Source organism: Mizuhopecten yessoensis, unplaced genomic scaffold (assembly GCF_002113885.1).
Source record: "Mizuhopecten yessoensis strain PY_sf001 unplaced genomic scaffold, ASM211388v2 scaffold8149, whole genome shotgun sequence".
In the NCBI taxonomy this organism is placed as follows: Eukaryota; Metazoa; Mollusca; class Bivalvia; order Pectinida; family Pectinidae; genus Mizuhopecten; species Mizuhopecten yessoensis.
Window position 1 is genome coordinate 21,365 of NW_018407403.1, and position 70,197 is coordinate 91,561.

General features: G+C 38.3%; 1 long non-coding RNA gene across 1 annotated transcript; it reads left to right on the top strand.

The window, feature by feature from the left end:
- The first annotated feature begins 23,971 nt into the window (after window positions 1–23,971).
- Window positions 23,972–58,115, top strand: LOC110455143. The gene is made up of 3 exons (XR_002463424.1): window positions 23,972–24,078; window positions 33,917–34,000; window positions 57,965–58,115. It is a non-coding gene; the product is annotated as an uncharacterized LOC110455143 (long non-coding RNA).
- The last annotated feature ends 12,082 nt before the right edge of the window (window positions 58,116–70,197 follow it).

The following is a 70,197-nucleotide window of genomic DNA, read 5'->3' on the forward strand; positions in this document are numbered from 1 at the left end:
GATATAAATATAGGTGTCAAACAAGGTTCTGTTCTTTGCCCATGTCACTATCTCATCCTAGGCTTAAAGAAGCCGACGAGTTTGCACGCGTGTCGTTGTAGTCTTGGTCAGGTCATCCATGAAACCTCTGTTAGAAGGAAAGCATATCCCTGAGGCTGTATTGCCTCCGGTGGCTCCCCTCTTTGCTGCAATGATCAAGTTCATCCCCATCACAAATATAACCACAACTAAAATAGTGCAACCAGTTACTATTCCCTTTCGGGCTTCTGCTATGGTGTTGACCTTTCACCCACAGCAAACCGCACTTGAATGCCACTGAAGTTCACATTGATGATCACTTGAACATAGTCTGGGTGTTGTTGGTGCTTCCGGTGGCCGAAGCGAGTGGACGGACAATGGCGATCTCTCGTATAATAATGTAACTGTAGCTTCTACTTGACTCATCATGATCTGCTAGGTTGCCTCTACATGTTAATGAATACAACTGGTCAGACTACTCCACATTAATCGTAATTGGTAAGATGGATATTCTTCATTCTTCGTTCTCTACATGTATGTGATTAGCGTTCACTGTAGTCCAGTGAGTAGTCGCCATGTTTCGCTAAAATGTATACATGTTAAGAAGTATGGTTGTTAAGGTGTGTATATGCCTATACTGGTACGTATGTTTGCATATAAGTTACTCTCGGGGTGTGCATGTGGATCGGTGATTGTGTGCGAGCGTGAATAAATTGAAAGCTGTGTTAAATACCTTGTGCATGTTATTTATGTATTACTGTCGCTGAGATTTGTAGTCTCGTTCAACCAGACGCTTGATCACTTGTACTTCAAGAGTTACCATCACCAGAGGGCAGTGTTTTTACTTTCGTTTCCGGACATTATGTCAATGCCATTAAACATTTCAATGAATAATGAAAATAATGAAAAAAACTTACCTATACATGCATTCCTGAAGTACCCGTATTCACTATTATCGAGAATAATGTTAGAAAATGTGTCAAATCTCCAGAATAATGCCATATATTTCCACTGAATAAATCATAACTAAGCACAAAGCAAACAGGGCTGACTGAAGTTGGAAAAAAGCATGCAAAGCAAGTGAGATTTTACCTGTACACCATTCAAAACACCTTCAAATTCTCACTCAGGTAATCTGGCTTGACTTGTATCAATAGCCTTGTTAGCTTCATGAATTATTTAAGAAAATATCAACATATGTGCGTGCATTATGGTTGAATATATAATGAGGGTGAGTAAATGATGGTAAAAATAATTAAGGAAGCCGCTTTAATATTTTTCCATATTTTTATTCTAACACGTCAAATGTAACTAATTGTAAAGTTTTGCTGTCTTATAAGGCGACATGACCTAGATTATTCGATATGCAAATTGGACGCTGTTCTTTTGCGCGTGCAAGATTTATCACGTGATCGTGTTGCCTCGTTTTAACTTGATCAATGTCGCGCCAAAATTTCTCAGTGCGTAGGGTTTAGATTCCCGGATTGCGTTTACTTCTAAAACCATCATCATCGTACCGATATCAAGCGGATTTTTTTGGAAGTGCCAGTGATACAACATCATACGTTAGGCCTGACATGAGTTGGCATATTTAGTTGGTTGCCTTGACGTGATGGAAAGTCGCTGACCGGCTGATCATGACGCGACCTTCACCTTCGCCGACTTCACCGGACCGCTGTGTTTTGCAACCACTGTTCAGACCGATGCTACTTTTTGGAACATTATTCTTCACACACGGTATGTACACTGTAGGCAAATGCTCGACATCACTTGACCTTGGTGAACTTGAACTTGAAGCCATGTTGATTTTTTGAAAGCAACTGAACACGTGTGACGTCAGATACGATGTTTATTTCAATCGATCAAACATTGGCACGCTATCGACATCGTTCGTCAAAACATGAAATCAACGTTTGACAGTACATACACACACTACACACATCGTGAAATGTACGGCACTACCCAGTGAAGTAAAAACAGAAGTAATAAATAATTTACCATTTTGTCTTCAGACCTGTACATTTTAAATGTCAATAATTAGTAAACCATTTTCACTGCACGGACGCACATACTTTAGGTCTATAGATCCGTGTAATCGTAAAAATCTTATTCGCCACTTGTGAATAATATAATCCCTACGTGTACAGTCACGATCGTTTTTCACGTGCAAGACTCGTTTAATCTTAATTATAAAGACTTTCCATTTCTCCAAGTAAATCCACTTTCGAAATTTATTACTGTGTTTAAAGTACCAAATGTCTCATGTCTGTCTTAGTCGACAAGTATAACTAAAGAAAGGCGACCTGATTCACAGGGACCTGCTTGACTTGCACATTTTTATCAAATATTTAAAAAAAAAAATACAATAATCTACAGCATTTTTCCCGACGGACGACACAAAAACTTATATATTACATTTTTAATATATTTTTCAAAATAAACGGTGTGTATACTAAATGTTTACCTAGTGCATGCTCACTATTTCTATCTTAATTTTCAAGTCCCTGTGTTTGCAAGCGTCCCAAGCACCTAGATTGTGATGAGTCACATCCGTTTCCTCTTTGCTTTGTTAACCATGTGTTTTGATGAAAACTGCGTATGTGCGTGTGTAATTGTTGTGTTGTGCTTGTCCCGTATTTTTCATACAGCCATGCTGAACTGGAAACCATTTATCATGTTAAGAAAACTATTCAGCAGCTGGAAGATCGACAGATCCTACCAGGTCCACTGAAAATGTTTCTACTAATACTTTGTATGTAATCATGGACAAAAATCCAGTTCAGGCAGCCCAGGCACTCTCGAATGACCTTGTAAAAATTAGTGAGTGGGCATATATATGGGATATAAATTTCAACCCAAATAAAACAAAGTCAGTTGTATTTTCTAGAAAATGGAAACGGCACATACAGATTATATATGAAAAAGCATACAACAGATTAAATATTCTTAGTTATATTAAATCTAAGGTAGGTCGTAAATCATTAATTAAAATATTTATTGCATTTTTAAGACCAATTTTGGAGTATGCAGACATAGTATGGGATAATTACATCTTACAATCTATTGAATTACTCGAATCTGTACAATTAGAAGTAGCTTGGATTTTAACTGGTCTTCGTTTAGGGACATCAAACAATAAACTCTATAATGAACTTGGTTGGGAAACACTGTCTGGAAGAGGGTATAACATAAACAAATAATGATGTATAAGATAATGAATGCGACTCTCACCTCAATACTTACAGCAAGTCACAAATCCTTTTATTAACAATCATAATAACAATCCCTACTCTCTTAGTAACCCTTTAACCCACCTATGTGTCGAACTAGTAACTTTTGACCTTTTTTTCCACTTTATGTGCCGCAATGTAAACACTATGGATACTGATATGTTGAACTCTCCATCTCTTGCTCTGTTTAAAAAAGTACAAAATAAAGTTAATGTAATTCTGATTAACATCATGACCATTTAATAGATAGTCCAACTTGTCTTCGTTCTTTTGAATACGAAACAGATTCTCATTATTTTTTCAATTGTCCACTGAACAACGGAATATTCTGTTTACTTAATTGAATAATATTAGTAATCATAACCATATGGATTTAAATATATTTTTCAAGGTTATCCTACGTGTGATCTGAATATAAACAGACAGATGCTAGGTCACATTCAGGTTTTTATTCGGAAAACTAGGAGTTTTAATTTGTATATGACATTGTGGTGAATTTTGGGAGAGTTATCTCCCTTGGACCGCGCCGACACGAGATCTCGTCGAGCTACGCGACAACTTCGCTGTGACGCATTGGCGCTGTCTCTTAATATCTTGACATGGAACCAAACACACATGAGTGATTTTCCTCCACCTTGTTGCTTGATTTCAGGAGCTAAGAGCAGTTCCTACTACTTGTGGCGGTGTGAAATAACACATACCGAATATACGACAATTGATACAACTCGCGCTATTCGCGCAATTTTGACAAATTTTGTCAATTTTTTTTCAGATATCTTTTTCACCTTGCTGGTCCCCTCTCGCTCGCTACGTGCGCTGGCCATTGTTACCAGTGCGCGAATTACGAGTGAGAAAATTTGGGACAGTTCTACTAGTTTATTGTTGTTTTCTAATTATTAATTAGGGGTAAGTCAGAGTCGGCGGTGTTCACTGGCGTTCTGAAATTTATATTTAATTTAACCTAGTTTATTTGTTACTTTGAACGAACTTCATTCGCCTGTATAGTGGGCCGCCCATATTGGCGGATTACATATGACAGGCGAGACTGAGTATCGTTAGAATTAGGAATATTATTTTTATATTGTAGGGAAATTATTATATGTTTAGTTAGATTAAAATTACATTAGGTTAGAAATTATTTACTTTAGGAATTAGAAATTATTTTGTAAACTGTAAATCGTATTTGTAATCGTTTGAATTTTGTACGGGACAGATACACGTGTCTTCTTGTAGTAATGTCCTTGTGCATCATTTTGTAATTGTTTAATTAAGTGTGTTGACTTATTTCTTTGTCATTGCTACCATAAATGTACGCTCAGCTAAAGACGTTGAGCTGTGCACGTTTAAGGGTTTAGGCCGTACAACGCAAAAAAAAATCATTGAGATGAGAGATGAGGGCGAACTCACCCTACAAAATCCTGTCTCAAGCTCTAGAGTAGGCATGAAAAAATGGGAGCAATGGCTAAATGGTGGTGTTGTCACGGGTATAAGGGTCACTGCTCCTGTGGAAGCGCATTCACCACCCCTGTCGACCTCATCACGGGCAGAAAGGCTCAATACACAGGAGGACGAATTTATGGACATGAAGCATCAATTTAAAGAGCTACAGGTCCAGTTTAGGGAATTAATGGTGACATTGGAGACAGAGGCTCTTAAAAAGTCAAAGGGCATGGCGATTGGCGACTCGAGCTGCCTCGCCTCCAAAATAGACCTCTACTCCTGCCACTATGCTACTGACTACAACTAATGGTGGTCAGTATGACAACAAGGGGCCACAAACAAATAGCTGGTCACTATCTTGCAGGCTATTCCGAAGGATGGGAGGTATGTTAGGGGTCAATATCAGGGTTCACATGTGTCAACATGGACTACTGGAGATACCAGTGCACCCATTGCTTCTAAGTGGGGGTTTAGGCTAGAATCTGCCCCAAACGTTGATGGGGAAATGAGTCTGCCCTTGTCATGCCTATCATCAGACAATGAAAAGGAGACTGACTTCCTGTTGATAGATGTCAAGCCTAGAGTTTCACAAGCCGGGAGGGGGGAATTATCCTCGGGGATATGACCCTTCACAGAATAGGGGGGTGGGGGGGTGGGGGGGGGGTTTGTAATTTAACACCAGGCAATAGGCTGCCATACACCAATGGCGCGATAAGTAACTATCCCCATCATATAATTTAACCACAAACCTCCCATACAAGGGAGGGAAAACACATGCTTTGCACAACTGTTCTTATCTAGATACAGTTGTAAAAAACAAAGCTAATAAACTTAAAAGAATCATAACACATTATTACAAAACTTAACATTCTCGACCCTGTCCCGATATCAGGCAGTCTGCTTATCCCCCCTTAACCATTAATTTCTGGGGAAGCCAACCCTGTGTATTAAGTATACGCTTAATTAATGCTAACCAGACATTAAGCTACCAATACTACTACTAATTTTATATTAATCCACACATAACAATTCAGCCCGACCCGAGATGACGTCATCCCCACCCAACTAAACTAATCCTAACCAAGACAATTGCCCTGTCACCATGTTAGTCAAAACAACTCTAGCCACAATACCATTGAGCGCTCGTCATGGCTAGGCTAACCCTAACTGACTGAATAACCCACCCAATGATTTTTCTTCAGGGGAAGTCAGAACTGAGTTCAATCTTCAATATTTGGCAAAACAACTCTAGCTACCAAAGCTGACCCCAGATGGCGACTCCACAAGTAGACCTACTCCTACATATATTACCCCCCCCCCCCATCTCTCTGACAGGACTGCATTGAAGCCAATATACTTAATTAATGACACCCTCGACCTTTCTTAACTCCCTAATTGCCGTGTGCCTGATTTCATGATAGTATATCTGCATCCCGGTGGAATTGTAATGCACCCCGTCTGACAATAGCCTGGGGGACATGAGCCGGCGCCGCACCACCATAGCCTGGCCCCTGGCTTTCATCTCGAAAGCCAAAGCAAGGTTAAGATTGGCGCGCCGAGCCCCATATTCCCCCAGGGTGATGTACCTAATTAAGGCGAGTCCTTCTCGGTACCCTTAAAATAGCCACCCTAACCACCCCCACTTAACCAGCGTATCTAATATTGATCGGAGCAACCCCATAAACCTTTCCCTGTCATATCTCCCCGAATCCAAATCATTCCCCCCAATTTGTAATATGACCACCCCCGGGCGAAATCCCTCCCCCTTCATCCTGTCTACCAAATCAAACATATCCCAGATTTCCCCCTTTAAACCCAGGACACTCTTTGAGCGGTGGAACCGCAGAGCTGATCAGACACTACGGTTCAGTGGTTAGGTGCCAGCTCTCTGCGCTCTCTACCTAGAACCCCTCCAAATGCTTTCTTTGCTGACTGTTTAAACAGAGGGCATGTGCGTTAACCCAATTAGTTCAGTTGTGAGTTTGGCAAGGTTATGTTCATAGTCCACTTTTGATCTAATTACAGTTGTGCAACAAGGTTCTGTTCTTGATCCACTTTTGATATATTTACAGGTGTGCAACAAAGTTTTGTTCTTGGTCCATAGTTGATAGGTGTTAACACATACACACTAGAATGTACCTTTAAATTTTAAATTTACGATTTGCCAAAAAAATGAATTACACTGCTTTCAACACTCTTCGGGCGCTGGAACCGCATTGCTTATCAAGCACTACTGCTTAGTGGTTAACTGCTAGCTCTAGGTTATCGCCCTTGCAATGGAGCACGTCTAGTTTTTGTGAGGCTCCAAATATTTATCTTTGAAAGCGGTTTTTTTGTACCAATATTCGTCCTAAATCCACATGAAAAGTCTACACTTTCAATGAATAAAGTTAGATACGTATCCACTTAATTCAAATTGTGAGTATAATGCACTGTTAATCACCATAGTGAGATTTTTATTTGGACTTCTTTGTGTTGACCTGTGCTCACCTAAGCTATGTATATACGCTATATAGGTAAGCATATCTACTTGTTACACCATGTCAAACCAGCTGCAGCGTCCAATGTCAGTACACTTCAATCATAAACACTTCAAGGGTTTGACTCACGAACATATACTGCAAAGTTTAGAAAAACTTAAATCAATCCAAATTACAGATAAGATGTGTGTCGCAAGACATCTCGTCAAAAAAAGGATACTGACGGAAGGGTTAGACATTTTGAAGTAGGAAGCCAACCTATTCTCCCCCTTACAACCAACTTTCGTAGATTTGTGGTCCGACTTTATGCATATAACAACAGAACACCTTGCTATAGATGTGATAAGACAGACCATCCATCTTATAGGTACCCACAACTCCTGAGAGGAGATGTTACGTATGTAACCTCCCAGGTCATCTAATCAAGACTTCCAATGAAGAATGACAGGGTTTGTCACTTTTGTAACCAACCCCATCACATACAGCGCAATTGCAAATCCAGAATAGCTGGAGAGGCCTGAGAAAAATATGGCGAATACGCCACCGATGTATTGGAAGATCAGACGGAAAACCAAAATGTCGTTGGGGAAAAGACTGATTTAAATGATCACAGTGATCATGACCACACCGAACAGACTGTCATTTCAAACATACATTTAGACCAAGACAACACATGTGTAGAGACAGTAACCACGCCCCCCCCCCCCCCCCCCCCCCCCCCCCCCCCCCCCACNCCCCCCCCCTGTGAAGAAGAAGGTAAACACGTCCTACTTGGAGCATCGAAATGTAATCGTCTCACAGTGATCAACGAAATGAAGTGATAAATGCATCGATCTCTGGTTCTTCATTTAGCAAGATAGAAGACAACATCAGAAAGGCGAAAGAACTCCTTAAGAATGACAATGTAAATAAAGTATTCGGATGCCTAGGAACAAACGATATATCCAAGAACAAAAACGACCCTGATAATGTTACGATCAGCATCACGTGGGTAAGCCGATAGCATAATAACAAGGAAAGGTAAAAGCGACAATATCCAGTGTATACAATTTGTATACAAAATAGTGTCATTTTGAGTACGGATCGTTATGCGAATTATTATATAGACTATACAATCACCTGCAACATATAAAATGAAACACAATGATATTATGCTTGCTTAAATGTGAATGTGTTAAGGGATTTTAAAAAGGGACACCATTTTACATTGGATTAACAGTCAAAAACAATATTATATGCATGCAAGAAACACACTGCACAAATGAAGACATACATAAATGGAAAAACCACTGGAAATATATATCTAAAGGTGACAGTATCTGGAACAATGGCACCAATGAATCGAGGGGGATAGCAATCAGCATCACGTATGCGCTTCTCAAGGTGAAGGACGCGTTTCTGGGTCAGCCGATAGCATAATACCGAGGAAAGGTAAAAGCGACAATATCCAGTGTATCAGCGCCACCGCGGTCAGTGTGTACACGTTCATATCTAAGCTATGTGATCGAGATTTTTCCCTGTCGTTATTCGACATCGCGAGAGCGATGAACCACAACGGGTTACCTGCTGGAAAACTGCGCGACAGCACATCAACAATGCTGGAAGTGAGAAAATTTGGGACTACATGTATATGTCTGCTTTTCTTCAAACCAAGAGTTCAGACTACAGTGGCATAGTAGGTACATTGGACTCCCGGAAAAGAGCACTCGGCAGCAAATCTACACCCCTGGAGGAAAGACAAAGTACCAGCCAAGCCAAACTAAATTCAAAAATAGTGTCATTTTGAGTAGGGATTGTTATGCGAATTATTATATAGACTATACAATCACCTGCAACATATATAATGAAACACAATAATACTATACTTATTGCTTGCTTAAATGTGAATGGGTTAAGGGATTTAAAAAAAAGGGACACCATTTTACATTGGATTAACAGTCATAAACACAATATTATATGCATGCAAGAAACACACTGCACAAATGAAGACATACATAAATGGGAAAACCACTGGAAAGATATGTCTAAAGGTGACAGTATCTGGAACAATGGCACCAATGAATCGAGTGGGATAGCAATTTTATGGGAAAACAGTACATCAACAATACAAAAAAGATAGCAAAGGATGGATACTATCATGTATACTAAAAACAGAAAGCAAACACATTAAACTCACCAATATCTATGCACCAAATAAAGGAAATGAAAGGAACTTTTTTTAAAGCACTACTCACACATATTATAACTGAACCAGACATAGACACATACTAGCAGGAGATTTTAACTGTGTTATAGATAGGTCAAAAGATAGAATTTCTGTTCAAAACAAACATGACACTGGACACACAGAGTTACATGCACTATTAACAAAATATAATATTGAATATATATGGGGGAGACGCAATCAAAATTCTAAACAATATTCAAAGAGGGCTAACCAAATCTAAAATAGATAATATTTTAACTCCTATAAACCTAGAATCCCAAATAACGGATGTAAAAATTAAACACTGTCCATACAGTGATCATAATAGTCTATCAATAAGGATAATTTTACTAGAAATAGAAAGAGGTCCAGGATTATGGAAATTGAGCAAAAAGCAATCTTGAGAGTGAAATATTTAGTGATAGCCTACAATCATGTTGGGTGAATTGGAAAAATGAAAAACCTCTAAATACTATTTATGAATGATGGGATATAATAAACGTAAAACAAAAGGGCTAGCGATGGAAGTTGGGAAGAAACTGAATGGTAATGAAAAACAAATTAAGGCAATGAAAAATGAACTTTGAATGATACATCAACAGGTGACAGGATGAATAACCTGAAACTGAAAATTTAACAAGCCTTTAACAATAAAACAGATGCCGCACGAATACGATCTAGAATACAAGTCTTTGATGAGAATGAAAAATCAAACAGTATTTCTTTAATCTAAAGAAATTAAATGCAGAAAATAAACAATGGTTTCGAATAAAAGGGGAAGATTGTAATTAAAGAACAGGGATAACCAACATATTAAGTGAACAGAATAAATTATAGTCTAAACTTTTTAAAACTGAGGGATGGGAGGAGGAAAGTGCAAATTACTTATCATAATTTATAGAAACTAAACTTACTGCAGACGAAAGTAGAAATATGGACAGGCCAATAACTGATAAAGAGATTTTTGAAGCAATATCTAAATTAAATAATCAGGGGAATATGGTATTATTGCTGAATTTTATAAAATGTACTGGTGGCTAATTAAAGAGGAAGTTATATAACTTATAAATGTAATATTTACCAACGACAAACTAATAAACTCACAATCTAGAAGGATAATTACACATATATACAACAAAGGAGAGAGAGAAGAAATATTGGCGACCAATAACACTACTGAACACTGACTACAAAATAATTGCCAACATTTTAGCTAACAGGCTTCAACAAAATCTATGTAAATTAAGTCATACAGATCCAAAACGCTTTGTACTAGGGCGTAACATTATTGATGCAAATAGACAAATTCAAGATATTATAAACTACTGTGAATTCGAAAATCAGGAAGGTTCTATATTTTTTTGGACCAACAGAAAGCTTTTGATAGAATGGAATGGGGGTGGGTTTCGAAATGCTTGAAAGACTTTAATTTTGGCAAACAATTTTGTAGGTGGGTGAAAACTTGTATTCATACAAACGGATTTACTTGATGTTTTTTTCAACATTTCTGGATCAGCGAGACAGTGATGCCCGATAGCCCCGATGTTATATATACTTAAAACCGAAGCATAGGCATGAGCAATAAGAGAAAACCATGACATTAAAGGAATTAAACTACCCAGTAATACTAACCAAACAGAAACAAAATTGAACATGTTTGCAGATGAAATACAATTATTCAATAGAACAGAAGAGTCAATAACTAAGGCATTTAAACTACTTACAATTTATCAAAAAGTATCAGGGTCAAAAATTAACTACCATAAAACAGCAGCCATTTATTTAGGTCCTTGGAAAGACAAAAACCTTAGGAGTTTATTAGGGACACATAGTTGATCATGATAAAATATGGCGGGAAACACTGAAGATACAGAATAGCTTGCAGGTGTGGAAAACTAGAAATCTGACTAGAAGTAGAAGAATTCTTATAATAAAATCATAAGTATTATCAGTAATACGATTTTAAATAGAAGCCAGGGGAATACCATTCAATTATATGAAAGAAATGAATACACTGATCTGGAATTACATATGGGGTACAAAAAATAACCAAATAGAGAGGAAAGTAGTTTGTAATGATACGAACAAAGGGGGAATGAGGATGGTATACTTTGAAACTTTCATAGATACCAAATACATCAAAACAATAGATAAAATTATAGACTCAACACCACAGAGCTGAAACTGTATAGGTAAATTTTACATACAACAGTTTGACAACAAATATAACATGCATAACTATTTATATAAATGTTCAGACCTTAGTGGACTAGACCTTATACAAATACCTAAATTTTATAGAACTTCTCTATTCGCCTGGGCCAAACTACAAGCAAACATGCCAAATATCACACCGTCACAAATTCTTAAGCAGAAATTACTAGGCAATATTAACATACAGTTTAACAGAAAACCCCTTACTTTACTGTCTTTTGCAAAAAGTGGAATACACAAAATTAAGGACATATGAGACAGTACACATAACAACTTCATAGATAGTAATTCATTGTTAAATAAACTGACCCACAAACAAAACTGGACAGCTGAATTCACTAATAATAAAAAAAGCAATCGCTCAGAGATTTCTCTCAATAATGGACCCAGGACGGAAAAGGCTGGGCAGATACAGATACTGTGGCTGAGACTAAGCCACACATGTTGTAAAAGGCGAGAACCGGACATAAGGTGGAGGATGGAATCCTAACGAGTGGGATTATATGTTTTCGTTTACCAAATTGGTTAGTCTTGGAACATTTCAAACAGATCAATAGCACGTCTCCCTTAACTGTGATGTCCTGCCTCAATAAAATTTCCTCTGTTTTAAAAACCCCATTCGTACTGACGATATTGGATTTTCTGATCATTAGATAAAAGAAAAACAGAAAACTGCACCACATGGTCGCTTGTAAAGAGTCTGAAAAATCTATGAACTTAGAAATTTCCAACAAAATATGTGGTGTGATGGGGGAGGCTCTGTTTGGGCAGTGGGGATGGAGACGAGCTATACCTCTTAATACAAGATTGACCTCAAACTGCCGGACCTCTGAATAATCAGTATCAGTTAAAATAAGCGTTTTCACCCCACTTACATAGTTACTTATAGAATCAGAACTTTTCATGATTCGAGTCAAAAAATGGATATATAAACATATTGTCCGAGTGTTGGCTGGTAAGGCTTCCCGCTGAAATGCCTCGCAAAACAGAACATAGGCCCGCCATTGTATCTCTACATTTCTGGAAGTGCCTTCTTTGCAAAGGCCGCCTTCATTGACATTTTTGAATCATCCTCTAACTTCTTAAAGGCTGTCCCTACAATAATAAGGTATGGACTATTTAACTAAAACAAACAATTCTGTACATTTTATGATACACTATCAAACCTTTTCCCTATAAATTACCATGTATGGGATAATTTAAAGTTCTCCTCTTCCACGGGATGGACCGTGATTTCCATGCCTTTGGTCAGTTGAGATGGGTCCAAATGCCATCTCGAAAGATGATCAGGGATCCTGTTTGATTCACCTTCGATATGACTGGCCCGTAACTCAAACTCGTGAATTGCAGCATGAAAACTTATCTCCCGAAGACATGCTTGCATAGAAGAAACCCTAGACTTCCCTAATTTTATGACCGCCACCGAGGAACTATTGTCACAATTAATGACAATTTCTTACCTCGGCTCGTATGTTCCCATAACTTTGCACATACCGCTACTGTGAGTAGTTCCAGTCAGTTAATACAGAGGTCCTGCTTAAGGATAAACTCTGGGAACTTGGTATGAACACTCATACCCTTTGGGGGGGAAAACCGCAACCCGACAAACAAGCATTTGAGGCAAACTCACCGTCCGGCACAGACCAATCCTCTAGACTCATCATAGATACACCGTTGCTTACTAGTAAAAATTCTTTCTAACAAAGGGGGTCTTTTTTGACTCCCGAAGGTACCTTTTGCTCTGTTTTGGACCCTGTGCTATCGCGAAGCCAGTTTAGTAATCTACTAATAAAAATACGACTCAGTCTGACACAACTCGCGACGAACATGAGCTTTCCCAACAGTTACTGAATGTGCTGGAGAGATACCACCTCTTTGTCTAACCAGACCATCACCACCAAGTCCATTATTTCCTGTTACCTGAATGATGGTACCTCTAACGTCAGGTTTTCTGTGTCAAATAGTAATCCTAAGAGTACCATTCTAGTGGAGGGGGGAACATCTTATTCTAAATACTCAACTAGACCGCAATTGTGCAATACCGCACCTAGGAACTCAAATGCATCCTTGCTTTTTGACTGCTACGCGGCACCCCCGAAATCATCCAAATAATTGAGGATGTAATATCCGGCTTGTAGGCATATAAAGGCGACAGCAGGTGTGAGTCTTTGACATATGTAAGCTGCGGATCTGAGACCCATGGATAAAACTCTGACCAAGTAAATTTTACCACTACACATATATCCCACAAGGTGAATGTCCCCAGGATCTATAGGGATTTGTCGATAAGCACGTTTGAGATATCTCTTAAACAAATGGCATCCCTTACCTTTCTCTTTGACTAGCTTAACCAGAACATCTACTCTGGGATATGTTAGATTGATGGGCTTACCCAGATATGTATCCTTGGGAATATGAGCATTGACAGACTTACCCTAGGGGAGACTGAGATTCAGTATTATCCTTCTTTCCGTCGAGTCTCTTTTAGGTACAGAATTTAGAGGAGATAATTGAATAGGTGTACTGAGAGGATTTACCTCGAATGGACCTAAAATGGCCTCTGCCTCAAACTCCCTTTTTAGATAATCATCCATTTGTTTTGGATAATCAATGGCTCCCCTATGAATGACTGTGATGTCCTGTGGCCCAAATTCGAAATGCTCTGTACAAGCGCTTTCAGTATCCTGTGGCCGAGTACTTACCGGAGCATTGATATCCTCCTGAAACCCCAACGGAAAACCAAATTCTATCAAATCACACAATTCCTGATCCTTGTACTCGGTCAACATAGCTCGAAAATACTCTATGTTAAGTGCTGATTTAACTTGAAACCGACACCCTTCAAATTTACACTAACCTAATTCCTGTATTTTACGATGTTGCTCTATCGGGTTTTTGGATGTAAATGTGACAAACTCTGATTCCTTACCTTTATTCGTCACTATGATTTGCTTCGTATATCTTTTTTCCTCTGCAAAATTCGACAGAGATGTCCTACCCTCTGGGCCTAGTCAAATGTGATAGGGGCATTCTTGGGAGGATTCCTGATGGGCTCTTTAAACTTTGTTCTTTCTCTAACAAGCGGCGCAAATGTCAGCCACATTTCTGTGCATTTGTTCTTTGGTATGCAAAACAAAACCATGGGCTTATCGGAGGACACTAGTCCCCGGGATTTTTTTTTTAACTTAGCCAGGACATGTCTAGCCAAAATTTGGTACCTATATACTAGCTGGGTTATCTGACCAATCTTTTTCCCAAATTTCTATTTTTCTAAGTCAGGCAGCGTACAAAGACAACAGGGCTTCCAATTCGTAAATATTTGAATAGTAAACTATTCCTTTCAAAAACTCTGTTCTTTCCTCTCTTTCATTTACAGACAACTTATTACTAGATATGATTTATAATTCGCCTTCTCGTTAAACTGTATATTTTGATTGACATATCAAAATTGCAAGAATTGGTGTGGATACTTTCAAGGGAAGGCAACTGAATCACAAGATTTCATTTTTATTCCAGAACATTTGGAACTAGACTTTGGTTTCAAGGCATTTAACCTCTTTTCTGACATTTCAGACACCTGTATTTATGTAATTTAACAAAAACAAGATGACTGAAAGTGAAAGAGGTACATTATGTATGGCGAACGAAAACCCTCCTACGTTGAGGGCAATCATTGTTTGGGAATTGAACCCGGGGGGCCTTTTAACCCTGGCAATCCGTATACCAACTATTGCTGAAGAATCAAAACAGTTGAGAAAAAAAAAAAAAACATGCTAGCTCTTCTTCTCCTTCTTGATCCACGACCAGCTGGATGTTGTCTCTGCTGACTGCCCAACTCTTCCAAAAGCTCGCTTTCGCTTGCCTCCTTTGATCCCTAAGGCACTTCTCTACACAGATTGTGCGGGGAATTGTCTGGAGCTGACCTCAATCGGGAAAAGTCATGTTTTCCAACCGCAGCTTCTGCACTGGTCTGAAAGCTCGATAAAATTGATTTTCTTCCGCTCATATGCCATGTCGCACCTCGACTTCCATGGGACAGTGAGTTTTATGGTCACCAGCTTCTTTAGCAGACAAGATCACAATGTCTGGCCGCTGTGTGGTCTAGACAATCTCTGGGAAGACCAACTTCTTTCCTAAGTCAACCTTCATCTCACACTGATCGGAATCGTTTATGATCGATGTGGTGATTGTAGCTGGCTTCATGATAGTCTCTCTTACCTTGTCGAAGTTGATCATGATCGGTTCTCTTGTTATTCTAGTTATTTTTTTCCCCTTTCGCTCGCTCCAGCTTGTCTGCTAACTCCCTAAGGACTGTATCATGCCTGTATTAGCCATGTGTCAGTGAAGCCTGGCACGATAACAAGACATGTTCGATGGCACCTGGCTTGTAACAGAGTTGGCATATCGGGTCATCCACTAAACCCCATATTTGGGGGTCGGTTGGAGATGACATCAGATTAGAGACTGACCTGAAAATGAATTTGAGTCACAGAGGCTCGTACTGGCAAAGTCTGCTATCGCTCTGGTTCCATGCACATTGTCCTCCCATTTCGACTGATCGAGCTCGTCGGTTCTCTTTTACAATTTCCCTAATCTTCTTTTGTTTTATCTGGTTCGTTTCCCTTTGAAAAACCCCACCCCAGCGATGTGGTTTGGACATGCCAAGTCCTTGTCTCCCCTCCGTCATTGTTCAGACAATGTTTTTGTGCCTCAGTTTACTTTCTGCTTGGGACACTGCCTGGATTACTGACAATGTTCGTCCTGTACGTGTCTTTATGCCTGCCCTGGGATCATGTTGTCTGATTATTCTTTCAGGGTCACCACAAATATTGCCTTCGCAAACGTGTACTCTTCCAAAACTGAGGATATTGTTAGTTGTAACTGGTTGGTTCTTCCATAGAGACCTATACTGGTGAAACTGGGTGGGATACCAAGCCATCTACGAAGGTAATTTCGCTTTATCCTTGCGATAACAAATAAAGTTTTTCATACAATACATGTTTTTTTTACAGTATGATATACATTGTTCATACAAAGTGTTTCTGCAAGTGTTATTTCGCTGACAAATTATATCTATATGCACAATTTCTTAATATTTCTGAACCGTAATACGTTCGGCATGCGACTATCACTATACCAATGCTAAACTAAGCTTATCCTCATTAAATATTCGTATATCCATTTTATTATCGTAGACAACTTCAAAACCAGTCATTACCAGGGCAGGAATTACTGAGCGGATTCACGATATTATATCAACCGTGAAGCATGGTTGTTATATTGGTGGCTCCCCTTTTCATGTTTATATATTTGGTGGTTATCCGCTTTATGAGATATCAGTATCCTCTATTTAGTGGTTATCAAATTATTAGATATCATAATCCTTTATTTTGAGGGTGTAACTTTCATTATCCTATATTTGGTGGTTATCATATTTATTAGACATCGTTATCCTATATTTGGTGGTTATTGGTTTGGATTAATTTTGTTTAACGTCCTATGAACAGCTAAGGACATGCCTTCTATTCTTTTCTCGATGCCCCACCTACACTGGTGTTTGGTGGTAATCTACTTTATGTGATATCATGATCCTATATTTGGTGGTTACAATAAATTGTAATTTCTGATATTGAAAGTAATTCGCAAAGGTGGGGTCAACATTTGGCCCCCACTTTGAATTCTTTTATTCTTTTGCCATTTGTAGATACATAAAAAATGGTCAATAACTGCATAAATGATTGCTACTGATAACCGTAGTCGACCTTCTTGCATAACACCAGGTTGAGTGACGGGGTATACCTAACAAAATGACAGATAAATGTCACAGGCGAATGTTATTTTGAAAATGAATTATGATAGTGTACAGTGTATAAAATTACTGTTGTTTTGATACTAAATATGTCATATTTGTATACAGGAAGTAAGCCTAATGATACATGTAATAAGAAAAACATGCAAAAGTTTCACAAAATTTAAAATAGAACCAACATTGTCAACTTATCTATATACAGTTGCAATGGTAGTCTATATGTTAAACTTCTCTAAAAACTTCCCATATATATGTATTGTGTCTACAGATTTAGCATGCCAAACATGATCAATGCCCAATTTCCCAAAATCCTGAAGATTTGATTATCAATATTTATTATGATTAATACCGATACATTTTCTGTTTTTGTATCATACCAAAACACTTTATTATTTTACGCCTATTTTAAATTTATGTGCAGCAGTAACGGCTCAAGAATATGTATTCTACAAAGTAATCTTTCCTCATGAGAATTACTTAAGGTTTAGATTTTGTTATAGACAAAGATATGCAAATACATAAAAACAACAAAATAATCCTAAACCAAACCAATCCACGAAACGAAGTTAGAAAACGTTTGTCCGGACAACTCCTTCTAAAGTAATGGACCAATTTCAACGAAGGTTTCTAGATATGATAACTAACACTTGGAGTTGTGCATCCAGGTATTATCTTTTCATTTTGACCCTTTTTTTACAAAATGCTGGCCCCTTGTTGAAAACTCCTTGTCCGGACATTTCCTCCAAAACTATGGGGTGAATTTCAACGAACGTTTTCAGATATGGTAAATACCACCTGATGGTGTGCATACAGGTATTATTTTCTTCAATCTGACCTTTTTTAAGAGTAATTGAGTAATGTTGAAAAATGCTTGTCCAGACAACTCCTCCAAAACTATGGGGCCAATTTCAACGGAAGTTTGCAGATATGGTAACTGCCCCCTGACATTGTGCATCCAAGTAGTATGTTTCATTCCGACCCTTTAAAAAGGAGTAATGGCCCTTTGTTGAAAAAGAAACTTTGTCTGCCTCATAAACTACTGGGCCGATTTCAATTAATGTTTACAGATATGGTAATTACCCCTGATGTCATGCATCAGGGTAGTATTTTTTTCATTTCGACCCTTTTTAAGCAGTAATGGCCCTTTGTTAAAAATCTTTGAGTTGACAACTCTTCCTTAACTACTAGGACGATTCAGCAAAATGGTTTCATCTGGGCTAACAAGATTTGGTATGGAAGTATGTTTTGGCATGGAGAGGGAATACAGGAAGTATGTCAGTGACATATATACTTAATAATTACTGGTGGGACAATATGGATTGCTTTGCAATGATTTGCCTTAGTTAGCCTTAACCTACAGTTCTGGTTAATATAGGAGCGGGATGTTAGTAATTCTTTGGCTTACAGTTCTAGTTATTATCCTTTTTTTTGCCTATTGCCATTCATTAAGCAAAATGTGAAGAAATATTTCATCATTTTTTATCGTTTCCCCTAAACAAATAAAGCAATGAAAGATATCCTTGTCTGACTCCCCATACACAAATATTTTTAGTACATTTGATTTTTGTGACCTTGATCAACGTTTACAAAACTTCAATCCATTCACATGAACACCCTTCTTGCCAAATATCAAGACCCAATGACCTTTTGTCATGAAGAAACACAAGCAAAAGAAAAAGTGGAAAGAAAGCTCTGTTTTTCTTTTTTTGAATAAAAAGTGTTATATGGCAAACTTACCGGTTGTAATATTTTTGAAAGATATTATTGGTAGGCAACTTTTAATCAAGTATGAAAAATAGACTATTTTTAGAACTTAATAAATTAACGTGTCAAAAATAGAAATTCTCATTAGTAATAAGGTTCAACAAGCATGGTAATTGTTTAAACAGTAATCATGTGCAAGTATATAGAACATCGTACATCGGTAGATTCGTTGGAATGTGTAGCTTCCAATTAAGGTACCTAATTCTGTAAACAATGGTGTTGAAAATGTATGTTGTATTTTAAAATTGCAACTTTTGTAGCATGTGCCCTATTCTCCATTTAACTTGTATGTTGAAAAAATATTACCAATATTATCCCTAACATGCATATTGAGGTCCCCCCGTATTAAAACATGACAAACATGTACAATACGGCCATTTATGTTATAGTGACTGAGTTTACAGAAAGATAAAAATAGCCATTTTGGAAATACCTTTCCGAATATATGGATGCCTAAAGAGGCCAATGTACCAATTCTAAAGTATAAAATCACAAATGAAAAAAACACAACTAAATTTGATTGTGAGTTATGGGCCCGTATTCATGAAACCGTTATCATGCTCAAGAATGGATTCTGTGCTCAAATCAACTTTCTTTCAATTTGCATTTATCATGTCAAAGGATCAAAAAGTTAAATGTAAACATTGAAAACAGTTTTCGGGCTTAAGTCTCTTCAATTGTTTTTTCTGAATCATTGGCATTTTTTTTTTTATTATTAATTGATAACGAAAACAAGAAATTACACTTGAGCACAAAATCCTTGCTTGAGCACGAGAACGGTTTCATGAATACGGGCCCAGGTTCTCCTTGTACCAAAATAAATAATTGTCTTCACCTTTATTCTGTATTTAGCCTAACAATACACATTTTCCTGTAATACTGTTATACCATATTTTGTATAGTCATGCTATCCTCATTGTAAATCAAAGTGTCAACATGTTTCATTTCAAATCAATTTTATTGTATTCAAAAAACACAATTGGATTAGGCACAGGCATTGCCTATAAAAGTCCTTTCCAGAGAAAATACACACATTTCATATACACATATATAGAGAGAGAGAGTATTATAGAGAAGATGTAGTATATGTTCGAATTAATAGGAGAATACTAGAACCATTTAATACATGTTCACAGAAAATAATACATGTAACTAGAATATCATAGATTTTACCATTTCAATTAATATAGTCTATTTACTTCAATTATTAATAGCCTAGTGTTTGGTTGGAGGCACTTCAAAGACACTGTCACTATACACAGTGCCATCCTTCCCAATTACACCAGAGTTATTTTTATAGCATAGCAAATACAAACACATTGTAATATAATTTTTAGTATAGTTTAAGTTAAAATCTTCCAGATTTGTCAATAAACTCCAGAACACATGAGTGAATTAATGTATTTGATTCACTGCTAAGGTTCATATCACCCGTAGTGAAAGTAACAGTATTTAAGATGATGTTGTCAATTTCGTTGTAATTAGATAACGCATTGAATAAAACTTGTCTTTCATCTATATATTTGGGGCAATTGAGGAAGAAGTGATTTGCATCTTCAATAATAAAACCACAGTCACACTTAGGGTTATCTGCAAGATGATCATTATATAAATCTGATTTTAATTGGCTGACTTTATTCCGTAGTTGACATAATGTTATATTCAACTTCCTGGAGCCACCGTATTTAAAAATATCCGTACAGTTAGATGGTTGCAAAACGTATGTGCTTTCCTTAAGTAATTCCAGTTTTAACTGGCTCAATGAAGTGAGTTTTGGAAAAATACAGTCTGGCCTTTTCCATAGAGACAGCATTCTAGGAAAAAAGCTATTTTTATACAAGTTGGTTCTGCACAAGGGAACAATAAGTTTCTATGATGTCTAAAGCGAGGATTAATATCATTATTAAAATATGGTAAGATACAATCATTAAGATGGTCAGGACAGCCATGCTGCAGTATCTTGAAAAATAATATACATTGGTAATTATCACGTCTTATTTTTAGTTTATCTGCACCAACTTCCTTATATATTAAGTTATGACTTGTTCCTCTTCTCAAACCTGATATAATTCTGAGACATTCTAATTGGACTGATTCCAATAAGTCACTTTCACCCTGGGTGCAATTATTCCACACAGCACAAGCATATTCAAGTGTTGGTCTTATAAAAGATTTATAAATTATTTCAAGAGATTTTCTATCTAGCTTGAGTTTGAGCATTCGCATTATTTGTAGTTTTGTACAGCTTTTTCCATATATATAATTAACTTGATCAGACCATGATCCACGACTATTAAAAAGCAAACCAAGATGTTTATGATTTTTGACATGTATAACGACACTATTTGAGAATATCAAATCTGGATGAGATGTCTCAGAATTATTTTTATTAGACGTTAGTAATGATTCAGTTTTACTTGGATTAAATGATATTTCCCATTTATCAGCCCAGAGAGACATTCTTCTCCTTAAATCCTCATTAAGAATTTCTGCAGCATGTCTGCCATCACCATCTATCAAAACGTAAAGAGAAGTGTCATCAGCAAAGAGTTTGACATGGGATTGGAGTTCATCTTCTAGGTCATTAATAAATATTAAAAATAAATAAGGCCCGAGAACCGAGCCTTGGGGTACACCAGCTTTTAATGTTTGTAAATTTGACTTGTAGCCATCTACTAATACCCTTTGTTGTCAATCAGTAAGATAACAATGAATCCAGTTCAAAACGTCGTCACAAATTCCATATTTCTTCAATTTGTAAAGCAATCCACTGTGCCAAACCCTGTCAAAAGCTTTGCTGATGTCACAAAATACTATCCTTGCCTCTTTTCCTTTATCAAGTTGTTTTGAAGCTTCATCATATAAATATATTAATTGGTTAACTGTGGAGTCATTGGGAAGGAAGCCAGACTGATTTTTTGATATAACATTATTCTCAGATAGAAAAATAAAGAGATGTTTAAAAACTAATTTTTTAAGAAGTTTACTAAATAACGATGTGACAGAGATTGGTCTATAGTGACTGGGGTCACCTCTTCCTCCCTTGCCGTTATATATTGGGGTAACATTATCACACTTCCAAATATAAGGTATGCAACCAGTGGATATGGATTTGTTAAAAATTAACAGTAAGGGCTTTACAAGAGAGTTAGCAATACCTTTAATAAAAGAAGGGGGAAGTGCATCTGGACCAGCAGTTTTTTTTTACATTAATAAGTTGGAGCTGATCATGAACATCCTGTTCAGTGATAATAATGGAAGATAATTTTTCTTGTGAGATAGGACAATTAGGAGGAATGTCAAGGTCAGTTTTGTCAGAAGTAGAGACAGAGGTGAAGTATGAGTTAAAAGATTCTGCTTTATCCACAGGATGTGATTTAAGTTCGCCATTTATTACAAGAGGAGCATCATTGTTTGATTTATTGTTAATGTTCATAATAGACTTTGCAACCCGCCACCACTTACCTGGAGGAATAGATTTGTCAATAAGGGAATTTTGGAGTGTAAGTAGATATTTTTGCTTAGCTTCTCTTACAAGGTCAATAACTGTGTTTCGCATATCTCTAAATTTTTGCCGGGCTGCAGTAGTATTAGTATGTTTGGCCCTGGTATGTTGACATTTCGTTTCCTAATGTGTAATCTTATATCAATGTTCATCCAGACTTTATCATTTGGACGAATAGTGACAACTTTATGTGGTACATATTTTTCAATACAATTATGAATTTCACTGGAAATAAAATTATTCATAGTCTCTATATCAACATTTTCATTCAAACATGTATCCCAATCAATATTAGATAAATAGATGTTAGCATTAACAAAGTCAGTATCACTAAAGTACATAATTGTCTTTTTATATGCAGATTTCTTATGAGTTTTGAAAGATATATTGCAACTAATTGGACTGTGGTCACTACAAATTGGAGTTTGGACAGAGGGATTTTTTACTATATCAGTATTGTTAGTCATGATAATATCGAGAGATGTAGAAGAGGTAGGAGTAGTTCTTGTAGGTTCGTGAATGATATTAGTAATGCCAAACTTAGTCATAATCCGCATGATGTGAGAATTTGGTTGTACGTTTAACATATCCTGATTGATGTCTCCAATAAGTATATAATCTTTACCAAGTTCAGTGATATTGTCCAAGACATCATCAAGTTTACTTCAATAATCCACAACAGAGTTTGGGGGTCTATAGATGCAACCTAAGAGTATTTTTTTATGACTAAGGGTAATTTCAATCCAAATGATTTCTAAATCTGCTTTCTCTAATTCTAGTCTCCTTTTAGATATAATTTTGTCATTGGTACAAATAAGAACTCCTCCACCTCTTCTATCAAGTCTGTCTTTACGGAAAATATGAGGGTGATCAGATAAAGAAATAGCATCGTCAGGGATAGAGTCATTGAGATGAGTTTCCGTAAGGCAGATGATGTCATGATCAGCAAGTTCAGTCTCAAGGATATCAGTTTTATTTCTAAGTGAGCATATATTCAAATGTGCAATTGATTTGTCATCAAGGAGTGTGAATTTCCCATATTACCTGGAGGACCGGGATTGGTATGGATATCCATACACAGTAAAATAAGTTTAATTTTGATGATAAGCATAAATATTATATTAAAAATATTCTCTCCATGTGAACTGTGTAGATATGAAAAAAATCAATTTCATTTTGGTAAGTGATATTATGCTATTGTGGTGCTGCGACACGGTTCCGGAATGGCCGGAGTTGGTTCCCACTACTAGTGGGCAGGCGAGGATAACCGAGTTGTTCCGGGTGAGGAACAGTGTTGACCAAGATCCTGGACTGGACAGACGTACCTGCATAGCGGAGCCGTTTCCGGAAAGGATTGTCATCACTCACAGTCGTCAGGCTGTCTGTGTGCTTGAGGATAGCCCAGAGCTGTGGTGAGTAAGCATATAAGGCTAATCACAACATTTGGTGTCAGAATTTGGCGGAAGAGGATGGCCAGGAACCCGAATTCAAATTGGCCGCCATTTTGATGATTTAAACCAGTCTGCATTGTGTTTTCGTACGTGGGGGTCTTATGACTAACGGACGAGTATAACAGCATACTGAACGATATTTAAACTCTTCGTTGGACAAAGGAGGCCGACATTTAACGGCATACTTCATCGACATCGTTACATACAGTAGCGAGATAGTGTAGCGTACTTTGATGAGATGTAAATTGTAATCACTGTAGTGTATGGCGACATTGGCTCAGGTCCTTGTTATCTACCCCTTATGTCGGACATTCTGACGTAGGGATAGTTATTTGTAACCATTGTTTGTATTAGTTATTGCTTGTATTATGTGTAACCTGCGATTTCTTTGTCTATGTAGAAATTTGGTATATCTGTCTTATATCTGCTTATCATAACTATGTGTGCTTGCTATGTGTATCGTTCTACTGCTTTGTAATTTGGTTGTAAATATCTGGTTTTGCAGTAGGAGCACAATTTGGGACTGATGGAATATAAATTGATTTGTCGGACACTCTGATATATATATATATATATTATGTCAGTCAGGGTTACAGGGATAAAATGTCATTTGTCTCTTATTTTTATATCATTTATTTGGCAGTGTGAATCGGATGTCGGATACTCTGATACCAATACAGCATTTGCCAGAAGTTATATCTATATAAGTTAGTATTATTTTAGGATTGTGTTATATTTTCTGAGTTATTTGAATCTGTTGGAATGGGGCCACCTAAAGATCCAATAAATATTAACACAGCCTCTGAGGAGCAGCTATCAGAAATCTATAACATTGGCGAAAAGCGAGCAACCCTTATTGCAAAAAGGAGATCAGAGCTTGGGGTGTTAAACCTTGCAGTTCTGAAACAGATACAGGGAGTGCCTAGCACCATTTGGGACTCATTAGTGAAGGAGGAAGCAATAATTTTTCCGATGGAGGAAGATACACAGGAAGAACTCCAGTCTGAGGGGGCTGAGTTAAGAGGAGCACTGGAGAATATGGAAAAGATAATTGACCGACAGCGGCAAGATATGTTGGAGGCAAAAGAGTCGTTCCGGAAGAAAATTGGGGAGGTGGAGACGGAGTACCGGAACCAGATGGAGGACCAGCGTAGGCGCTACGAGTCCATAATAGCGAAAGACGAGAAGACGAGAAGAAGCTGAAGGCAAAAGTACAAGCTAATATCCTCACCAAGATAAAGGAAGTGGCACCCAGTGATCAGTATGATAGGGGATTGCATAAGGCGGCTGGATATGAAGATGGTCAAACACTAACAGACAGGAAGGGCCAGCCTATTGCAAGGAAGAGCTCTAATTCGGATGAGAAGGACTGGGAGAAGAGCTTACGCGTCAAGGTGCCCCCATATTACGGGAAAAATTAATGGAAACCATATTTGATCCAATTTCAGCACATTGCTAATCGACACCGGTGGTCAGAAGCTCAGAAGTTGGACAAGTTGGTGGAATGCCTTAGAGAGAAAGCCCTGAAGTTTTTTAGCTCCCGGCCAGCTTCGGTACAGACCAATTTTGCTCTTCTGTGCGAGAAAATGAATGAGAGATTTGGAAAGACTGACCTTCTTCACATTGTTCGCAGGCAATTACAGGACATCCGACAAATGTCTGATGAGTTGATAGAGGAATATGCTGAGAGGGCACAGGAATCGACCTCGGATGGCTACGCGGACTTCACAGAGGAAGGCATTCAAACACTTGCAATTGATGCATTCTTAAAAGGCCTTCAGGACAAACATGCAGCTTTTCCAGCCATAGATAAAAACCCAAGATCACTGGATGAGGCTGTTAAGTACGTGAGGAGCGCTATAACAAACCAACAAATTATTTTTGGTAATAAACCAAGACAAGAGGGTATCTGTTGAGGACAAACAGGAGGTCAATCAAGATTTATTAGCCAGGATTGTTCATAGTGGGGACAGACCGCAGTCAGGCCAGGGACCAAGGTTGGATGAGCGCATGAGGAAAACAGAGGACGACATCCGAGAAATAAAAGAAGAACTCCGGAGGCTTGGTGTTCCGGCAAACATTAATAGGTCCCGGAGCAGTGGGAATGGTGGCTCCCCAAGGGGTTCACCCTTGAAAAGACAACCCAGATGCTTCCATTGCGACAAGGAGGGTCATTTTGTTAAAGACTGTCCCCTTAAAGCCTCTAGGGAGTCCGTAGATAGGCCTCGTTCCCCGTCGCCCTCGGCGCCTGGAAGGAATTTAAACTTCAGAGGGTCGCAGATGTAGGCCGGTCGGCGACCCTCACTGATGACACTGGTAGGCCACCATCACCAAACAACTTACAAAAATCAGCTGTAAGACAGGTATGTTTGGACGGGAAGGAAAAGGTAGGATATAGGAAACCGGTGGATGAGGGTAGCCCCAGAACCATGGTTCTACAGGTGGAGGTTGGAAGTCACACGGTTCCGGCTGTGGTCGACACCGCTGCCCAAGTCTCCATCATTAGCCGGAATGTATTCCAACAATTGCTTCCAAAGGTGCAGACTGTTGGAAGGTTTGGATTGAGGGGGGTGGGCCAGCAGTCTAGTCTTGAGGCCCAACTAGCAACCAATATGTGTATTAGCATTGGGGGATTGAACTTTAGGGCTAATCTCCTAGTGGCAGATATTACTGATAGCCTTATCCTTTGTATAGACTTCCTTGAACACCATCGAGCAGTCATAGATTTCTCTAACTATTAGATTATGTTGGATTGTCGACAATTCCAAGCAGAATGTAAGTCAGATAATGGAGGGGGATCCGTGAACGTATACCGACTGGTGGTTGAGAGGAAGACGGTGATTCCACCAAACTCTGCTAAGTTTTTCACAGTGCAAGCATCGGGGCAAGAAGCTCCGGAAGGTGACATTTTGATTTAACCTTATCGGGACATGGAGGGACTAGTTATCCCCCGGGTACTTCAAAGAGGAGGCCTCAAGATGAGTGTTGTGGTGTGTAATATGTCCGACAAGTTCATTTCTCTCAAGGCAGGTCGACCCTTCGGGACTGGCATGGAGTCGGGAGTAACAACCAAGGATGCAGGTGACGGGCAATTCAAGGTCAGACAGACGGTGGTTGGTGCCTCTAACGGGCAAGATGAGAGGGGGCAAGGGTTGGTTGATGAATTACCAGGCCACTTGCATGACCTTTTCTCGCGTTCCAACGAGAAGCTGTCGGCGGATCAATCTATCCAGGTCGCGGAACTGTTGATCCATTTTGAGGGGGTGTTCGCTAAAGATGACCTAGATTTGGGACTTTTTAATGGAGGGATCAGACACCGCATCGACACCGGTGACTCCAGACCAATACGACAGAAAATGAGACGTACTACGGTCGGGTTTGAGGAGGAGGAGGAGGAGGACTACATCCACAAGATGTTGGAGAAGGATGTGATTCAGGTGTCCATATCGGAATTTGCAGCCCCACCGGTTCTGGTCAGGAAAAAAGATGGAAGCCTCAGATATTGTATAGATTACCGTCGTCTCAATCAAGCTACCGTCAAGGATGCATTCCCTCTACCATCAGTTGGGACATGTATAGATACTCTTGCTGGAAGTACTTTTATGAGTACGCTGTATATGGCGGCCGGATATTGGCAAGTCGAGATGGATGAGCGAGATCGCCACAAGACGGCCTTCATCACCAAACACGGCTTGTTTGAGCACGTACGGTAACCTTTCGGCTTGTGTAATAGCCCTGCAACATTTAATAGGGTCATCCAGCTAGTGCTTCGTGGGATGACCTGGAAGGATTGCCTTGCCTACTTAGCTGATGTCATGGTTCTCGGAAAGGACTTTGATGACCATATGGGCAATATAAGGGAAGTATACAATCAGAAGTTGAAGCCAAAACAATGTCATCTCCACCAGACGGAAGTCAAATTTCTTGGGAAGATTGTTAACTCAGAAGGTATCTCTGTAAATCCAGAGAGTATAGAGCCCATTCACAATTGGAAGGCTCCGGAGAACAAGCGGGATGTGGAGTCCTTCCTCGGATATGTGAATTACCATCGTGAGCATATCCCAGGTTTCGCGAGGTTAGCGGCCCCTTTGCACGAACTCACCGGGAAATCCGATTTCTGCTGGGAAGAAAGACATCGACAGGCCTTTGATGGTCTGAAGGAAGCCCTTATTAACGCTGTTGTACTGGCATACCCAAATCCAAAGGACCCTTTTATTCTGGACACGGATGCTTCTGATGGAGCGATTGGAGCTGAGCTGAACCAGGTTCAAGATGGGAGGGAAAAGACTATCTGTTTTGCTAGCAAGACCTTAACACCCGCTCAAAGGAGATATTGTACCACCCGGAAAGAGCTACTTGCAATAGTGTCTTTCACGCGACAATTCAGACACTATCTCCTGGGCAATACCTTTGTGGTAAGGACAGACCACAACAGTTTAAGGTGGTTGCTTAATTTCCGAACATCCAGCGTCAGCTTGCAAGGTGGTTGGAGAAACTTTCCTCCTACAATATGGTCATTCAGCGCCGGGCGGGTAAGGACCATATCAACGTAGACATACTTTCTCGACTCCCGGATACCTTAGGGAGCTGTCATAACTATCAGCGAGGAGTCCCCTTGTCTTCACTACCCTGCGGGGGTTGTGCATTCTGTACACGCGCCCGTAAACAGTGGGGGGTTTTCGAGGAGGAGATTGACTATGTAGTTCCGTTGACTGTGAAGCGACTAACATCTAACGACACCGGTCCAGACTGTGCATTAATGTATCCTACATGGGTGGATCATCTCACGGAGGAGGAACTAAGAGCCAAGCAACTGGAGGACCTTAACCTACGCCAGATCATTAGTTGGTTGGAGGATGAGCATCTCCATCAGGGAAGAACCCGTCTGGCGAATAAGGAAGTCCGGCATTGGTGGAATTGTCGCGACCAGTAGCGCAAGAGGGGGAAAGTCTGGTTCTACCTTTGGGCAGACCCCATTACCCCGAGACTTCTTCTCCTCTTGCCTAAGTCCCTCCGTATTGTAGCTCTACAAAAGGCCCATGACCTACCTACTTCAGGACATCTCGGGGAAACCAAGACACTTAAGCATGTACGACAAACTGTCCTTTGGTATGGAATGTCCGGCGAATGCAAGAGGTATGTATCATCATGCAAGATCTGTGGATTGAATAAGAGGGCCAACATTTAACCCAAAGCGGCCCTTGGACAGTACCATTCTGGAGCTCAAATGGAGAGGGTGCATATGGATATTCTTGGACCACTCCCTGTTACCAAACGAGGGAACAAGTATATCCTTATGATGATTGACCAGTTTTCTAAATGGTTGGAATGTTACCCCTTGCCAGACCAGAATGCGGAAATCGACGCGCGAGCAATAGTGGATGAATTTATCTCCCGATTTGGCTGCCCATTAGAAATTCACACGGACCAGGGTAGGAATATGGATGGTTCCTTGGTGAGAGCAGTTTGCAACTTGCTCCAAATATCCAAGACGAGAACAACTCCCTATCATCCAGCTTCCAATGGTCAGATTGAGAGATATAATCGTACCATCTTACAGTCAATCCGGTGCTTTGTGCAGGGGAAGCAGTGCAATTGGGACCGACACCTACAACAACTTGCAGGAGCCATAAGAGCAACCCAGCATCGACAGACTGGATTCACTCCTAACCGGATGATGCTTGGTAGGGAAGTTACTCAGCCTCTAGACATTTATCTAGGTACCTCTAGTGTGCAGAGCCGAGTGGAGAACCCTGCTGAGTACGTGCTTAGTCTGGAGACGGTCCTGCATGAGGTACATCGGATTGCCCGCCAAAACCTCAGTGGTACACAACACAGACAGAAGAGGGATTATGACCTCAAGGTTCACTTAAGGCACCTTGGAAGGGTCCTTACTGGTAACGGCTGTAAAATCCCCCGTCTTTTATGAAATAACGGACCGGAAAGGAGGCGGCGTGATTCATCATGACCGTCTCAAACTCTGTAAGGACAGGGAGTTCCCAGTTTGGTTGAGGGGGATGAGGAATGACCTCTTTAAAATTGAGCAGCCAAGACCAGGTAGCAATCCCGAGGAATCCCAGGTTGAGGAAGATTGGGGGCTACGAAGTCTGTTCTCCTATCAGGCTCCGGTGGCGGTGTCGGACTCTCTGATACGTGACCGAGGCAGACAGGGTGACCGGGCTGTGGTGACTAGTCTCCAGGAAATCTCGGAACAGGAGGCAGAGGGCTCGGACCAGACATTCTTATATCAGGCTGACGCTTCTGGATTAGTGACACTGGACTGTCCGAGCCGGCGAACTGGACGCCGGAGGAGGACTCCATGACATCTACAGGATTATGACCTGTCACTTGGGGAGTGATAGGTTGTGTGCAGGATTGATGTAAATACTTTGTATACATTGTAAAGGTTTTGTATATATATTGTGTGTTGTTTTAGCACCATGGATTACCAGGAGGAGGAGGAGTTCATCCCGGACTATGAGGAGGACATTGAGGCGGTTGACAGAATTCCCTGTTCTACTCATGGCTCTAAGAGGGGAAGAGTGTGTTTCATCTGCTCAGGTCGTTTTACCCATGCTCGGCGTCATGTGGTGAGGGCACATTTACCCTGGTTCTGCTACCCTGACTCGGCATGTTGGCAATGTGAAATCCAATTTGGACAGTTGAAATGCTCCAGATTCATGAGGACAATTATCATGGTGGAACGGACGAGAATCATGGTTATAACTGCGATACTTGGGCGACAATAATGAGGGCGCTACTGGCGGAATTGGGAAGAAGGAATATTGGTAGGGATTCCCTGGATGGACTGTTAGAGTGGTCTAAGGAAGGTGGGATCCTGGATAACTGCTCCACGTCCCTGTTTCATGATGGCGACATGCGCCTCCTTCAGGCATTTAATCGAGTGTATGGGTCAGGAACCAATACGCCTGTCAGCGGTGGCCAGCTTGGAGAAGGGATACAGAGGCTGCTACACTTGAGGGTCCTATTAACTGCGATTCATATGACGGCCGGATCAGAAGAACTTGTCAACTTCAAGATGGGAGGGGTCCCGAAGGAATCAGTGGAGCTGGTAGACTCACATTTCCATCTCGACATGTGGTGTCGCCGCAGCCAGGAACCTCGCATTGGGGAAGAGGGGCCGGATAGTGCTACCCAATTGGTCTTAGTGATTGCCAACTATTGCTATACCCGGAATTGGCCGACTGGCTCTGCTCGACGGGATATTAGAAGGGATACCCGGGTCAGGTCTAGTTTTGGTATACATCCCCGACTCGCTGCACTCGAGAGTGATCAAACTCTGAGGAAATGGGGGTGGGAATTAGAAAGGCTGATGGATGTTCAGGGAACTTTGTCTGTTGGAGAATGTGGCCTGGACACCTCCGGAAGGACATCTTGGAGGGTGCTGCAGAGGCAAAAGATGATTTTTGAGAGCCAGGTAAGAATCGCAGCCAGGAGGGGCCTTCCTATAGTCATCCACTGTAGAGGAGGCATGAGGACTTCTGAGGAGTGCTTGACGCTTCTGGGCAGACATCTCATGAAAACCCATCGTGTCCATCGGCATTGTTTCACTGGTGACCTTGCCGAACACAAAATGTGGAGCCAGGCCTTTCCAAACTGTAAGTTTGGCATCTCTCCACTAGTCCTTAGAGATCAGTCACACAGATCCGTGGTGAAGCAGCTCCTGAAGCAAGACCTCCTGATTGAGTCTGATGCCCCATACCTTCCATTAGAGAGAGGAGGTGTTGGTTCCCCTTTCCAGGTTGAGGGTGTGGTTGAGGCTATTGCTGAGGATCGGGCCATATCGATACGTTCCGTCGCTGAGGCCACCACCAGGAATGCACGGGGGCTCTACCATATTGAGTGATGTTGCTCAGCCACCTTGTAAATAGTATACATATTGTAGATGTGTTTCGTATGATTTTAGTCCTGTCATTGCTTGCACAAATGACTACCAACTCAAGCGGTGTGTTTTAGCTGATGCTCCTTTCTGTGTATAGGACTTGCTTTGTAATTGTTGGGCTTTTTTGTGTCACGTCTGCTTGGCCGGTCGCTGTATCTGTGATTTGGATAGTTATAAACTTGACAGAATATTCTTAATGGAATTTACGTTAACTAGGGGTCTTCCTTCATAAGATGGGGAAGAGTGTGGTGCTGCGACACGGTTCCGGAATGGCCGGAGTTGGTTCCCACTTCTAGTGGACAGGCGAGGATAACCGAGGTGTTCCGGGTGAGGAACAGTGTTGACCAAGATCTAGGACTGGACAGACGTACCTGCATAGCGGAGCCGTTTCCGGAAAGGATTGGCATCACTCACAGTCGTCAGGCTGCCTGTATGTTTGAGGATAGCCTAGAGCTGTGGTGAGTAAGGCTAATCACAACACTATGCGTCACCCCCAACACACACATGCTACAATCAGCTAAGATTATCCTAACCGTTATCAATATTGGTGAATGGTATGAGATTTCTAACAGTATGTGGTAGGCATGACGTACAGCAACAGTATACACAAGATCTGGTGACATTGGTTCTCGATAATAAATCAATAGCAAAAAATTAGTAAGTGTGAATATATGAAATGTATGCAGGTGATACTTCAATGCAAATATGTTCGAAATGTTAGGATAATTATAGGGACAGTCATTATTTACAATATGTACATACAAGTACAAACATAGCAACATGCTTACACGAGCTCTGGACCTGGACACATTCTCAGCCTTCCATTCATTGTCATTAGGACACTCACGTTACTATAGCTATATTTACAACACATTCAAACATTCAACCGATAAAGAGTATGCACGCTTGCAATTACGTGGTACATGCGGAAAAATCAAATAGTAATAGCCGTGGGTGTATAATACAGAGGGGTTCCGATTAGAATTAGTTCAAACCGCCGATACAGCCAATTAATGGTAGGAGTTCATAACAAAAACATGACCACGTGTTTGATACCAGTACCGAATCAGGATTTAATATGTATATTTTCATCGAGAAACCAGGGGTGCCGAAGTGGGGTAAGTTCACATGAATGTTGAAAAGGACTATACGTAGTCAATAATAGTTACTTTGATTAAATTCGTAGTATTATAGGATTGTTTCAGGGTTGAAGGTATATGTATATAACGTCAATATTACATGTATTTGGATACATATAAATATATTTAGTTTTAAACATTTGCATATGTACATTGCTATAAACACATAGATAGGGGTAAATACTGAATTGTATACATATACACACACCTACACCCAGTCAGTCGATTACTGTATCTAGTCCATTTCATTCACGTTCACACAGTAGTGATATTTCAATACGCATACAGTAACTTGTATCATTCAAGTTGACATATATTATAACACCTTGGTAATCAAAATCCAAGTCGGATCATGCGTGGCTTTGGGGAGGGGGGAGGGTGTCAGATACATAGGAAGTACCAGAATGATACCAACAACTGCATGAATTTATATGTATATTAAAACATACTCACTTGTAGGTACACGTGTTCCATAACTTATACATGTATATATCATAATATTTTTTTAATGCATACACAACACTAACATACCTTACCTATTACGATATACTTATAGATGTATTGACATGATTTTCATATTATATACATATAGACAAATTACACGTCTTTATACGTCTCTGCACGTACATGAAAGTTACTCAAGCACTAAGGAACTCCTGAGTGTTACTGTCAGAGCACTGGGGGTCAGGGCTGAGTGCAGCAAACATGTTCATGTGTTGCTAACGCTTACCCAGTTTCCGATATCTGTTGTCACCAGATGCAGAACGTTGAGGGATGGATGCACGGAAAGGGGTGGCGGACCGAGTGTGTCAACGTGTATCACTAGTCCTGAGGGTTTTTGGTGAGCATTTCCTTTGCTTTCAGATGCAGATACTCTGTCTTTGCTACCTTCTCATTACACAGGCAAGTATTGGTAGATCTTGTTCCCCTAAACTTAGAGTAAAGCAGCTGTCGTACAAGAGGGTCAACTTTCAGTGTGCTCTTTGTTTAATAATCTGGCCAAAATGGAATGATGTCAGTCTCCTTTTTCCTCTCCTCTTTCCATATGATTGACTCTGACTGCCCTTTTCTAGATCCTTCAATGGTGTCTATTTCCTTTAAACCGGATTCCTGCCTGTCCATATAGCTCGTCTTCTGTTGCTCCAGGTCTTCAGCTTAAATGACCATGTCGATGTATCTGGCCTCTTCACCGTATTCTAATCTTGCTTTTTGGTACTGTTCACCTTTTTAATGGTACGCTTTCTTTTCCAACGCCTGATGTAGCTGTGCGGCTGTGACTAAGCTCTTTTACATGTGCGTAGGTTAGTAGCCCGTCTTTTGTAGAGTCGAGAGAATAGCCTGCCAGGGCGGGTACTGGTGCACTCCTGCAAAGTTAGAGGTGACCATTCTGTTCCGATGTTTAGCCGTAATGCCCCTGCAAAGCGCCGAGTATGCAATGACCACTGATTACAATGGTTGAACACTTTTCCCCCATCGTACTTTGTATGGATGTGCACCCAGCACTTAGCACGGTTGGTTGTGAAGTTGCCAATTAGGCGCTAGCTTGTATCTGCCACTCTGTTAACTTTAGTTTTGAAGAAGTCAGAACTACAATTGATATGTTTCCCATAAATTTGGTGCACGGAATTCCGGATGTCGTGTGCTAGTTGTTTGGCTGTTTTCCTCTTGTCGGGAGAGATGTCCTCATCCGAATGGCACATCTTACTGCTGTTACTATCCGGATCCTGGTTTGCTTTGATAGTTTGCCACGACCTTTAAAGATTAATTCGCAGGCACTTACATGCATGATTTGCACACTCCAATTTGGTTACGTTGCAACTTTTTCGCGGATAATTGCAAAAACAAATGAATCCCCATCGTGTAACGCACACCATGATCATTAGCTTTTAAGAAGCCCTCCACAATTATGTCCGCCTCCATTGCTTGACTGGACTTGTTCCAGATTTTAAAGCAGTCATGAACCTGGGTTGTGCAACCCAAACTTTCTGCACGAGAGCATAAACTGCAATGTTTGTTTCTTACACCAATGTGTAACAATTTGTTTGTCTGTGTTCCTATTATTATGGCAACACCTCCCTTCGCGTTATAGCTGTGCTTGTGAGAGCGCTTCGACCAGCCTCCATCACATGTAACAGTAATTGCTGGTACTCCTCAAATGTAAATTAATTAATTTAACAGGAGGCCAAAGGGCCTTAATGGTCACCTTAGTTTTTTGTATAGGTAGTTAACATTGGTGAGTTGGAAACACAGACACATGCATTACTTGTCATGTCACCAATGTATAGAAAACAAGAGATGCTAAAGGAATTCTGGCACCCACTATCCTATCCTTTTCATTAATTCTATGTCAGTTTCATATTATTGCTCTTCTTTTCTCTTATCTGTTTGATAGAGTCATGAAACCTGTAAATGCACCTTGGGTTAAAATTGGAGGTAAATTCATACTACTATTTATAAAAGACAACCTTAAAATTGAGTAGTTGTATCACATATTTACTATTATAGTACTTAATATTCTTGAAATATCAAAATCCAAGATTATTGCCTGTGGCCATCTTGTTTTTTGTTCAATCATTCTCAAAAAAATACATCCACAATTACGGACCAAGAGGACCGTTTTTAAGAAATTTGAAAATATGTATAAAGCGCTTTTTGAAAAAATAGCAATAACAGTCTTTTCAAAATCCAGGATGGCTGCCTTTTGGCCATTTTGTTTATCCAATCCTTCCAGCTCTTCCTTGGAATAAGCGATAACAAACTTTCACCCTCAAAACTAAAGATGGTCGCCTTTCGGCCATTTTTTTTTTTTATCTGATCAATGTCGACAGGAAATATGCACAACAAGGGACCAAGGGGAAACCACATGAAAGTATAGAAACATTTCTCCAGTCCTTTCTGAGAAATAGTGATAACATGAATTGTTAAAGGACGGAAGACGGATTTAAAGCAATTGCAATGATGATGGGCTAAAAAGTTAACAAATCATGTTCGTCTTTGAAAAACGCGTGGGACAGGTCAGGATCTTACTTTCCGATACATTTGAATTTGAATTTTATCATATCATTCCAACCGAGTTGGTTTTATTTCTTGGTGAAAATGGACAAATTATAGTCAAAAGTGTTGTTTTCTTACATAAACTGTAGTAATCTGTATCCTCTCCTCAAAGAACAATAGATGACCAGGGGGTTATGAAATTGTAGATATAGTTAAACCAATTGAGGTTTCCGTCCATGAAGAGATTTTGATCCTAGTAGATGAGAAGATTTGTGACCATCAACTGTATACCGGGTACATATATCAGTATGGATATGCAGCATTGCAATGTTAGGATCTAAGAACCAAGTTTCCAGGGCCAGAGCTAAACAACAGGCCCAATCCTAGTGGCAAATGTATATCCTTCTCTTCCATTCATGTTGTATATATGAGTATGGGGTTGGGGATCACATCCATTCCCATGTAATAAGAACGAACTGCGGTAGCATGGATACATTTGTCCTACAGTGTGCAATATGTGTATGTTGGGCTATTGGCTCGGGATGTTAGAATGCTTCGGAGTTATGACCTAATGTTCCTATTGAGCCTTGCCCATATGGTGGGCACAGACCCTGGACTAAACTGTAGTAGCATGAATGTATTTGTGTAATTATATCAAGTAAGAGTATATACGGATATACATGTAGGGTGGGTTTTCACATCAAGCCCAACCCGGCTACCTCAACGGGCAACAAACCATCTTTTCACATAAATTCAACTCACTTTAGCCCAACAACGCTTCAGACCAAATGCATAAAATTCCACTCCAACATTCTGGAGAAAAGAAAAAGTTGGCAATGAACAACAGACACTGCACCACAGCCTAAGCTCAAATGACATTTAAGTTCAGATTGAGTGGACAACGGTAATAAATTCTATGTAAAAGATGTGCATTGATTAGTTTGCCTAACAAGCATCAGATGTAGGGAATTTTTCTTTAGCTCAGCGGTAGAGCATCGGGATGGATAGCTACGGGTTGCGGGTTCGAGCCCCCAGAAATGACACTATCTTTATCACTATTCCGCATCCTACTACATCTATATCACACTTAAAAATGTGTACGAGATGCAGGTGTACTAAAGAAGATAGGGAACTAATATTCCTATATAGATGTTCCCCTTTTTATCACTGCATAATTGGTTACGAGGTGTCCATTTCTTTAACCATAATATCTTTGGATATCTTACCCTGATGGAAGTCATCTTTCTTTATTGCAATGGCCTGTTCTTCCTGAATAGCCATGTCAAGGTCTTTTTGTAAAATGTCTTTCCACCAGTCGCTAATTTCTCTCTCTATTTTCTGGTATGACTTTTGGCCTAGCCCTGGGGAGTCAACACATGCAAGAAGCTCATTTAAATGAGCATTTCCATACTGGTATCAATACAACACCATGTGAAATTTCGACACCTAGTAAAAACTGTTATCCAACATGGCGGCTCCCACGAAACATGAGGGTACCCTTGTTTGCACTTGCTATGTGAGGTTTCTAAACTTGTGAGACAAAAATTAAGGCCCGTGTGACCTCGCTCTTGACATGTACTTTGATATTTGCTGTAAATGTTTTAATTTGGTGTTTCAAACAAAACGATTGACATGTTAAAGTTTTAGCGAAGCAATAATTGGATTATATATTATTCTGTCGTCATATCTTGGTTATCTAATGGTACCTTATTCAAAATTGCAGCTCTCTAATTAAAGTCCAACTAGTGACTTTTCGACATGTATATTTCGATTTCTTGCTAGAATGTGAAAACTATGTAAATCATTACTGAATCCATGGCATCCACATTTCGTGTTTGTAGGGGGCTTGTTGAACATTAAATCGTCAATAAAGAGAACAGTTCTTTCTTGAAATAATGTAATATTCGGTATCAAAATAACAGTTGGAATATGTTGCACACGATGATGATATAATTTTATAGTAATTTTGTCATTTGAATGCTCTAGGAGGAATTGTATTACCGCACCGTTAACACCCACACAGGTATAAGTCAATGAGGTCCCATTTATCATAAAATTAATTCTGAAACTAACAGGTCCTGATTTAAGCTTCCTTTTCCCATACCGTTTTGGATTTATCTTGGTTTGAAATTCCAAGCGGGGTTTGACGCTAATGTAAAATCTCCATAGGCGTTGACCCTACCTTTGGGTCATCATCTATGAGTTTTTCCAGTGTAAATTGATTGATATCAAATGCAGGAGGCCCTGCACATCTTTTGATCTGAAAGGCTGTGTTGATCCATATTTTACACGCTCGTAGATTAACCATGTCCGGTGTTTTTACTTTCTCCAAGTTGCTGCATTTCATATTGATTTAGGCAACACACAATATAAGGGGACATTTTTAGTTGAATGAAGTTATCAGCCAAGTTTTCAATGCCATTGTTTTTCAGAACTTCAAATATAAGTTCGTTCCTGTAGCTAACAGTCGTCCCGCTAGGTGGGCTCTTTCACTAAAATGAAAGAAAAATATACCACAGCAAAGACATAGGTTGATGATCAATTATGCAAGGTGGTTTCATAAATCTATAATTGAATAATCATTTAAAAGATAAAACGCAGTACAACAACAAAATTAAGACTGACTTAATTGATCAGTGCAATATGTACATGTACTTCTATCATATTTTATGCATTTTTTTATTATATTAATACCCAAAGAGGTTACCATTTTTTTCGAAATAATTTTAATAACATGTAATGCCATCTGTTTTACGTACACAACCCATTACAGCTTCTCATTTCTGCCAGAAATATACATGATAAGATCCAATTTTTTACACTTTCAGATAAATTCTGATAAATATAGATAATTTATTGGTTTTCCTGTTTATAATCATGGATTTCTGATTGAATCCCATCACCATCACAATTCAATCTAGCACATTTTCGAAACTCAGACGAAATATATACAAGTCAAATTAATACATTGCATGAAACAACAGAATGTTTGTCATTTTAGCCCTAATTAATACATTAATGGGGGTGCATTGTAAGTACTTTTTCGACAATTTTAGATCAAGCCATTGATATCTCATCCATGGAATTTTTGAAAAGTTGGCAAGTATGAGAGGAGTGCCAGGTCCCCCCTACATTTTTCTTTATTTTGATTTTTTTTTTAAGTTGTAAGTTCTATTTTAATTTAATTGTAAACATGTGCGATAAAAGGCACGAAAGGTTTCCCTTTGGTCTTCACTTCACTTAATTTACATGTCAGAATGGAGAGGCCAAACCCTCACTGCCGAAGGGGGATGATCATGACCCCCTCCCGTCATGCCACTATATATAGTCGTCCGTTCTCTGCTTCGAAGTGTTTAGTATTTGTGATAGGTTAGTTTACGCAAGGTTTGGCCCCTCCACTTTCAAAAATGTTGAAACGGGCCTGGTTGCGATTGAAGTGTGAGACTAACAGAGTGTTTTGGGGTGGGAAGAGGCGATTATACCCATTGGAGTGAAATTTATTTTGTTTCACCGTGTTACAAAATTCCAAATAGGTAGAATTGATGGACTTATGGATAAAAATGATCGAACGCTTGTGAACCTACCTCTAATCTGACAGTCTGCGGAGCTCGTCTACTCTACAGTCAACCTCGTGTTAGGACCGCGGGAGGTGCTTGAATCGGGATCAGAAATGCGCTTGTCTGACTTCCCCGTTACCATCTTGGCGACATGATGCAATACAATGGGCACACGATAACATTGTGCGGGTACAAGCTATAAACTGGCAATACTGTAACATAACAAATACCCCCGTTATCATGACTTCGCGACCCGCTATTATAAGTTTTGTACACCATAACATAACATCTACACCCGTTATAATGACTTCGCGACGCGCTATAATAAGTTTTGTACACCATAACATAACATCTACACCCGTTATAATGACTTCGCGACCCGCTATAATAAGTTTTGTACACCATAACATAACATCTACACCCGTTATAATGACTTCGCGACCCGCTATAATAAGTTTTGTACACCATAACATAACATCTACACCCGTTATAATGACTTCGCGACCCGTTATAATAAGTTTTGTACACCATAACATAACATCTAAACATTCAGTTTGTCATAATAAATTAGATAATGTCACTATTTATAAGTGCTATTATTGTTATAATATTGACAAGGGAGACTTACAAAGTTTGTAAAACCCACTTGAATACCGTTTTGTATCGTGTTACGTACATACAACATGAAATATGACATCCTCGGAAATATCTAGGGACATCTTCCTGCAAAAAGCTACTACTTTAGGGTCGGTGTTGTCGGACTCAGAGTTGGTTAATTTGACTTTGTGAAAACGCAGCGAGGTGCGCCTACCGTATTGTTCTAGTTTTTCTAGACAACTTTATCCCTGTAGCGTATGGCAGGTATTGGTAAGACTGGTGTTGCTCTTTAGTTTGGATACACTGGTCATTTATACTATCGGATTGATCATTGAGGGTCTTGTTGAGGGGTTTTACAATTTCTTCCATCATTTCCGACACAACTGTTTTCATCATACATTTGAAATGTGGGAGCATGGTCTCAACCCATACTGGTGCAACCGTAGAGGCAAAGGTGGGGTTAGATACGGTGGCATGAATGCGTGAATTGAAGTCAATCACTTTACCTTTGCCGACGCTGAAGGTCAATGCAACATAATAGCAAGTGTTTTACTATATCATACATAGCTACGTGCGATGGAAGTGTTATATAATAATAATTCTTGTAAGAAAAATGGCTGTACATTAGATAATAAATGATAAAGAATGGAACCATCTTATAGCATGTATAGATAGAAAGGAGCACTTTGGTCAAAAATACATTTGAGGTCAAGTCTTACGGTTTTGGTAACACTGTGCATTAATTGACATAGGGACAGTGGAATAGCGCTACCCATCTAGTGGCGACCAGGTACGTCATAAGCATTGATGACATAGAGATAGGAACGAGAGTGTGAACTCCCCGAACCATGGTACATCTAGTATTGTTGTTTTGGTATGGGAAAGTTAGCTTAGAAGTTAAATTAGAAGATAGATTAAATTGCTGCACGTGCCTCATTACTTATGTACAATAGGTGGTACCTAATCATGAATAGTTAATGTTGTATAGAATGTAAAAGGTACTCGGGAGAATTTTATAGGGAGTTAGGAGTCTAGAGTGGAGAGACGGGATTCGAGGTTCCAGAATGTGAGCTCTGGAAAAAGAGACCAGGGAAGGCCTCGGCCGGAGGGTTCAGGGACGGCCCGGGTACAGCACCTGTTGTGCTTTAGAACTATGTGTTTGATGTTGTAAATCTATATAATCTGTGAGCTTGTAGATTTGCTGTCATGTTCAAGAACTATGTTAAAATGGTATTTGTTAAATTTAAGAGAGATCTTGCATAGAGGGCCTACTGTCGCGGCCACAATGTGAAGTAAAATAGATTATAAGTCTACAATGTGTTGTCATTGTGCTGTGTAACCTAATTTCACGTTTACGAATACGAACAAAATCTCATTAAGCATTATCATTAAGCTATCCAGGGACAGCGCTAACACAGAATGTTCTCGCGCATATATACGGGATACAATGACATACCGTAAGACTTTCATGTTACGTCATTTTCCCGTTGGATTTTAATTTTATGTTAATTGACTTTCCTAAATGAATTTTCCTGACTTCGTTTTTAGTCAAACATTGATGTAACTTTCCGCAGAGCTATAGAGAAATACCTAGCCTCCACTTCATAGAACTCTAACCAGGATGATTGAACTGGCTAAATCAATTTAACGGCAAAATTTAACATTGTGTCTATGGGAATGACGTCAAAGTATAACTTTTATGCTGGGATGAAAAGTGATATCTAAATAATTGAGCCACTGAAAATTTTTTTCTTATAGGAAATTAAGTTTTAACGAAATTGGATGTCAAACAAAGTCAGGGAAATGTTTAGAATGAACGAAAGTTGACTTAGAATCCAATGGGAATGACAATGTGTGATACTAAAAATGTACGAGTTACTTCTCTTTGAACGACTACCAAGGTATGCTTCTCGTACACGTGTTTTAATAAAAAAAATGTTCGGGAGATTAATGGGGCGTAATCGTTTCGTTGCAATTGACATTTTTTAACGATTAGATAATGGAATACAAAACTTAAAAATATATGTCATTTTAAAACATATTTGTGAGTTAAAAGTTCGAGATTCGGATGTTTTCCACAATATCTTGTTGTTATTTATTATACATGTAACGGTTAGTTCAGCAGTCAGAGACTCCCCATTTTAATGCGGAAATGTCACACCTCAAACATGTTATCTCTGCCCAAAGTTCCATTTGAAAAACATTTCTTTTAAATGATGTTTTAGGATACTATTATTCCACATCATATGACGAATGTACCTGAACAATAACCATTTCACTTACAATAGGAACATTATTATACAGTCGAATATTATAAAGGCATGGATGTTTACGTGTGATTTTTTCCGGATATGTGTTTTTTCCTGATTTGCTAGCCAATTTTGGTTCCACATTAAAATGAAATGGACTCAGCTGTATTTTCTCTGTAAAGAGCAAAAATGTTTACAAAAAACAACAGCATTTCATAGTTTTACGTTGACTACAAACAACCCACTTCTTACTGAAAGTCATATAAGTACTGTATTTTAAGCTAAATTCAAATTCATTTCTTAAGAAAACAAACTGTAATTCCATTAATTATTCTGGTTTTTTCTTGCTCTTTTCGAATGTTATCGGTAACGTAGCCGAGTTTGTTTTCTATCATTCACTTGGTGCTCTTTACTCTGTTTTTCCTAGTAAGAAATCCCTTGTGTATAAAGCAGTGTACAACCGGGAAGCACTGATGATGTATGGAAGAATGATTCGAGATTCTCACTTTACACGATTTTTGCTTATTGATGAATCAATGTGTCCACATACTTTGTGGAAATTAGCTTTTCAGTTCCCTGAGCACTTGAATAGGATAAATAATGTAGTTAGGTTGTGCGTCAACATACGATCTACCAATGTAAGTGAGCTGTGTCATTTTTGTGGTATTTTACACACTGACATTACCACACACATTGTCCTTCGTTGTACAAACACTGAGAAACTCAGAGACGATGTTTGGTGCCTTATAAGTACTGAGTTTGACTTTTACTTACACTCCTGGTCAGACTACAATATAATTCACGTACCACTAGGTGGAATACTCCATTACAAGTTATGTGAGTTAAATTATAAAACTTTGTATTGATTTGTGCTATTTCTGTTGATAAAATGATGCAATTTTATCAAATTGAAATGAAATACATGTATATCTGAGAATGAAGTACCCTATTTAGTATGTGCTAACATTTTGATCACAGACGAACAATGTCTATAATTCATGTTTCAAGTGTGACGTCATCTTACGTAAAGTAAGCAAATGTGAGAATGATCAAAAGGGTATATTTAGCGCGTGCTTTATTAAACCGCATAGATTTTGCGTAACATTTAAATACGTACATATGTACTTAACAAACTGTTAGATTAGTCTACAATCATTTCATCTATAGCTGATATTATGCAAGATTGTTTTTTTATGAGCAGGTATTCTAAAAATATAGACTAAGAAATACCTCAATCAGGACCTATCAAGATTGAACAGGTAAACACCAATACAGACACTGATTAGACCTATAATCGGTAGGTGTGAAAATCTCCGTCAATGTCCCTATTGTGTATACATATATATCCAGGATGTGTCCTTAAAACTGAATGGTCTGCTGATGAGCTCAATAATTCAGGTGATATTTCGGATATGGTGGATTACCTTCGTTATATATGTGTGAATGTACGGCGGGGAAGATGGACAATAATCCGCCTTCAAACGCACCGACAACTGACGAAGAGGCAAACACGGTGTTTCTTCACAAAATACCTGGTGTCTCAAGCAACAAAAGCTATGTTTGCAGTATTGAGGAAGTGTAGACTTCACAACTTGTCAATAGATTGTCAATTAGACTTATTTGACAAAATTATAAAAACATTTTTATTGTATTGTTGCGAAATATGGGGTTTCAGTAATTTAAATATGATCGAGCGTTTACATCTGAAATTTTGTCAATTCATACTTCATGTTAATAAGTCTACCCCAAATGTTATGGTGTATGGCGAATTGGGGAGATATCCCCTATCAATAAATATAAAAGTGAGAATGATCACTTTCTGGGCAAACCTTGTAGAAGCAGATTATAATAAAATATCCAGTATTTTGTATAAATTACTATTTCACAAAATTGCAGAAGAAAATGCGGAAACTGGTTATTACATCCCCTGGATGAGATATGTGAAAAGTATACTTGATGAGTGTGGATTATCCAATATATGGATATCACAAACATTTCCAAATATATTGTGGTTAAAAAAAACTATTGAACGAATTTTATTTTACCATTTTTTGCAAATTTGGGATTCTGACAAAAATGAATCTAGCAAAGGAATAAATTATAAATTATTTAAAGATGAACTAAAATTATCTAAATATCCGTCTACATGTACGTTAAAAGAGCATTGCCATTTTGTTATGTAAATTTAGAACTGGCAATGCCAGACTTCCAATAGAAAGAGGAAGATGGTTAAATATAGAGAGAAGAAATAGAATATGCCATTTATGTAATACTGAAGTTGGAGATGAATTTCATTATATGTTTAATTGTCCAATTTTTGTCAAATGAAAGAAAATTGTATATTCCAAATTACTATAGCAGGCAACCAAACTGTTTAAAATTCCAGCAACTTTTTTCAACAAATAACAAAGTTTTACTAGTTAAAATATGCAAATATATTAATATAGTAATAGAGAGAGTCCGTTCTCCTGGGTAAAACAGCACGTACTCTATCTTAAATAGACCCATTGTATATTTTCTTAATATCACATGTATATTGTGGTTTAAAAGAATAAAATCTTGTCTTGTCTTGTGTTGTCTTGTCACGATAAACAACCAGAATACCAACGAAGACGGTGTCATATAAATATGTATGAGAGCGCGACCTTTGGATTTTAAGGATGTACATGTATGAATGGGGATTTGGAAAACATCAAAATATCAATTTTATTGTAATGTTATTGTTCAAGCCATCCGCACCCCATCCCCTACCCCCTACATTCACCCTCCCACCCCTATACCCCCTACATTCCCCCTCCAACCCCCTATACTCCCTACAACAACACCAACAGTATACATTTCTTTTTGCAAATCCTACATCAATGCAAGTTTTTGGTAAATGGAAATAATAATATTAATTTACTCGGCATTTGAAGATGCCGTATGTCTCTTTAATCAAATCATAAGAAATGATCAATTAAAATTATGTTCTTCGTTTGTTCTCCCTTGGGTGGGGTGTAACGGCACGATTTCTCAGCCCGACACGATTTCGCACCCGGGTGAGAAATTGTGCTAAAATTGCTGCGTTCGCAACACGATTTATCACCCCAGCTCTATATCTCAATTGGGGGTATTGTCTGATGTTTTTCATCCGGTTTTTTTATCTTTGGGGTATACCATCTTTACAAATAAATCTTGGAATTATTCAAGGTACACATTGAGTTTTTCGTTATGTACCGTAGAACCCCCACATACGCTGACCCAGTGAAAATGGTTGTACAAGATGGAACATCTTTTTTCCCTATTTAGCTATATTTATATATGTATATGCAGCGTCCTTAAAATTAAATTATCTGCTGATTAGCACATTAATTCAGCAAATAAATATATGACCCGTATAATGACAATGAAGTTAAGTTAGATACATACTAGTACGGAGTGAGTAACGTAATACAGGAATAAATCTATATAAGTATCTCGTCTTATTTTGGTTAATTTGTTTTCCCCATGTTTGGAAATTCTTTCATTGATATTTTATAGTAATAATACAAACTCATTTTTATATTATAATTCTTCACAAAGGAATGGTGTATAACTATAAAAAAAACTGGTCTTCTAGAACTAGGGTCATTGACGTCATTAACAATTGTCATCCGTGCTGCATATGCAAATTAGAAATGTGCGGACTGTTTACAACTTTACAAGAAGAGCAGCTGTTTTTACGTGTTTTAGGTAAGTAGCAAGAATTAAAATCCATCCCTGATGTGAGGTAAGGATAAGATAATTCAAACCCTCGGGATAAAATATTGGGCAAAAAAACCTCGGCAAAACCTCGGGTCTCCTGCTCAATATTTCATCCCTTGGGTTTGAATAACCTTATACATACCTCACATCAGGGATGGATTCTATTAGTAAAGTTTCTTAAAATATAAACTTTATTCTACAATAATTAAGATTTGTTTTTAACTCTTGTTGTCCCGGACAATGATTACAAAAATTAAAAGACTATAATGACCTAAAACAGTCCCTAGCTCTGCATAAAATAATTCCTCCAAATCCCGTCGATAACACTGCGTGCATTGTTTAAGGAAGAGAGTGGCCAAGCGCTCTGTTGTAAATAATGATTCTCCAACGAAGAAGAGTTCCAATTCCTAGGTATTTTCTCAGTCCGACTTTCCTGTCGATGTTATATAGGAAATAACTATATAAGACAGTCATTTACTTGTTTTGGACCCCTTTGCACCAAATCATCCATGCTTCGGGGTTTCAATCTCTTGTCCACTGATTACAAAGCATAAAGAGAGACTATCATATGCGCTGTAGGACATGCTATTTTAATGTTCCGACACTTTTTCTGCAACTAATTTTAAATGCCATCTCCCTAAAAGGCCAAATACCTGTAATTGTCTTTGGATGAATATAGAGCGAAAAAACATCAACTTAACATTATGTTATTGTCTGTATACAGCAAACAAGTGGCGGGAATTGGAACACAATCAAGTACTAAGACAATCATAATAGCTATGTTTGTTGTGTATAAAGTGAACTTTCACAATACCAATCATGTCCTATTGAGACAAGTGTTAGCGGCAATCTTTAGACACGGTTAGCGACATGGATTAGGTATGCATACCTTTCTTAACGAGCTATATCATACCCGATCACAAATGTCACACCTGTGTTTACAGCTTAATTATTGAAGCTAATGACGTAATTTCCTCGTTAACAAGTACAGTAATAATATTAAAGCTTGAGACAAAATTAATTCTTGTATGACAAAGATAAAATACGTCGTAGTACCGCCATTGTGATTAGTACATTGATTATGATAAAGCTTTTAAAGCTAAGAAATGTAAATCTCTTGTGGTGGTGGGGGGAGGGGGGTTCGGGGCGTTTTGGTAACATGCCAAAAGACATTTCTAGACTTTTTTTCGCCATGTAGACTATTGACCAGAGAGACAGTACAGTTCTCAAAGTGTAATGCGTGCACAAACTTACTCGAGACTGTATACAAGCTAAATCAACGACACAATAATGTGATAAACATGTGATAAAAGTATTGTAATGGGAAATTTACAATGCGAATTTTGTGAACACTTCGGGGAGCTTACGAGTAGTCATGCGGTTGGCCACACTACATTTCTTTTGCGACGGTATCATCCAGCATTGAATTTAAATATATTTTATTAACCAGAATTGGAAAACAACTTCAGATTGCGATCTTAGCTAAGTCAAAACTTCCAAACTTAAGTTCAAATTTTGTCTTAGACTTAAGTCTGTTTCATGATCCCGGGGCCAGGTCAAAACTAGTAAGAGCGACCGGATGATAATTGTAGTAAGGCCGTAAATAGCGGTGTCTAATATTTGCCGTTTCGTATGAGATTAAGTAGCTTTAAATTGTCACTGTTTCGTCATTTCGTCCAGAGAAACTTCACATGCTTTACTGGCAGAAAGAAAAGTCTTCTGACTAGATTAACTACTTATAATTTCCATCTCTTCGAGTAAGAAATCTGGTCTTTTCGTTGTTTTATATTTTTTAGTTTTTATTCTCATTATTTCGTCTTTTCGTCCCGAACACAAAATGAATTTTAATTCGAGTTCTGTAACATTTTAAGCATTTCCCATAACTTATAGTGAAAATGATAATGATACATGTAGTAACTAACTTGCCCATCTCACCTTAATTTGTATTACGATTGATTGCATGACCGTTATACAGGTGATGTTCTTATGCAGTATATTTTGTTAAACGTGTTTTTTTACACGAGCATCATATAGTTCTGTTTAATATTTAGGCAGGAACGTGTGAACATATTTTCATAAATCAAAACAAGATATTTTACTGTGAATTATTTTTTCACGTACAACTAACACTAGTGCATCCTGATACGTGTCCTCCTTTTCCTCGTTGGAGGTCTAAATGTTTCTTACGTAAATAAACAGCAAACACATTTAAGCCTACCGTATGTCAACAGGCTGACACAAGTACCTGTATAATAGTCTATAATGCCAATTCAACACTAATAAAGACGGAATCAACGTGTCATCAACCAAATGTTTACCAAATATCCTTTGCCCCGGCTTACAATTGTAAACAGTGCGAGTTATCTCCTCTGGGTCTAGTATCCGGCCTGTTCTTCACAAACAATGGTGTAGATCGGCAAGGCAAACAACGGCGTAACTAAATAAATACGGGAGGAGGCCGTGGGTGATAGGTCTAATATTGACTCACTGGTCAAGAGTTTAGCGCCTGGTGTTGTGTCCATATAGCAATCCAGTGCAGAACCGTGGTCAAGTGTTCTGACCGGAACTTAGTGAGTACAACAATGGCGTGTTATGTCAACAGATAAACGCGCTACATGCCTTGTACTTGGTTAATAGTCGTCATTGGAGACATTCATGTCTTGGATTAGTTGCTGTTCTCCGGACAATTCTGGACACTGGACTGGCCGAGTCCGAAATCACGACTGACCGTCTCTGTGTCAATATTTAGATAGTTTTACTGTCTTCCGTCTATGACTGGCGCGTGCTTATACTGCATATCGTAAAATCTAAACGATTGCTTTGCCTTTGTTTGAGCACCAGACTGTGTTAGACTTTGTTTATCATGTTTAGGATATAGAATGAGATACAAAAATTAAGAGAAACGACTGTACAAGAATTGGGTACACGTTTTTTTAAAACTTTTTGACTAATTGAATAGCAGTTTTTTGCCGTTTAAATATATTATTCTTGACAATTGAATGAGAAAATAACTGTAGAAGTCAATAGCACTCTTCCCTAAGTATCCTAATTATATACCTTCTAAAATAGGCTTGAGAAATAAAGCGTGAATTTCATTCTCATATAGGGAAGTATTTTTGCCGAAAAATAAACATAATGTAACTACTGCAAGGTTATATGTATATATTTACACGAAATTCTAAGTACTCTACAAAGTTAAAAAAATAAATACACCGTGAGGGAATTTTCTATAATTGAAATACATGAAAATTTCTGTTTTCCTTGATTTTTATCAGTTGAAATCTGGTCTTTAGTATTTAATTGAAAAGACAACTGATAATGGGATTGTTTCTATTTAAAATACACATTGAACTCAAAACACATTTGAAAAGCCTTAATAAAACTGGCGCTTACTCAAAAAACATTGATGGTTTTGTTTGTTTGTTTGTTTGTTTCTGTTTTACATCCTATTTAAGGACGTCATTTAAGGACGTGTCAGGTTTTGGTTGTGGAGGAAAGCCAGAGTTCCCGGAGAAAAACCACCGACCGTCGGCCAGCACCTGGTGACTGCCCCACGCAGGCCTTAGAACCCGCGACCCAGTGGTGGAGGGCTAAACCACTTGGCCACCGCGGCCCCACAATTGATGAAAATGTTATGTATATTATAGAGCAGAATTTAGGTCTGACGTGGCACGTTGAGTAAATACAACTATAAATTATCATATGAAACCCAAGAATCACTTTAAATATCACTTTCGGATGACATCGCTGAAAATACATTATCCTTTTTTGCTGACGCTTCAGATTTGCTACTTCCGCTTCCGTTTACGGTTCAGGGAATGAGAAAAGGTCTTTCATAGCAAAACGTCAATTAAAAATGTGGAAAGAACGAGTAAAATACATATTATCCTGTCTTGTTTTTAACCTGGTGCATTTCAGTCTCGGCGAATTTGAAAAATGTTTGATTATCAACCTTAATTAGGATGACCGTTTAAAAGCATGAATCTCTACATGACCGGGATCATCCTCGATATCCAGGGGTTACGCTCACTTTCGCTCATCGAGGATGGACCGGGATTCAAACACCGGTTTTCAGATCATTAATCTATCGCTTTAATCAATTTGAGCTACCTGGTCAACGGAAATATATCCGATCGGAAGTTAAATGAAGGCTGTGGTATAGATAGGAAAAACTAAAGCGAGACAGGTGTCCTTAATGGTACTTTAACCTTCGGCATTACCAACTGTGCATTTCTTTATCGTAACATGCATATCCAATACATTGCAGTTGACGATTCCTGCTTTGATAATGTATATCGACATATTTCTGACATATTGTATACATAATGTATTTACATTGTAATAAACCGAACAATTTTAATTCCATTTCTCATAGTTGTATCACCATGGGAATTTGTGAAATTAGTGCATTAGGCCAGCGATATATATTGGCACCATTCCATTGTCAGATTTACCATAGTTCTGATTCATTCACTGAATGAGTCAGTCGGTTAGATGGCCATGTTCATTGTATACCTACGTATATAATGATACAGTTCAGTTCAGTTCTTTATTACCTTGAACCTTACGGCTCATCAGTTCAAAATAAACATAATACAAGGATATACAATCACTCACACCCATATACACCCCCACAAATACACCCACAAACACAAATACACACTCACATACCCATTGGTATAGTGTAGAGAGACATCCCTCTTTATATAGGTACATAGTCTTTTCTTTTCTTTATTATCAGTTTAATATTTTGATCCCTGTTTCCATACAATGACCGGCATGCTAGGTTTACATTTGTTTGCCTGTACATTGTGACCTCAGAATTTAAAAATAGGTTTAGTATTAACGTACATTGTACAACTCTTGAAGTTCGCCGAAAGCTTGTTTTAACGCTTGTAAAGATGTCTTCGTATGTTGCTGAGATCAGAAGATACAGTTTTATTCACTATGTCACAAGTTAGAAACATTCAAACTGTATTTGTAGACTTGTCATTGAATAACTCATTGCGCGTGTAATATGTCTTCAACTTTGTTTATGTATATATAAACACTGTCACCGTACCATACGTGCCCATTTCGGACAATCACTGGCCGGTCAGTTTAAAACATGTGGTCATCTGTTTATGGTCAGTGTTAGAGCGTGTGACCATTCAGTAAGTACAATGGTCAGCTGTTCGTTTTATGATTAATGACCGTTTTAATCTAGATTAAAATACATTTCAGATCTTCCGACATTTGCTGATTTATCCTTTTTAGGGATTAGCTACACCTAATCACTGTGGGACGTAAATAGGGTTCCTCTAACACTTTCTCAATGGTGACGAAAATCGCTTGCTCCTGTGATAAACACACGGATAAGGATAAAAAAAACCACGGAACAAGTGTTTCTCCTTGCGGTATGCTCTTATACATAAAAGGAAGTTCAAGTTTTTTTTATTGTATAGATCTATACAGAACAAAACTGTAGACACTTTGTGTATCTGTAAAGGCGGTTTATGCACAGCATAACAGAGGGGAAAAAGATTAGCAATAATCTTGGTTATTCTTTATAACTTTATTTAACAAAAGACAGATAACAATAAGGAATCAGGTTGTACAATATATAACTTGAAAAGTGCTATCCTGAAAAAGAAGGGGGGGGGGGGGGGGGGGGTATTATGTCGTACTGTAATACAATGTATTTTTATAATGTAAATCAAAACAATTATGAAAAAAAATGTTATCAACTTCTTTTGAGAGACCGCTTTGAACCTCATCAAATAATACAAGTTTCAACAGTCTTTGAATTATATGTGCGGACTGAATGGCATGTTTTCAATTACATACCAGCAGTATATATTATTGACTTAAATTACAGATATTCCTTATCTTTTCGATATTGAAGTGTTTGTCTCGTCAGGGCAAACGAAACTAAACTCCTGGAACAGCCTAACGTCACAACAATGTTTGCTTCTAACCGTTGTCTCATGGTATTCGAGGAGAGAGAAGAAGGTTCAAAATAACGCTGATTAAAATGCGGTCATAGCTCAATGAACGCTATTTGTTCGTGTAGTGCGTATAGAGAAACTGCTGTGGAAATAGAAGTATATAGCCATATAAATAGAAAAAATGTTTTCTGGAAATTTACAACCAATCAGATTTGATAGAGTATCTAGGACCCTCATTACAAATGCACATATTCTTGTGATCATTCAACTTTGTCTTGGCTTTCGTACCAATCGAACTATAACCCCTGTTGAAAATCTATGCATAACTCTTAAAAGATGCATTTTAACGTAAAGAGACAATTGATTAGAAGTAATGATGTGACTGTATACTAATACAATATGAACGGACCCTGTTCCGATCTTAGCGCGGGACTTGCAATTGTTCCCGCATATCCATACACAGTGCTTTTACCCTATAGAAGTCATCGTCGAAACTTCTTACGCCACTAAGAACCGGGGAAGTATCCTTTAGCTAAAACCTAATTAAATATGCATGGATTCTGCTAATTATTTTTCTAAATTTACATTGAGAAGTGTCATTTTGCAAGCATGCGTCTTAAATTTGACTGACTTCTGTAAATATTTAGGGAAGTTATTTCAGGGAATTAGTGTTTGACTGACAGGCGGACGAACCAGAAAGAGTTCAATATAAAGATACGGTGTGTACGGATTGTAATAAAGACGTGTATTTGTAATATCTTGCAGGAGTACATGTTTCCGATCAATGATAACAGAAACTTTCGTCTTGTTTTTGGTAATTGAATCTATCGTAACTAATTGTTTACAGTTGTGTTTTGTTTGCTATTTTTCATTGGGTGCCAACTTTACTTTTCTAACCTTTACATATTAGTGGAACATCTATGATAGCGAGGTCAAATAACGGATCCGTGGTCAGAGTTTGTTTAAAGGTGATTACGTTCATCATTGTATATTGTAAAACTATTGTAATACTACTGTTTGACATTTTCCTGTTCGTGAGTAGGACGAGATATCAGAGGTATGATGGAATTGACTTGGTAATCCTGGATCAAGTAGGGTCATTTGAGGTCACATTTCTGGGGTCACACGGAGTCGTCCGGGGCTCGCAGGCCCGACTGCCGGGTCACCCTGTTTTGAGAGACGAGTAGAAGAGTAGCTGAATCCACAGGTTAAACCACTATGAGCGTTGCTGTAGCAACAAAGTCAAGAGTCACATGATGTCAGTCATCTTGATATACGATCAAACGGAGATGAGGAACCGTCTGATACAGGAAGCGTCGTGTTGTCATGACGACGCTCAGTTGTCTCGGTATTTAGGGATTCTGTGTAACGTGACTTTGACGGATGAGGAGAAGGAGATAAAAATAGAATTCTTCACAGGGACAGTTCGGTAGGTTAAAGATAACATATGTCACCTGACCCTAAATACCCGATGAGGGCGTCCGGAGTCAACACTGACCACGTCTCATCATATAAAAAAGAACGCTCTTGTTTTACCGTGAAAACATTGCAGAATATGGTGTAGTATCTGGATTTCCTTTGAATATCACTAACATCTAAACATTTATTTAAAAAAAACACAAACATACGCACACAAAAAACCCATAAAATTTCGTACAGTGGATTTCTGATTTTTGCGTTTTGAACTATAAATATTGAAGTCAATACAATCAGTGATAATGGCCAATATCTATCTCATGATATGTAAAGCTGTTAGTATAACCCCGGCTATGTTTCCTCTCGCAGGCTACTGCAGTTGTCCTACGTCTTGACCGCATTAATGCGTAAGAAATTTCAGCAATGCATGAGTTTGTACTACATACATTGTACACTTACTATTATATACTTCCAGTTCTTGGGTAAAGAAATGGTGTATTATTACTAACCTTAGGTTCAATGCTGCGAGGAATAGTAATAGCGCTATCTACCCCGGTTCTAAGGTACGGCGAACTGAAGTATCAAATTTACCTTAATATTAAGTGCGCGGGGAGATGCGCTTTTATTTACTTTATATTCTATAGTACAGGAATATGCACTGCTAGTTACTTCATGTTATAGAGTACAGGAACGTGGACTGTTTTACTGAAAGTCCAACCTTTGTCCCAGGGGAAAACTCCACTTACACCTAAGAAGCGTAAGTGCGATTCTCGCTGGCACCGAGGATGTTCATAGTCTAGAGAACGGAAATGGGCGCTGTTGCTTCCCTTTGATGGTGCGAGGAAGTGCAACTTAGTATTTACTTTGGGTACAAGAGTACGGTAAAATGCAACATTCAACTGGTACGGCATGTAACAGATGCACGTTTATCCATTTCCCACAGGAGTTACACTGTTTATCAAGGGAGATCATTTCAATACTAATATATGTTGACCCGAGCCATAAATCCCGTCCTAAGTGGACACCAAAGCTCGTGCTGATGACCGTAATGATGGTATAGGGTAACTACGGGGAACAGATGGTCATCTATAGTATTCCAGCCATTCTCATCGGGGTATCTCGTCACACGTGACCGTACAACGCCGTGGTCAGTTCTAGGCTTCAACAATGACCAGTACTTAACGCCTCGCGCCCCTGGTGTTACAAGTTAAGTGACAACGGTAAAAACCTGCATTATTCAAACGACGTCACATCAAAAGCAGGTTTCCTCGATGATTAGTTATTTCTGAATTGATACATTTAAATTTAGATGAAGCAATTGTCCAGTAGGCTCGCCATATGTTGAACGTTTTACCGTTGCTTCCTTTGTACCAGTGTGTCTGACCATCACCCCGACAAAGACTCACGGACAGGTAACGGTCGCTGGGGTCGCCTTTCATCTCGCCGATTAATTCAAGCTACTGTTTCCATAACTGATGATAAAACGCTTCTGTCGGTGATAGCGTCCGAATTATTAGGCTCCGTATGGAAAGGACATTACAGCCGAGATGAGAAAGACGAAGACAGCGATTTGTCATCAAATAAAAGCGTTTAATTCATTTATTTAAATGTTTTACATTGTCGACGAAATTGCACGAATTTGATACTGTTTACCAATTTGATCCCTCCGAGTATCCGATAACATGAAGGTGAGGTTTTCACAGCTGATCGTATTCGAACGAGGTGTTTAATGTTACACCGACGATCGTAAATGATGACTTTCGTCCGTTAAATTGAATCTCGTCTGTCAGAAGAGTCTCGCCTATTAAGTGAATCCCGGCTGTACCTGTGATATGATAGGGATATTAACATATAATTAATTCCCACAACAGATGATGTTCCTGGGTCAATCACCGTCGAGATCAAAGGTCAAACAGTTTATATCCCGGTAACGTTGTTACAACTAATCCTGAGCTACTCAGCTTCCTGATTTATTATCTGTTTGAGAAACATTGTGATTATCATTCACAACCCATGAAATACAAGTTATGTTTTTAAAGTCCCTGTGATTTGAGCCGTAGGTTTTGAGCTTTCTTTTTGAGCGCCTCTGATTCATGCTTTTTTCGAGTCGCTGTGATTCGAGCTTTATCCGAGCCCCTGTTATTCAAGTTTTTTCATTTCAAGCCCCTCTTGTTTTAACTTTATTTCGAACCCTATGATTTGAACTCTATACGAACCCCTGTAGTTCCAATTTTTTTATTGCGAGCTTTATTTTGAGCTAAGGTGATTCGATGATTCTAGCCTTATTTTGAGCCTATGTGATTCGAGCTTTATTTGAGAGTCTTAGTAAAGAAACAAGCTTCATCTCGAGCCCCCTTGATAACAATTCTTTATATACTGATTAACAATTCCTAAATGGGCCAGCGTGTGTCTTTTGAGGTCACAGGAATGAGTATTTATACTGAAGGCTCGGTTTCAAGCTGAAAGATTATATAGTATTGACCAGCACGAAAGTCCGCCGGTATTGATTTTATCCGGATTGATGGAGGCAAACTTTCTTTTTTAGTTGTGCGTCTCTCAATGGATAACTTATCATAATTCGCGAAATGTATTACATTTGAACGAAACACAATTATTATGTTTATATCAAACTTAAAGCTATCCGTGAGATACAGCCTACACAGCGGTATAAAATCTTTACGGTGTCACTGAGGTCAAATCATCCTTCGTGTCTTTGTAGACTGGGTCGTTTTAAAAGACTAGTCGCTGGCAAAAAATATCTTTTTATCACAGGACCTTTTTTTTTTATATAAATACAGTCATCGAATATATCAATTTCTTATCAAAACATTGGGCCTTTTTACACGGTAAGACTTCCCCCGGCTTTTTCTCGATAGAGCATTAATCTTTAAAACGACAACGAGTTTTTTGAAAGACGGAATAAAATCGAACTCAGCTGGACGTTTTAATAACATGGCATTATAGCCGTTGTCATACCGAGGCTTATCAAAAGCTCTTGGTGGGAGTTCTCAATACAGAAACGAAAATGGAAACGGATTTTATATATTTTCAGATATGTGTACCGGAAGACAGTTATGGAACACAGCTATCTGACATTCCATCTCAATTTGAAGAATGATTTCTAGGTATGAATTTAGCGAAATATAATTGTGTTTTGGCTAATACGTTTTTGTTGACGTAGCGTTGCGCGGGATTGTGATCGTTCTTTGGATATGGAAGGTCAATAATAAAGTGCATGCATGCATTGTTATCGAATTTTTTTTCGGAATGCACAGATGATTTGTGAATCGGGTACGGAAACCTTGTATCTCGAGGATTTGTCCCTAGCCACCGGGGCTTAGCTTTTGTGGTATATAACACTCTGAAAAACAATACAAAACAAGTAGCTTCGTGTCACAGCGTGCCTGAATGGTTTAAACACAACACATACACCGACGACATACATGGCGTCTCCCTCACGTAACTCCTTCTCGGAGCGTCTTTATTAAATCTCGGAAGTTCGATATTTTCCGGATAATACACGGCTGAAGGTAATCCTGATAAAGTTTACAGCTGTGTCTTTCTAACTTTCTGTTCTTTCTGTTTTTCTCTCCTACCCTCCCTCTCTTCACCTGTCTTTCTCTATCTCCCTCCTCCACCTCTCTCTGTCTCTCTTTAAGCCAATCAAGTATAATCAAAAATGTATATATTGCTCTTGTAATGGGGAAACAGTATTATTTGTTCCCTTCGATGAAAAGCATACTTCGATCAGGCCCTTTTCTCGTAAAACATAGTTCCTCTTAGGGAAACAAATAGTCATGTTTCCATACTGCGAGGGCAATGGAACTAAAAATTGCCTACGTTGTCGTTAAATGTAAATATTACATCCATGCATATAAAATCAACGATTAAATTTTCAAGTAGTTATAACGGGGGAAATCTCTAGGCATGACATATATGTCTTAACAGCTGTATTCATTTGCTTTTCGTGATGACAAAATGCCAGTAAGTATTATGTGTGTAGTGAACAGCAGGCAAATAACAAAGTTTGTTTGTCGACAGACAAGATAAAATCTATTTTGTCATTGTCGTTTGTCTCTGTAGATCAAGCACTTGTTATGATATAAAGAGTTCAAAGGTTATCATACCTGTCTTTCGAAAATACACGTTTGATAAAAACGTTAATGTAAATGTTTGAAACATTTTAAAATTTCAAACAAAACGGGCGGACGAAAAAAGGTTAATCCTTTCTTCATTTATTTTGAAAGCAACGCACTATACCTTGAGAGTGATATCATATACTTCATTCTTCAAAAAAAAGTTTAAAATGTTTTTAATTATATTTTCTTTATACTTTTTGCAGGGCAGGTAAATTCTCGACACTTAATGGGACACTTAGAATGAACGGAAAGGAATGTTCAGTCTTTGAAGGCGACATGAAGGGTCCAGAGTATGTTTACCTTTAAAATGATCTATGTTTTGTACGCGGTCTGCAGCTTAATAAAACATTTGGTTTTCACCTGTAAAACCGCATTGCACAGTGCGCAACAATCATTAGCGATTTTATTCTAAAAGGGCGCCAGAGAATCTCAGGTAAACAATGATGTAGTATTGACGGTTTTTTCTTAAACGCTGTTTTATTTTAACATCTGAAGATGAAGAACTTTATGTATTATGTGAAGATAACGGATAGAAAAGTCTATCTAAACTACAACTGTGCGTTATTTCTATACAGAAATCCAAAGGCGGTCCGTCATCTGTGGAGACCGTTGTCATATGACCGATCGGGAACCGTCGGCACTTTCCGTTAACGAGAAATTGATCGATTCCGGAGATACCGACGGAACTCTTCGAATTCATATTTTAATAACTATACGTTGGTGTCCCTAATCCTATACTTACCTCTTTTGCTGTAACCCATCTTTAACATCTTATATATGTATATAAAAAAAAGGTTTTAGGCTACTACGTGACACATTTGTATATATATTTTCTTTCACGGAAAGGACGTAAGTAAGTTGCAATAACTTTTGTCCTATTCATTTGTTGCAATAAAATTGATATTTAAACTAAAAACCGACGATTCCCGATTAGTCATATGACCAAAGCTGTTGAAGGAACATAACACCTAAAACTTTCGATTTGTTCAAGATTTAAGGTCCAAGATATAAGGTCCTAGTAATTAAGTTGTAAGAACTTGTGGCCAATCCCCGATTGTTTAATGTTCACGAAATGTGTTTGAATGAATTTAACGTCCTCGAAATAGGAAAGATCATATAAAGGCGGATGACACCGCCGAGATAAAAAAAAAAAAGGTTGAAAAAGAAATCAAATAAAAAATCAATAAATATGGGCTTCAGGTATAACAGATCTAGACACACCCCCGCAAAAAAATATAAAAGCGAATGCCATACATAAGTCGCCTCATACGAACATGCAATTGGATGCAGCAGGTATAGTATCTCCTTGCACCTGCACAAGTTTAAACCTTAAGCAAATGAACAACGAACATGACTGCATCTGTATAGTTTTTCATACCATATATCTTCAGTGACATGTTGATCTGTTTGCTTTAAAATGTAAAGCTAAACAAAACACATGGACTTTTCGTAAGCTGCTGATAGCCTGGAGCTTCCTCGAGAAAGCCATTCCGCGACATTCATTCACAAATTCCTCAAAGGGTTCATCAGTTGAAAAAAAAAAAACAATGTATCTCCTTTACAAAGAAATCGCTTATCGTATGTCTGCCTTCCGGTGTTCAGAAAAGGGCCGCCATATTGTAAAGTGCTGATGGCGTGCGCGATAAAGCAACAAACACTTCAATTCTCGCGCATTCATTGTGACGAGATTGCTTAAACAATGGCGATCGTTTACGGTAGATTTAAGCTGATAACGGGTGTGAAAAGACATGGGCAGCCATGTTGTTCTGTGTCCGGGGGATGTTCGCCAGATGTTTACTTCGTTATAAGTTAGACATTGTGTCACACATTCTTCTTATACAGACGTAACAAAAAATGTATACAGATACTAATCTCGGGCCGACAGATACAGATATAGCTCGGGCGAGACTTCCCCTTATCTCGCTTTCTGCCTAGATAGATAAGTGAATTGTTTCAAAAAGACAAAAATGGTAATTTCTTTTCACGTGTAATATTAGCTTCAGGGTTTTAGAAGTATTTGCATAATCGACATTTTTTTCTATCAAGAAAGAGTATCTGTTGCAGTTTATTTTTTCAAAAACCATCTTTAAATTTCACTGAACAATATAAAAGTTACAAAAAAGGTTACCGATACACCAAGAAAGGCAGAGCTGAATACTATCTTGTACTTTCCTGTAACTTTAAAAATCATAAATTATTGTTGGTTACGTACAACAGCGCCATCGTGTACTGTTGGGAAGAGGAATGGGTTTATACGTACCACATAGAAGACTAACAGACATATTGAAGGCGTATGGCGCACCACAAAAGTGTTGCCCCAACCAGACACTAGATCTGTGCATGTTAAAATCTCTGATATTCCAATAAGACTTATAATCTCTGTATTATGATATATTTTTGTATTTAATAGACAATTGGCTAATTGGTTCGGTCTACCCTATTAACCTTAACTTCAAATATTACATCTTCAATTGACATACCATATATGTTTGAAATGCATGTCTGTCTATATGGAAAGGGCGTGTATAGGCAATGCCTGTGCCCAATCCGATTGTTAATTGCATCAATTAAATAAATTTCATGGAAATGAAATGTTGATGGAATTATCAATCTTGAACGGTAGACAGCGAGCTAATAATTGATCATCTGGGCCCATTGCAGCACTTCAGATATTAACAGTTGATTTCCTTCAATACATATTTTTTTTAATTTTCAGCAGAGTTTATTTCTTTCGGGACCTGTAGTTAACCTCTTGTCAGAACAACGTGACATTTCAGTAAGATTGCACTTCACAGTGGCTGTCGAGTGTGGACTCGGTGTTCATGAGACCCGAACTGTTGCGATGAGACACAGCTCTTTATCTCTCTCTTCATGAGACCCGAACTGTTGCGATAGTGCAAAGCTCTTTACCTCTCCCTTCACCAGACCCGAACTGTTACGATGGTGCAAAGCTCCTTACCTCTCCCGTTACGAGACCCAAACTGTTACGATGGTGCAAAGCTCTTTACCTCTCCCTTCATGAGACCCGAACTGTTACGATGGTGCAAAGCTCCTTACCTCTCCCGTTACGAGACCCAAACTGTTACGATGGTGCAAAGCTCTTTACCTCTTTAGTTCACGTTATGGTAATACTAATGGACCCGCTCCCCCTAAACCCCATCCCTCACCCCCACCCCTCGCCCTCACTCTAATCGAGTTTTTTTCTGTATATTCGGCTAATGAAACATTGAAGAAATCATTCCTGATCTACCGAGTCCATTGCAACATTTGAGACTACTGATTTCTCCGTGCTATCCCCTTTTCCTTGGTTTTAACTTGTATATATACGTGTACAATACGTCTTCGTCTTAGGGACATCGTAATCGGAAAATGTGTTCATCCCAATTTATCCTCGATAGCATTTCCGTTGACATAGAAGCCATAGCCACCGGAAGTGTACATGTTTTACCGCTAGCGCCGCCTGGTGGCATAGGTAAGATTATTTTTTTTTGGAAAGGGGTATTGCTGACGTCAGAATCGTTTCATGTCCTTATCGTTGCCCCGTTCCAGATAACATTTGTATACACCAAATCTGAAGAGATTTGCCGTCAATCAAAAGGGTTCAAATTTGTATTTAATTTTTCGATACTGTTGAAAACTTGTGATTATCATCGAGTGAAACAGTTATACTCGATATCAAATACTTTGTAAACATATACGCAGACCGAGCTGAATAACGGACGTATTTATGTTTTATTAAACTGACAGATACCGTGAATGAAATAGCCATTTGTTACTATAACTGTTGATTTTTTTAACCGTAATTTTATTTAATTACCTTGGAATGAAAGAGCTACCTGCTTTAAAAACCTTTTCTTATCAGAACAGGTGCCCAATTAGTGAAAATTTAAACTGGGCCTGAGTTTAAACCTGCACGTTCACGGCCAATTTATAAGATTTATAGCGATATCGGAATTGGAACTGCTCTTATGTAAAGAACCCAGTCTGGACAAGATAACGCTGCACTGTATCTGAGGTCTAGAGAGATACTCTAGAAAAGGTCGTATTTAATAATTTTAGAAAACGCCTTTTTCAACCTGATTTATGTACATACATGTGGTTTGACAAATTACCCGATGTTAAGTGTTTACCTAAGAAACGATCAATATAAAGGTAAGTGCAATTTTCAGCATAATATACGTGCATAATGTCGATTTCGTTTATTCTAAAGTAAACAAACGTTAATTGAATTTGCATCTGGGTCTACTTCAGTGCTTAAAAGGGTAACATATGACCTTAAAACCATATTTTCATCAAAATGAGGCTGCCTTTTACGTGTGAAAAACCTGTAACTATGTAACTACATATTCACCTGAACTGAAGTCCATAATAAGACACTATTATTATCCAATGAAAAGAATCGCTATATCGCCGATGTAGTAAAATTTACCAGATTGGTACCAGAAAGCATTTCGAGGCAAAGACACAGTATATATATCTTCAGATTTTTATATTTGAAAGTTTCCCCTCGTAATCCTATAAAGGACCTATTTCTATGTTGGTGTCGACTGGTGCTGCGAGGACACGGTTTTTCCAACGCTTGGAACACATAGTCAATCCATAAGCACAAACAGAATGTTAACGGTGATGCCCTATCCGGGACCTTTTGTCTATACAGGTATTTTACACTGCAATGTTCAATTTATCGATTTTACTTGTTGATAAAAATTGTCTACATTTTATTCGATCAAAATCAAAGTCTCCGAAACATATAAATACGGGTCTATGTTTAAGATGAACGTTTTCAAAATGGCGGCAACGGGATAATATTGGGCTTCCTGCAAGACCGTTATGTTGTGTGGTTCTTGGAATTTGCTACAAGCCTACACAGAATAACTACAATCATACATGTCACAGCTACCCGTGGAGTAATACATAGGATAGCTACAATCATACATGTCACAGCTACCGGTGGAGTAATACATAGGTATACTTGTAGCTATATATCACCTAGCATACCCCAATTATACTAGATTTAATTGTAGAATTTCTAAGCGAAACATTTTATTTTCACAATAAACTTGCGATTGATCTTTAAGAATAATCTTTAAATCCACGTATTATGACAAATTGACTACGGATTATAGTTTCGTATGATCTAACGGGATATTTTGAAGCATGTGTTAGTCTATATTGGATTACCGAAAAGGCGATGTTTATAGATTTTTGTTTTAAAATATTAAGAATATGTTGATATAATCCATTTCACTCCAATACTGAATAAACCCACTAGCCTGTTGGTAATTTATCACACATGCTTTCAAGAATCGACGTTGAATTTAAACTCTAAATTACTAGAAGAAAAAACATCCTTACGCAATTTCACCTGTTTGTTTGTGTATGGCGTACATTCGTGTTTCGCTTTAATGTGTAATTCCGGTGTTCGCTCACGTACCCTACCTAGGGGCCAACAAAGGTCAACTTCACAAGTCCGCAGATTTTCTTTTATTTGATCCAAACGATCGATTTTACAACCCACGCACGTCTCTAGGTTTCCCGTGAAGATATCGCTGTCCGCTTAGCGCCCATAGATCTGTGATATACCGTTTTAGTATAATCTGACTAAAACCAAATCTTAAAATCCACTACGATACCCCATGTTACTAGATCTGAGAAGATTGTACCAGGGATTGCGTTCTTGTGACCTTTCGTGCGAAAACTCGCGAGGTGTTCTTTGAGAACCAAAAACATTCCTGATCTGTCATGGTCTATGCTTACTTTGTTTTAGAATTTATAGCGAAATCGTTGCGGTGCACGTGCACTCTCGGCAAATGAGAGAAAAAAACTCCCGGAACGCTGCAGAACGGTTTCGGTTCTAAACGTACTATTGTGTTAAATAAGTCCCCCCTTTCATCACAACCGGATTGGAATTATAATTTGTACACTGTCTGTCTGTGTGTCACGTCCAGGGCATTGTAGAACGGTTCATTTAGTACAACCAGTATAGTGTTTATTTGTGATTGTCTATGAGTAGTACATTGTGTCCGTTGTCACCTTCGTTAGACAGAGGACCAATGAAGCGTACGTGCACAAAGATGTATGCATAACATATAAACTTTATTTATTTAACAACAATTATGAAACAATTCTTTTCGGATGTAAGCGCGCGAGGGCTCTTAATGTGGGAGGAAACCGGAGTACCCGAGGAAAAATCCACGTGGTCAGGCTGGTGAATCTATACCTTATCACATCCGGTCGAGGTATTAAACCCCGGCTACATTGGTGAATGTCAAGTGCGCTATTCACTGCACCACCCGACCATCCGCATTAAATTTTTAAAAAGGTTGAAAATTTGTACGATTTTGCAATACAAAATCAACGTCGATTCAGAGAGCCAAAACTATAGCTATAAGCGTCTGTACACTTGGTTGTTTCTAAACATTTTCTTCATGTTAGTAAGTATGGATTATGAGAAGTTCTTTTTTCACAACCAATACAATTTTCTATGTGACGTTTCGATGACTAGTACAATATGTACACTGTCACCTTCATCAGGCAAATGACCAATGAAGCGTGTGCACACAAAGGTGTAAAATGTGTACGAGTTGTCCATAAAATCGATGCCGATTTCGGCTACGCTGGAAATATATGTACAATAATTGTTATATATGTACCGAAATGACTCAATTCAGCTACGCTACTTAGTTGTTATACATATATACAAAATGAAGAAAAATACCCGCGACAAATCGATTCGGCTTCGCTTCAAAAACCTGATTTGATATAAACATATGTATTGCCCCTAATTTGTGCAGCGGATTAGGCACACGTTATATCAACTTATCAACGTCTGTTCCTCTTATACAGTACATATTGATATTTACATTATAGCATTCAAATACCTACGCATAGATATACGAGAGCTCATGAGTCCCCTCCTCTCAATTCAAAATTGTCTGATGCTTGTGAGTACTAGTCATCGGAACGTCACACATAAACATTTCACTGGTTGTGCTACATTTACCTTTCTACATACCACACTTACCAGCCCGATGAAAATGTTCAGAATATAAAATCCATGGCATATCTCTCTGATACCCCGTCAACTACATTTGACTTGTGTATCCGTGTTCTTCTTGAGATGGCGAAGTGTCGCCTACTGAAATCGGGACATGTGTCGTGCTGTTTACAGAGTTATGGCCCTTTGTTTTATTTTAAATCTCCGAACTTTGTCTGGAAGTTTGGAAGTATATAGAATGTGAAACGTTGAACATATCCCTTGTTTTCATGTTACTATAGTCCTATTACGATAGTATATAGTTTAGTCCGATAGTACAAAATCTGAATTCAAACTTGGTACGAAAAGTCATCAACCAATTACTGCTAGTGAGAGTAAATCCGATGGTTTAACATAAATGAACGGAAGATAAAAATAAGTGTTTGATGTCTGTCTGACGTCAGTCTTAACATCTGAACCGATTCCGTCAAGACGCCGAGACGCTGAGATTTTCCGGACTTGCGAGTAGTCTAAACATCAAAAATAAATATATTTTCGAAATTATTTTGCAGATTCAATAAGATTTCTGCCATGTTATATGATTGAAATACATGGTATGCACATTTTCATTTTATCTTAAATAAGAAATATACAAGTTAACATAAATTATCCGAAGGCCCTCATTGATTCTTGATGTGTTAAGCAGATATCCGTGTAACTTACTCGACCAGACACCGTTAAAAGTGACAGTTAGATAGAAAGCGTGATGTTTCATTAAAATGTGTTTTCAATCACCCTGTCATCTATATCATAAGTAGCATGTTATTTTCAAATTTATCATCTACTTATACAACTTCTGCCAACGATTCTATTTACTTGGCAGTTCGGTTTCAAGTGTTCTGAAGATACGATCAAAGGCGTTATATGCTAATTAAAAACCGGACGAAAGCCGGAAATTTTGAACGTCGTGTTTTGAGAGAGGTTCCCGGTAAACACGGAATAGAGATATGCGACACTCGACAAAGCCTGCAGCAAAATATGCTTTTGGATTTATTGGTAGACTGAAATAAAAATCATTGATCGTAACCCCGTATACATGTTACCTGTTCTGTGTGGGATTTTTTCTGTTCCGGCTGTAGTAAAAAGGGGTCATGCCCAGTCACAGTAAAATGTTCATACATTAAGATAATGTCATTCGGGAAACCAGACTGATAGCTAAATGGCCTTCACTTCAATATGTAGATGTTAAAACTGTCATGTCTGGAATAATCTAGGGATGTTTACGGTATTGATGAAGAAAAAAGAAAGAAAGAGACTAGATGAAAGGAAGGAAGGAAGGAAGGGAGTGAGATTCAAGAAAGAACACTGAGTAAGAAATGAAACGAACAGCGGATATGAAAGAAAGAAAAAAGAAAAGAATTGGATAATTACGGCACGGCATAAAATTAAAAAAATAAACAATTACACAACTTGTCAGCAAGTTGCGTCATGTCACGTGCGTCCATTCCTTGCCAGATGACAAATCTCGCACATTCGCGGCCTTCGGTTATTCATTCACAATCTGAATTTTTCTACTTTCTGTTTCTTATCGTCCTAATCCACTTATGACAACATTTACACAATCGTTGACGTTATCGTCGTTAGCGTCAGACGCCGATTACAGCATTAGCTCATTTCCCGGTGATTGCCTTGTTAAGTCGTAACAATAACATCAGACTTGACACTCGTACAAAGGACGCAACTTAAGGCAGGTCACAGTGCTTAAAGAAAAATCTACAATCCAATTGGGGACAGTTTAATTTTAGACTTGACTGCTTTTCTGAGATTTTACAAAAGAATGCATTGACGTAATGCAATGAAAGGCTACATTTTCTGATCAATACAACATTTCTATTTATAATGGGAGTCGAGTAAGCATAAATATGTTTTCAGATTCTCAACCTGTACGAATGTCAATATTACCCAATGCAATAGAAAAAAGGTATTTTTAAAATGCAGTTTTGTGAAACTCGTATTTTCATATCCATGTAAGGAGAATGATATTGGCTTACATCAAATATTTGATTAAGCAATGAGGAAAAGGTTATCGATTAGAAAAATGGGATTCCGTTTTCAATGTAATAACTCGTAACGGCTGATGGTTAATGAGAAAATTGCAATATTAGTGGTGAACAATTAAAAGCACATATTAACATTTGCGCTGCAGCTCATCTATAAGCATTAACAGAAGAAATGGCGGTCATAGAGCTATGAACGCAATGAGAACAGCGTCATTTTGAAGCTTCTCCTCCCGCCTCAAATAACATGAGACAAACATAAAAATCAAACATTTTTGTGGCGTTACACTGTTCCATGAATCTCGTTTGCACCGACAACACCGGCACTTCAACATAAAAAATATAAGGGAATATCTATATTTAGGTTAATTATAACTACATTTCAAATGTAAGTACAAGGATAGAACAGCGTTTACTCAATGTTCATGCCGGTATGAAAATGTCGTTCAATTACTTAAGTAATATAATTGAAATAAAATATTGGAAACCTAATATCTGTAAGTAACAATGAAATGAATAGAGGGCTATAACTTTTAGTTAGGAACACAGCTGGTACTTCGAGCGCAGAGCAGAAACAACCGTCGGCATAAAATGCAAGTGTAACGTGTATAGAAATTCAGACTAAACGCGTTGAGCTTTTTCTGCTAATAAACACATTGTCTAAAGCATCCCGCTTAAAAATTGCGTATAGGTTTGCGCCACAATATTCAATGATAGTCAAGAAATACAGAAACCCCCAAAAGGTAGCTATACGCAAACCTATCGATACACTTGGACCTGCTTGTTGCCCCATGGTTTTTACCTTTAGATTATCGTACTAGCAGTATTTGCATGCTATAAGACGTGTTATAGCTCAAAATCTTCCGTTTAACACAAAAAAATATTTAAAAAAAGGTAAATGCATTTACATTACAGGTTCTTATACATATCACATCCCAGCCGGATATGTCAAGAATCTTCCCTCCCTCCCGTGCATTCGAGGTCCATTCGTGACAGTTTTATTGAACTTTAACTTAATTAGTTAGGATGTAGGTAATGACAGGCGCTGGCACACACGTGCAGATAATGTATAATGTCAAGTATAATTATCACTTTGAACATAGGCAGGGTGAGTAACTACTGCCATATTCGTTAATGATAAGACGTACAAAATATACTTGCTTGGTTGAAGTTCTTACATATTTCATAAATTGCTGATATTGTACAATATGTAATTACGTTTTATTTATTCCACCAATGGCACGCTATTCCGTCTTTACGTATTGCAGAGTTATCTTCTCTTGATAACAGGTATTAATTGTTAAGTCATTTGTTTGTGAGAGTAACGTCATCAATTTTTGAGAAAACGACGTAATTTTCTCACACAAACCAATGACGTAACAATCAATACCTGTTCTCAAGAGAAGATAACTCTGCAATACGCAAATACGGAATATCGTAAGTGATCACGTTGTACACGCACTATTTGTCGCGGTATTTGTAATCCTTACTTCTGGTTAGTTGAAGTTGCTCGGTGATGAAATATAACGGCGCAATGTTGTGTTTTGTGCACAATTATTTTGTTTTTATTATTAATAATAAATATCAATCATTTAAAAACTAAAAAGGGTTGTCTGTCTTTTTAAATTAAATGATAAGATATTTTGGGGTTATACGCTAATTATTTACAAATACATTATACAGTATATGAATGATAGTATTTTATTGTTTTAAAATGTTGATATATTATGTATGTAATTGCATATCTTAAATACTAAGGTATTTAGTTTTGACAGATTTTGGTTTTTCTTTTTTAATTTCTACAAATTTCCGCTATAGCAAGGGTCCCTTGTTTAAAAACTTGCTGTATAGATATGACGCTATATAAACAAACATCAAAAATCAAATCCACGTCAGTTTTATTTCCATGAAATTTAAATATTTATATTTACATGGCTCGAGCATATAGGTAACCACCGAAATAAAAATAAAAATTTGAACTTCAGGGTAATTTCCAGACTCGGGGAACTAGGCTTGGATAACTATAGCACACGTCCAATTAATAGTAAAAATTTACTTAAGGACGCTAAGGTCCGTGGCTTGGATTTTTTTTTATTGAAAATTGGAAAAGGAAACTTAACCGTCCCGGAGCCAAACATTGTATTTCTGGAGGTAACAAACTGCGTACGTACAGATTATTGAAGTTTGATTATGAGGTAGAAAATTATAATATGTTAGTAATGCCTAAATCACATCGTAGTGCGCTAGCTACGTTTAGATGTGGGTTTGCACCGATACGCATCGAAACAGGCCAGTATGAGAGAATACCTTTGAGGAAAAGAAAGTGTTTCGCGTGTAAAAGCGTGGTAGAAACAGAGAGTCATGTTTTAATAGAATGTAATTTGTATGATGATCTCCGATCGGGTCTATTGCAGGAGTCTAATAAAATTACAAGTGATTTTTACAATATGAGTAAAGATAAAAAGTTAGTTGTAATTCTAAGCAACCCTTACTTGGCGAGGTCCTGTGCCAAAACCTGTGTTAATATTCTAAACCGACGTCGCAACTTGATCTATAATTAAGCAGTAATGTGTTTTTTAATGTCAATTATTTTTTGTAGTTTTATATTGGCATTATTTTTAAAATTCATAAATGTGTGCATATATGTAATACTTTTACAGTCTAGAACGATAGGGGAAGAGTGAGTGTCTCGTAAGTCTAATATAGACTGTGTGTAAGGGTGGGTGAGAGGACATACTTTAGAGATTGTAATACTTGTACCTTTTACATGTGACACTATAATAAACTAGTTTGAATTGAATTGAATTGATATCGTAAATTCTGTACATACACCGTTCGCTAGTCCCTTTATTAGTGTACAGATATTTGATCAACCGTCTCCTGATTCCAAATATGATGTCAATCTATGGTGTGTGGGTTAGCGCGAGAGGTTTGGGTTCTTGTTTTGACAGTTTGTATACATATACATGTAAGATTTCTTCTTCTGACAGGTGGGAGGCATGGTTTCGTCTCATGAAAGGTGTGAAAATAGGAATGGTTTCTTCTCGTGAATCTATCGAAGTGCCAAATCCCTTGAATATCGTGAACTAAATGTTGGGGTTGGATTAATACTCACAGGGACCCGAGGATTTGCTAATGTACATTGTTACTTTGTTTGGACATATCCTGATATGTGGAGAGTTTTAAAGGATTAACATCAACTCTAGATACAAAAAATGTCAGTGTGTATTTATTATTTATTTATACCATCAATGGAGATGACAGTTTTACCGTCCTAGAACACATCATTTTAAGTCCAAACATATAGAGCTACAGTAACAAGTTCTCGGGTCCCTGTGTGTCTGCCTAAGGTTATAGGTACGAGGACGCGTCCTTCAGAACATAACTACTTTAACAAATTATG